Below are 72,089 nucleotides of genomic sequence, written 5' to 3'. Positions count from 1 at the left end.
GGGTCGACGTTTGAAGGCGGGACTCGACGAACTAGCATGACTTGCATTACCGTGGCCAGGCTGACATCTCTCTCTAAGAGATCTCGGATGCGACTCTGCAATATTGACACATCATTTACTGGCCCCCAGTCCAGCCCCTTGTTGATCCATGACGTCAGTTGTGGTGGGGGGCCCGAGCGAAAGGCAGGGGCGGCTACCCAGTTGGTACCCCGGGGATTTGTGATATAAAACCACTCTCGTTGCCATAAACTGGACACCTCTGGGAAGGAACCCTCTGGCCATGGAACATTAGCGCTTTTGCTTATTGCGGCACCTCCGCACTCTGTGTGTTGCCCCTCGATCATCTTTGGCTTCACATTGAAAGTCTTGAGCCACAGGCCAAAGTGCGGGGTAATGCGGAGGAAGGCCTCACACACGACGATGAACACCGAGACGTGAAGGAGGGAATCCGGGGCCAGGTCATGGAAATCCAACCCATAATAGAACATGAGCCCCCTAAAAAAGGGATCCAGAGCGAGGCCTAGCCCTCGGAGGAAGTGAGAGATGAATACAACGCTCTCGCCGGGTTCGGGAGTGGGAATGACCTGCCCTCGAGCAGGCAGCCTGTGCGAGATTTTGCCGGTCAAATACGTGGCCTCTCTTAGCTTCTTGATGTCTTCCTCTATGACAGAGGAAGGCATCCACCTATCTTGAAGGTTGGATCCGGACATGGTTGAAGGTCCGAAGCGCCTGACCTGAGCCTTGGGTGTTGGAACTCGAGGCGGGGGAAGGATTCGATTGAGTATGAGAGGGAAAAAGGATAGGCCTTGGCCTCTTTATAAAGAGGGTGAATATCAAGCGTCCTCCTCGTGGCCGTTTGGGACTTGCCTAAAATCGAGGAGTCATACCAACGGACACGATTGGGTTACCCACGTCCATATTGATGAGTATCCCGTAATAAGGGGGACACGATCTCTGCTTCGACAAGACGTGTCAAGAAAACCGCCTCGCGATATGTGCAGTGTTGGTTGAGAAAAATGGTTCGAATAATGACCGGGCCATGGCATGATGTCATGTTGCTAAACGTGTCAGCAGATTAGATTTGTGGAGATATTATTCTCTCTACGGTGGTATGTGGAACTTGTTTTGCAGAGCCGGACACTATCCTTGTGTTCAAAATCTTCTATGGAGTATTCGGAGGAAGAACCCGCCTTGCAATGCCGAAGACAAATCTGCGCGCCGGACTCATCGTCATTGAAGCCTGGTTCAGGGGCTACTGAGGGAGTCTTGGATTAGGGGGTCTCCGAATAGCCAGACTATATCCTTTGGCCATACTATTGGACTATGAAGATACAAGATTGAAGACTTCGTCCCGTGTCCGGATGGGACTCTCCTTGGCGTGGAAGGCAAGCTTGGCAATACGGATATGTAGATCTCCTTCCTTGTAACCGACTCTGTGTAACCCTAGCCCCCTCCGGTGTCTATATAAACCCGAGGGTTTAGTCCATAGGACAACAACAATCATACCATAGGCTAGCTTCTAGGGTTTAGCCTCTACGATCTCGTGGTAGATCAACTCTTGTAATACTCATATCATCAAGATCAATCAAGCAAGAAGTAGGATATTACCTCCATCGAGAGGGCCCGAACCTGGGTAAACATCGTGTCCCCCGCCTCCTCTTATCATCTTCCTTAGACGCACAGTTGGGGACCCCCTACCCGATATCCGCCGGTTTTGACACCGACAGCACCCCAAAAACACACAAGTTGACCATTGATCTCTCCCAGCCGTGTGCGGTGCCCCCCTCCACCATAATCCACCTCGGTCATACTGTAGCAGTGCTTAGGCAAAGCCCTACGACGGTAGCTTCATCAAAATCGTCACCACACCGTCGTGCTGACGAAACTCTCCTTCGAGCTCTACTGGATTGTGAGTTCGTGGGATGTCGCCAAGCTGAACGTGTGCTGAACGCGGAGGTGTCGTACGTTCGGTACCGAGGATCAGTCGATCGTGAAGATGTACAACTACCTCAATCGCGTTGTTGTAACGCTTCCGCTTAACGGTCTACGAGGGTACGTGGACGACACTCTCCCTCTCGTTGCTATGCATCACCATGATCTTGCGTGTGTGTAGGAATTTTTTTGAAATTACTACGTTCCCAACACCAAGGTCATTGCGGAAAACCAAGCAGAGCGTAATGTGGAAATTGCAAAGCTTAAGGAACAGTAGATGACCAAAGCCCAGGAGGATATCAACTCCGAAAGCGTCCGGGTGGCCACATTACAGGCTCAGGTTAGCGCAGAGGCATAATGATTGAAGAAGGAGGCCTAGCATTTAAATCTTGATCAAAACGCATCTAATGCAGTCTACCAGAGGAGATATCAAAGTCGTTTACCTCCGGGTTACGAGCCAACACACTTGTTTAACATGCCCTGGGCAGGCCCAAGTACTCTAGGAGCATCGGCTATACCCAAGTTAACCGTGGATGCACCTAGGAACAGAGAAGCAACCCAAAGTCACAAACCAGAGACGGTCGGAGGGACGAGCCAGGACCAACCCCCCCCCCCCCCCCCCCCCCCCCCCCCCCCCCCCCCCCCCCCCCCCCCCCCCCCCCCCCCCCCCCCGCGTTCGGATGCTGTCGCATTTTCCGACACCACTGGGTCACTTCCCCAACCCAGTGGATAACATGGTAGCAGCGGCGACCCGGCTTATTGCGATTCCTATCACCGGCGAGTCACCGATCGCGGTTGAAACCCGGAACGCCATTGAACTGTTACAAACAATGATTGCTCAACAGGTTAATTACTCATACAGTCGGCACCGTGTACACTCTACACCACTGCCGAGTCATAGGTGCAGTCGGCATGCTGAGTTGCCGGCGGTTTGAAGCAGTCTATGATGCCGTAACCCGCCCCTTAACCCGAGGAATGATGCTCAAGAAATAATGGATGGTGCAAGGGACCATCACGAGGCAAAGGCAACAAACCAGGGGGCTTACCAGCCGCCCTGGTAGTTCCTCTAGCTTTGGTGGGAGCCGGGTAGAGTACCAGAACAATTGGGGTGTCGTGCTTAGTGCTAGCTTTATGTAATGAGCACATGCCTAAAGATTTTAAAGGTCCTCACAAAGTGACCAACTACACGGTGGATCTCCCTCCGGAGACCTAGATCGAGAGCTACGAGCTGGCCATGGATATGTTGGATGTCAGTGACGCAGTATGTGCCAAATATTTTACTATGATGTTGGAGGGGCCGGCTCGGACATGGTTGAAGAACTTGCCCCCCAATTCTATCAACACATGGGTGGAGTGGAAGGAACGCTTCATTAAGAATTTTCAAGGAACTTGCAGGCAGCCTATGACAATTGTTGATTTGTAGCACTGTGTGCAGCGTGAGGATGATTCGGCCCATCATTGGGCTCACCGGGTTGCGAGTATTATCCACTCTTCAGACAGCATCCAGGCAGCTCAAGCTGTGTTGCTCTTAGAGAAGAACTGTCACTTTCAGCCTCTTCTGCAGAAGCTCAGACGACTTAAGCACAAGTGCACGGATATGCGCAATCTCATGGATGAACTTACTAGATATGCTGATTCTGACCTTATGAAGGATCCTAGCTTTGATTATGACAAATCTGGCAAGGGCAAGAAAAACATTAGTGGCAAGGGTCGGCAGCAGAATGCCCTAGCGCAGAATGATAATCATGATAACCATGGTAACAATGGAAAGCGCAAACACTCCGATGGCGGGTCAGATTTTGTAGCTAACACCAATGCAGGGTTCAAAAATCAGCATCGCAATGGCAAGCAGCCCTATAGTGGGGGAAGCCCAAGAATTATGAGGATGCTCTTAATGCTCCGTGTCATAAACACAGTTATCCTAACAAGCCGTCTAGTCATGCTTGGAAGGATTGTTATATCATGCAGGAGTGGAGGAACCAGTCGTTACAACAGCATCATGGTAATGGGCCACCCAGCGGGTCAGGCTCAGGAGGTTTCTAGGGAGCTGGCTTTGGTAGTGGCACCTCAAATTCTGGTTATCAGAACCAAGGGAACCATGGTGGTCATAATCAAGAGTCTGGTCAAGGTAATCAACAACAGAATAATCAGTCAGGATATCAAAGTAATCCTAAGCAGCTTAACAGTGGCTAGTACCATGTTTTCACTATGAGCACTTGCAAGCGTGACCAGAAGGTTCATAAACGGGCTGTCAATGCAGTTGAGCTGGCTGTACCACAATATTTATGGTGGTCTGAGCACACGATAACTTGGAGCCGGGCGAATCGCCCGCCCCAAGTTGACGATCCGGGTCATCTGGACCTGGTGGTGGCCCCTCAAGTGGGCGGTTATAAATTCACCATGGTACTTATGATGGTGGTAGTAGCATCAACATATCGTACTATGACACTTTTAGACAGATAAGTCTGATACCATTGATGGGCGTGTGCAAGAGGCTGGCGCTGTCAGGCATCATGGTGGCATCGACGACAGAAGGGTTTGGCAACTTTAGTGCATTGATTGCTCCTGAAATGGGATTGCAGAAGAAGGCGATGATGAATTCTGCATCATGCACATGCGGTGCACGCTAAGATATGCTAACAGGTTGGTGCTCCCGGACAGCCGGCGGGTAGCTTGATGAGGCCATCGGATTTTTTGGTGTGCCTGGTGCGAGGTCCAAGCACATCATCAACTTCATAGGTATGGCGAAAATTTTCACCAAGAAGGTGGCTTTAGGTTGATCTATGTATTTATTTTGTAAGGCTTTGTTCAATAATGCAATGAGGATGGTTGTGTGCATCACTCAATGTAGAGGCCGGGGGTAATCCTTCATTTCAAAAAAAGAAAGAAAAACAATTAGTCACTAGTAGTGTTTTTGCATGGAAAATCTTAATGAGAAAAACATGTAGCACAAGCCCCCTTCATTTTTTCTTTAGGACTAGTCTTGTTTTAGAAATATTAGTCTCACTTTCTTGTTTTTATAAAGTGATCCAGTGGCTCCCTTCTATGTAGAGATGGGTCCTTCATGATCTATCCGTATCTCTATTTGTAGTTAATGTTACATGCATGTGCGATACTGTTGTGTATGTTTCTTTGTTCGTTCATCTACTATGCTAGGTTGTTGCATGCTAATTACTATTTGAGTCATGAATTGCCTACTGGACTTAATTACGAATTTGCCAAATATTCCAACAATTGTACTTGCTAGTTTAATTGTTCTCAGCCTTTAGAGAAAAACCAATAAAGTTCAAAATATCTACAAGCCATGAAAACCAGTAGTAAATTTTCCTTGGTCAATATTCATGATTAATTCTGTTGCTTTATCGCTTAACCGAAGCATGCACTACAAAAAAAGACACATCCGTGACATTTTGGGCCGAACGAATTTTTTTGTGTCATACTTATGACACTTCTATGACGATAATTGTGACAAAACCCGGTATCATCATAGATGTGGTGGGCTCCTACTTCTATGACAAAAAATCATGACAGAAAATGGGCTTTTCGTCCTGGGCGGGCCGGAGACGCAGCTGCATGACATTATTTGGGCCGTCCATGACGGAAAAAACCGTGGTAGAAGCGAGGGCCAGGAAAATTTCGGGGAGTTCCCAGTTACGGTGGGTGGTCGGGGGCCGAGCGATGCACATTTCTCTCGTACACGTACGCGCATGTGTGCGAGGCGTTGGGCTCTAATTGAACCCGAGCGAGGCATTGGGCTCTGACTGAACCCGAGCGATTGCACTAGCTACATTACCGAACCCAAGTGATTCCTTCGCTACTGCTGCTAACTAAAGCCGATGGATGCTGCCTCTGGATGAACAGTGAGCGTTGCTGGGGGGTTGGATGAACAGTTCCGGTGGGGGTGCATGAACAGGACCCCTTGGTGTTGCCTCTAGATGAACAGGACCCCGATCGATCGAGCCGGTTGGGGCTGGATGAGCAGGACCCGTGGAGGGCTGGATGAATAGGACCACCCCGTGGAGGGCTGGATGAACAGTAGATGGTGGAGGGCTGGATGAACAGTAGCCCATGGAGGGGTAGTTGAACAGGAGCCCGTGGAGACGGCTGGTTGAACAGTAGCAGGTGGAGTAGCGCACGGTGGAGGCTGGATGAACAGGAGCCCGTGGATGAATAGTCGCAGGTGGAGGCTGGAGGAGGTCGAAGGTGGATGAACAGTAGCCCGTAGAGGCTGGAGGGAGTCGACGGTGGAGATGAACAGTATCCTGTGGAGTCCCGTTTTGCGGTACGCCACACCCCTCCCGATGAACAGGACCTCCGTTTCGACCGTAGCGCTCTAGCACAAGTCCGTTTCCTCCGTTTTGCGTAACGCCACACCCCTCCCGATGAATAGGACCCCCGTTTCGACCGTAGGAGGTCCGTTTCCTCCGTTTTGCAGTACGTCGGACCCCTCCCGATGAACAGGATCCCGTTTCGACCATGGTCGGTCGAACACAAGGCTGTTTCCTTCGTTCTGCGGTACGCCAGGCCTCATTTCCAGCGGCTGTTCCGTCCAAGCCCTCCCGATGAACACGATGACGCATTCCGTTCCGACCCAGCCGGTTGGCTCCCCATGAACACGACGACGATGCTATTTCTCCGTTTCGACCTAGCCATGTACACGAGCCCTGGCCGTACGTGTGCGTGAGTAGGCATTCGAGACCCTGCGCGTATGTACGTACAGGCCCATGTTTTCTTTCTTGCACAGTGGCCGCTGTACGTACGTGTACATGCTACGTGCACGACTCTACTACGACACGTGTGCGCCTCTACATGGACCAGTATGTACATACACGTTCGCCACCAGAATGACAATGCTACGTACGCTTCGACTAGGTGGGTCCCGACTGTCAGGCACTTCCTTGTGTGCGAAGATGTAGCTGGTGGGTCCCAGCAGTCAGGGGGGCGAATCATTGCCCGGACGCACTTCCTTGCGTGCGAAGATGTCGCTGGTAGGTCCCAGCAGTCAGGAGGAATATTTTTTTCGCGAAATATGGTTGCCCGTCCGGTGGGTCCCTGCTGTTAGGTGGAGGAATCATTATTTTTCGCGTAATAAGGAGGCACTTCCTTGCTGCGGCCGTGGACCCAGCTGTCAGCCTTTCCATGTACAGCCCATGTCTGATGGAATCCGTTCCTTGACCACGTTGACCATGCCGCGCCGAGAGCACCAGGGCGGTGGACGATGGCGGGGCCTAGGAAGGGGACGACGCGGAGCTGGGGAAGACGCGGCAGTGGATTCCCACGCGTAGAGGAGTATGAGGGTTCACTGGTTCGCTGGGTGTGAGGCTGCCATCACCGCAGAATAACAGGGGGTGTGGGTGAGTAGAGGGATGGCATGGCCAGTGGTGGGAATAGTAGGGGGCGATGAGGCCTCCGCGGCATCGCAGCCGGCCACGGGAGGCAGGAGCACGAGGCAGGACCGGCGCTGGTATGGGCGGCTGGAGCAAGAAGACCAGAGGTTTAAGAAGCACTACGGCCGTTGGATGGACATCGTACGGTCACTGGAGCTAGAATTGTTCATATTGACTAAGTTGACAAAGCCCTCCATCCCCGTCAACTTAGTTGGCCCACAAGTCAGCCTCCCACTATTGTGGGTCCCAGCTAGCAGGGGGTATTCATTTTTTTGTGCGTAATAAGGAGGCACTTCCTTGCGTGCGAAGATATAGCTGGTGGGTCCGACTTGTTAGCGGTGGGAACATTTTTTCGCAAAATACAGAGGCCCTTCCGGTGGGTCCCAACTGTCAGGTGGAGGAATCATTATTTTGCGCATAACAAGGAGGCATTTGCTTGCGTGTGGCCGTGGACCCAGCTGTCAGCCTCTCCACGCACAGTCTACTTCCGATGGTGTCGTTCGTTGACCACGTTGACCACTCCGCGTCGAGCGCATCCAAGGTGGTGGACGACGGTGAGGCCCCGGACAGCAACGAGCCGGAGATGGGAAGACGCGGGAGTAGAGTCGTGGACGGAGAGGTGTATGAGGGTTAACTGGTTCTGGTGCGGTGTGGTTCGGCAGTCGGTGGAGTAGAACAGGAGGTGTGGAGGGGTGGAGCGATGGCCTGGCCAACAGTGGAGTAGCGCTTCACAGCGAAGCGTGCTAAGCAGAGCTGCTAGCAGCAGGAGGTGGGAGCAGGTGGTCCCGGCGGCGCTGGAGGAAAAACACGAAAGATTGAAGAAGGATGCCGGTCGTTGGATGTAAATCCAATGGCTAACGGTGTCAGAATCATTTGTTGACTAAGTTGACAACGACTTGCATTGGCTTCGACCTATTGGCCCACATTTCAGCCTCCAAAAATGTGGCACGTATTCAACCCATTTTTTTCAGAATTTACAGTCTTTTTTTGTGGGGTAGAATTAATTTCAATTTGATCTTTTTTGAATTACAGTCCATTAGCTAGGCTGGGTGAACAAATAATATAGCGTCCATGCAGCTCATTTATGTTTCTCCTAAAAAATTACAGGCCATTTGCACTTTCTTGAAATACACGATTTTGCTGGGCTAATTCTAATTATAATGTTAGGGTGGGCGCAGCAATGTTATAAAAAATAAAGAGGGGCTGAGAATTTTGTTATATATATATTTAAATAATAAATATTTATTATTACATTGGTCCTTAAATCTTACCAAGCTTTTGTACACAATCACCAGGATTTTTGTTGCCAAAAAATTTCAGGATTTTATTGTTAAGAAATTATTTTTATAAGTTAATAAGATGTGGGATATTGTTTTCTTACATATCTAAGTATCTATTAAATATATGATGACAATAACGATAATATAAAATAACATATAAAATAATTTAAATATATACATAATATAGTTAGAAGCGAAACATAAGTTGGACCAGGCGTTCCTATTCTTATATAGAAAAATAGAATAGACCTCTGCGTTTTTTCAAAAAAATACATAAATTGGGCTGCCGATGTTTCAGGAAAAATAAAACCTCGGATGGGAGGTCCATATGCCGGTCGATACATGACGGCCCCCAAGAAAATACAAACATGCCTATGGACCTCTCATCCGAGGTCGCGGGCTGCGCATGTTAAAAAAGAAAGCCTAGACGGGGCAGCCCAAAACTCAGCTGATACTTGCTGCCCTAGTGATAATAAATGATACATGCCAGCTCCCGCCGCTTCGTTGTGAATTTATCTCCTACTAGCAAGATGACCATGCGTTGCACGCATCAAGATGCATTTGTATGAATAGTTTATCTTGTGGGAGAAAAGGATGAACGAGGGAAGGCCTTATTTGCAAATCTGGAGAGGGGTGTGGGTATCTTTTTGCAAAATTGCCATTGTTTCCTTCCTATCTGTTAGATATAAACCGAACAGCCTATATTGCAGGACGGTAGGCACACCATCATCACCAACTTCGTTTTTATAAGAGTAGAGATAGTAACTACGTTGAAGCACCTAAAGAAGATGTAACTATGTTGACAAACCCGTGGGCCCCAATGTCAGTATAGCATTAGGAGGAAGTATTTTTTTGATGAGGCACTTTCTTGCGTACGGCCATAGACTTGGTGGGTCCCGACTGTCTGCCTCTCCATGTACAGTCCTCTCAGATTCCTCTCGTTTGTTCAGCATGTTCACAACGGCAGACAACGGCGTCGCGGCGAGCGCACAAAGGCGCGGGAGGAGATCATCACCAGAGGAAGTGCCTTATTAGTAATGAAACAACTGAACTAGCCTAGTGGCCGAGTGACACTACCCGACAGCTGTTCCGCTCGGGTTCGATTCCACCTGTGCAGAGAAAATATCTCCAAATTTTTTGCCTCTGCCTTTATTGACATGTGGGTCCCAATTGTCATGTACGCATACCACGTCCAACACTTGCCAAAACTTCGTCCCTCGTTTTCTCTATTTTTCGCACACTCGACATTGTGTGGGCATTTTTGAAAATAGCATATCTTTTTGACTGTGCATCATATGAAGATGTGCTATGCATGAATGTTGATCAGCATGATGTTAACTGGCTAGTAGTTCTAGTTTCGACCATAAATAAAACTTCCAACATGATGTTAACATTGTTTGAAAAGGCCGTGCTAATATAAATGCTCTGCCTCTGAAAGTTGCAGTTTCTTATCTGAAACTGAACTTGGAGTTTCTTTGAGAATCACATTGTCTGCACTTTTATACTCTTATGAAACTACATTTTTAAGTGCCAAAAATAGATCTCTAGAATTCATAAAATACTTCATATGCTCAATACAACAAATCTGAAATTCAAAAGATATTCATATTTGAAAGTACTCTCAAAATACACAATGCAAAACGCAATTCACAACCTGCAAATACTAACAACCCTAAGCTCCTCCTGACAATTCACAACCTGCCCGACTATTGCGTTGGGGGGCAGTCCCTCCTATTCCTCGGTGGCAGACAGCCGCCCCGTAAGACAATGTGAATGGCGAGGGAGAGGATGGCGGGGAAGCGTCGTCGGGCCAACTGTTTTTCTCCTCTTGCAGTTGGGTTCGGTCGACGAAGACTCCACTGGCTCGCTCTGGCATGACACCCTCACAAATGGCACCCTGTAGATGCTCGATCCTTCAATCTCTGGTGGATGCTCCATCTGGGATCGATACTCCCACCACCGCTCCCTCACGATCGGATTCGGTGAATCTGTTTGCTCCATGGCCCAGAGGGGTAGCTCTATGTACTCCCGCGCGACTCCCTCTGGGAGTATCGCCGCCTTTTTGCTCTGTTGCAGATATTTGGCCATGGATGTCGCCGCCGCTGCTAGTTGGTCCTTGTTTTCAAACCAAGACTGTATCTCCAACATCCTAGCTAGCTTCACAGGGTCGCCGTCCGCGATCCTCATGTATCGGTTGTACTCCTCAATCGACCTACTTCTCCACAACACCTTCACTCGCCGACGGTGGTTTTTTAATGGAAGAGGAGAGGAGCAGCGCTGGTTTTGGATTAGAACGGGAGAGGAGCGACGCTGGTTTTGGATTGGAGCATGAGAGGAGGGGAGGTGGTTTTGAAATGGAAGAGGAGAGGAGCGGTACAGGATTTAGATTGGAATAGGAGAGGAGAGTCGCTGGTTTAAGAGGAGAAGAGCGGAAGAGCAGCGCTGGTCTTGGAAGTATTTTCTTGTTTTGCGTATTTTGGGTCAAAGTTTGACCATGTACTGTATTTGACAAGCAAAATGTGAATGCATGTCACCAAAAATTGCATCATTTGGTTCGTATCTGAATGCACTTTCAAATTATATTATTTTTGCAATGTATAACATATATTTTATTTGCGAAAATCATGGCCAATTATGACCTAGAATAAAAGGGAGACTAGTTAATGTGGGGTCACTTTGTTAATTGAAGGGTAAATTGATTTTGATTTTGATCCAGTCACAGCGCGCCGGCCCTCTCGTCCAGTCCTAAATCGCTGTTGCACGCTGCTCTGCCTCTTCTCCATTGCAAAACCACCTCCTCTCCTCTCCATCATCTCCATTCAAAAACCACAGTCTCGCCTCTCCCTCTTCTCCATTGCAAAACCACCTCCTCTCCTCTCCATCATCTCCATTCCAAAACCACCGTGTCACCTCTCCCTCTTCTGCATTGCAAAACCACCTCCTCTCCTCTTCATCATTTCCATTCCAAAACCACCATCTCGCCTCTCCCTCTTCTCTATTGCAAGACCACCGTCTCTCCTCCCATCTTCCAAAGCTAGCACCGGACCACTCAGAAGGACATTTATGGAGAGGATGCAGCAGCGAATCAGGCAGATCGCCAGTGGCGACCAGGCAAAGTTAGCCAGGTTGAAGGAGATCCTTATTTGGTTTGACAATGAGTGGGAGATTTCCAAGATGGTGAGGGCCATGTGGCAATGTATGCGAAAGAGCGAGACGGCGGCGATGAGGGCGATGATGTACATGTACTCCTCGGTAGCAGTCATGCCGCAGTCCTTCGAGTTCATCGAGTATCTCCTCTGGGTGATGGAGCAGACAGATTCGCCTGAGGCGAAAGTCAGGCGGAGGTGGTGGGCGTACAGGTCGAAGGTCGAGCACCTAGAGGATAACGAATCGATCGAGTACGGTGTGCCGTTCGTGAGGGTGCAAAGCTAGCCGGAGCCACAGGAGTATTTGTTCTCCCACCGCAAGAGGAGGCCGGATGGCACGACGTTGCTTCCCCACCATTCTCCATAGTTCCCTTGACGCTCACCTTGTTTCAACGGCGATGGTAGGGTTTAAGGTAAGCTTCGCACTAACCTACTCTTCCACCTGCTCATGCTTACAATCAGTGTGATAGCTAATGAAAATCATGCTTACAATTAGTCTGTGAGTACTACGCCAATCACCCTTAAATAGCTCTGGACCTTTGGGTCAAAGTTGTGACACTGTGTACAAATAAAGAAAAATAGATTGGTGCTTCTTTCAGAAAAGAGTACTACCTAGAAAACTGCCAAAATAAGCTACTACTATTTGGTTAGAGGATTTGCTGCCGAGAAAGATCCGTCCACAGAGAGCGCCACACATCCCACTGGTGGTGGTGGATGCCAATGCGTGCATTGAGCATGGTTGGTGTCGGTAATTTTTACTTGGCACACCTCGCACTCTGCATATATGCCGGTTCCATCTGTACATTTGTGCAGTTCCACCAAAATGCAGCTGAATAACCCTATTTGCACAGATAATGAAAAAGCATGATTACATTATAGTGGCAGTAGTTGACGAAACACACAAAAAAAATAGAAGAAAATATTGTGATAGTATCATAGTATGCCATGCTGCGAGGGCGAGATAGGCCCTACAATGCCTCATATGGTACGCCACGCCTCATATTGGAAGTCGACCCAAGTCTCCCCGATACACCTTCTGCCAGTGATGAACATCAGTGTACAGCGGTAGTACAAGGAGGGGCCTTGAGACATTCAAATATCTATTTTTGTGCAGATCAACTAAAATTAAGCACCCCAGTTTGCAGAAACGCTTAAACATTAACAGTGGGGCTAGTTGATGAAACATACATTAACAAAGAGAAGCACTTTCTTTATCTACACTGGAAATGAAATGATAGAGAGGAAACTCACTCTATTTTAACTGTGTTATTACTTCATTTTATCAGTGATACTAGGGTCAAGAAGGTGGGAAACGAGGTGTACTGTGCGTCGCAAGGATGAAGGCCGGGGGTGCTTAGACTGGGATGCTGAAGCTGGCTCTTTCAATCCCTATCTTCCCCCTGATGTTTCTGTGGTAGCATTTGGGTTGTAATCCAAACATGGTCGAGCTGGTGCTGCGTCCGCCTACCTTCCTAGCTTATGTGGTGAACTTGTCTCCTGCTAGTACTCAGTCCGTTCTATTAGTAGTTGCATAACTGCCCGTTTACACTGAGATGTTGTCGGATAATGGTTCTCTATGGTTGGGTTTCTTTAATGAAATCGGAGGGAGCCCCCTCTTTCGATATATAAAAGAAAACAGTGGCACTAGCGGTGCCAAAACATTGCCTCAAATTAATAGAGCCACTAGATTAAGGTGCAAAATAATAACATTACTGCTTTTTCATGGCAGTGCCAAAACAGTAGCACAAGAGCATGATCAACATGCAGGAGCTTTGGCAAACAGCCAGACCAAAAAGGAACATACCTCGTGATGGGAACCATATCTGCAGTCAACGCCATCATAGAAGGGATGACATCGGTCACCAACATGTATGATTCAATTCATGGGACCTTTTGGTGCAGTTCACCTAAAATGAAGCAATTTCCCATGAGCTAGCAGCTTCTTCTTTTTTTCAAGAAAAGGGCTCCAGCCCCGGTTCTGTTTCCATCAGAAAACGAAACCCACAGAGCTTCTTCTTCATTAGTTGCAATAAAATTGAGCAACATCAAGGTTGGTCGTGAAGCTCCTGGAATGTTCAACTATAATTTGGATATCATTTGTGCAGTTCAACTAAGATCAAGCGTGAAATGTATATCGCCGGATTTGGTGGTCCAACAGTCATCCGGTGACTGGGACACCAAAGACGCAAACATGGCGAGCTATCGTTTCCTCGTCCAGCAAATCAGTGGATATTTTGAAGGATGTGAGTTCCTTCATGTACCACGTGCCGACAATATGCAAGCGGATGCCCTGGCACGAGTAGGATCCACCCGGCAAGCCATACCAGCCGGCGTTTCTCTCCACCGACTCCTCAAGCCGTCTATCAAGCCGTCTCCAGAATCTGATTCCATCTTCGTGCCGCCTGAGCCCAACGCAGTCGGATCCGACTTGGGAAACCAAGAAGGCGGCGCGGGGACTCCAGCAGGCGGCGCGGGGACTCCAACAGGCGGCCCGGGGACTACCATAATCGCACCCGGCCCGGGGAATTCGGAACTCGGCCCGGGGACTACTGCAGCCGGCCCGGGGACTACATCAACACAACAGGCGATGGCCAACTCCGACCCCAACTCTTCTCTACCCAGCCCACCCGCCCCTATCATGGTGGCAGTCCTGACAATAGAAGAAGTCACAGCTCCATCTTGGGCACAACCCATCCTCAACTTCTTAGTAAATAGAGAGTTGCCAACCGACGAGATCTCGGCAAGACAAGTTCAACGCCGAGCCGGAGCCTACACAATCGTCAACAAAGATCTTGTTAGGCGCAGCGTCACTGGAGTCTTCCAGCACTGTGTCGAACCAGAGAAGGGCACAGCAATCCTCATGGAGATCCACCAAGGCGAATGCGGCCACCACGCAGCCTCAAGATCACTCGTCGCCAAGGCTTTTCGCCACGGATTTTTCTGGCCGACTGCCTTGGAAGACGCCAAGGAACTAGTCAAAAACTGCAAAGGGTGCCAAGTTTTCAGCTCCAAGCAACACCTGCCAACTTCTGCACTCAAGACTATCCCTCTCACCTGGCCCTTTGCCGTCTGGGGGCTGGACATGGTGGGCCCGTTCAAGACGGCACGCGGCGGCATGACACATCTGCTCGTCGCTGTGGACAAATTTACCAAGTGGATTGAGGCGAAGCCGATCAAAAAGCTGAATAGGCCAACTGCTGTCACATTCATCGCAGATATTATAACCCGGTATGGCCTACCGCATAACATCATCACCGAGAATAGCACAAATTTTGCAAAGGGAGCACTGGCACGTTTCTGCGCAACACGCAGCATCCGACTGGACCTAGCTCAGTTTCCCACCCGCAGTCAAACGGCCAGGTCGAGCGAGCAAATGGCCTCATCCTCTCCGGCATCAAGCCCCGACTGGTCGTGCCACTGGAGCGTTCGGACGGCTTCTGGCCCGACGAGCTGCCGGCCGTCCTCTGGAGTTTGCGCACTACCCCAAACAGATCGACCGGCTTCACCCCTTTTTTCCTTGTATATGGTGCCGAGGCCGTCATCCCAACTAACATCGAGTTCGACTCACCTCGGGTCACCATGTACACGGAGGCGGAAGCCAAGGAAGCACGAGAAGACGGCGTCGACCTGCTGGAAGAGGGCCGGCTGTTATCTCTCAGTGGTCCGCCATCTATCAGCAGGGTCTGCGCCGCTACCACAGCCGGAAGGTCAAGCCAAGATCTTTCCAAGAGGGCGACCTTGTGCTCCGGCTGATCCAGCGAACAGCCGGCTAGCACAAGCTCTCGGCCCCTTGGGAGGGCCCCTTCATCATCAGCAGAGCTTTAGGCAACGACTCCTACTACCTAATCGATGCGCAGAAGCCGAAGGCACGCAAGAGAGACGATTCTGGCAAGGAGTCAGACCGACCATGGAACGCCAATCTCCTCCGAAGATTTTACAGTTAAAAAGCAGTACGTAGCACGCTACCTTTTGTACTAAGTACGAGACAAGGGGTGCCCCGAGGAGTACTCGGGGACTACCCTCTTTTATCTATGAAAGATGAGTATCACGCATACGATTATGTTGCTACACTTGCTTTCTTCGTCCGGCACCGGGTTCGACTAGTCGGCCCGGGGACTCGCCGCCTCAAGTTATATCTGAAGTTCTACCTGCAGCCAGAAAAGTAGTGTGCCGGCACCCAAGCCCCCTCTTGCCAAAAGTCGCAGCTCGAAGAAACGACTGTCCGACTGGCAAGAGCCAAGGGCAAGAAAGGATGCCCACGCGAAAAAATGGCTAAGGACTAACGAAGTTATATAACACGAGCCGGCCTCCCACCCCGCCAGCCGACTACTAGAGCAGTCGGCTGGCCGGCTTCCTGCTCAACTTGCTGCAATCTAAGAAAGCTCAAGTACTTGCTTTCCCAAAAACGACCAAGTCCTTCTCCGGCCACAGACTGCAGAGCAGCTGTCCGGCTGGGAAGGCGGCGGCCAAGGGAAGGCGGCAAAGGAAAAAGCCAAAGGATAAAAAGCAAACATAAACGGAAGCCAAACACATGCATAATATTTACACAAAAGACCTTCGAAAGGCCAACATTCAACATAGTCTGAATACACCCCCAGTGGGTGGAACTGCGAAAATTTAAAGATTGTTCAAAGAAGTAACAAGCAGGAAAGCTAGGACGGCGGATCAAGCCAGGGGAGCAACAGGCGAGTGGGGCAGGTTGGTGGAGTCGGCGGTGCCGGCTGGAGGAGTGACCGGCTGGCGAGTCTCGGCATCGTTGCTAGAAGCACGATCGGGCTGAGGCGGGCTGGTCGCTTCACCATCCGGTGCAGCGTCTTCGTCATCCTCTCCCTCTTCCTCTTCGCCCTCATCACTGGAGGCAATCTCCTCCGCCGAGTCCTCACCTTCGGCCGGGTTCAGCCCGAACCACTCCTCCGGCTGAGCGACGCCGGCGTCATCCACCTCAGGAGCAAAGGCGCTGGTATCAGTATACTCGGCGATCACCGAGGCGCGCTGGATGATAGTCGGCCGCACCGCCTCTAGCTCCCCGTCAGCCTCCTGCCGCCAGGTGCTCAGTTGATCCAAGTTCAGCCCAGGATACCAAGCCCGGACGAACTCCAGAGCCCGCCCAGCGCCGGAGCGGGCCGCTGACGCCTTCCAAGCCTCGAAGCGGCCAACTGCGACCTCCAGCCAGTCGGTGATCCGACTTGGGGTGTGCGGAATCAGCTCGCCGGGCCAAAGGGCGGTCAGCACTTGCGCTCTGGTGCGCTGAAGATGGTGGAGCATGCGATGGGCCGGCTTCAGCCGGGCTTGAAGCCCCAGAAGCTGCTCCTCAAGTGACCGGCTGGCATTCGGCGCAATCTCGGCCCCCTCCTGCCGTCGCGTGTCGCTGTAGGCCTCGATGGCTTGGGTGGCGGCGGTTGAGTAGCCGGGGAAGTAATCTGCGCAAAGAGGGAAGCAGTGACACAAAATCAAAAAATGAATTAGATAGTAGAAGGCAGGCAAGGAAGCAAAGAAGAAGGCGGCCTACCGTCAATCAAGTCTTCCACCCGGCTGTAGTCTTGGCTCAGCGCCTGCCTCATCTCGGCCCAGTTTGCCGCCTCGGTCTCATACTCGGCTTTAAGGGCGGCCTCGCTGTCCTACGCCGCCTTCGGGGCTGCCCTGTGGCTCTCCTCCTGGTCGGCCAACCTCTTGGCCAGGCGGTCACGCTTTTCAGCCAGGGCGGTGCACTCGGCCTCCTTGGCACGAAGGGCGGTCTGGGCTCCGCTCAGCTGGTTCCTCAAGTCGGCATTGGCCCCTGCAATATAAAGAAAGAAGTCGTCAGGAAAAGATCCGACCCGACTACTCGGTAGTCGGCCCGAATCTGGGGGACTACACCCAGTGGGTGCGCTGACGCGCCCCCACTTAAAAGAAAAACGGAGTGCTTACTCCAGCTCTCGGTCAGATCAGTGGCTTTCTGATTCAACTCCTAGGCATGGGAGTTGAAGGCGGCCACGTGGAGGTTGTGGTACTCCTGCAGAGAAGACAAGGGACATGAGTAAGAACAAGATGGAAATCAAGCTTTCCAATAAGTTCCAAGCCGCCTGCTCAGCAGCCGGCTCAGAACTCAGGGACTACACCCAGTGGGTGCGCTGACGCGCCCCCACGGTGTTGGGTTTCGTAGTAATTTCAAAATTTTCCTACGCTCACGCAAGATCATGTGATGCATAGCAACGAGGGGGAGAGTGTTGTCTACGTACCCAATGCAGACCGACTGCGGAAGCAATGACATGACGTAGAGGAAGTAGTCGTACGTCTCCACGATCCAACCGATCAAGCACCGAAACTACGGCACCTCCGAGTTCGAGCACACGTTCAGCTTGATGACGATCCCCGGACTCCGATCCAGCAAAGTGTCGGGGAAGAGTTTCGTCAGCACGATGGCGTGGTGACGATCTTGATGAACTACAGCAGCAGGGCTTCGCCTAAACTCCGCTACAGTATTATCGAGGTATATGGTGGCAGGGGGCACCACACACGGCTAAGGAATAGATCACGTGGATCAACTTGTGTGTCTAGAGGTGGCCCCTGCCTCCGTATATAAAGGAGCCAAGGGGGAGGGCTGGCCGGCCAAGGAGGGGAGGCGCAGGAGAGTCCTACTCCCTCTGGGAGTAGGATTCCTCCCCCCAATCCTAGTCCAACTAGGATTCCTCGGAGGGGAAGGGAGAGAGGGGGGCCGGCCACCTTCTCCTAGTCCTAATAGGACTAGGGGAGGGGGAAGTGGCGCAGCCACCTTGGGCTGCCCCTTTCTCCTTTCCACTAAGGCCCATGAAGGCCCATATGGCTCCCGGGGGGTTCCGGTAACCCTCCCGGTACTCCGGTAAAATCCCGATTTCACCCGGAACACTTCCGATGTCCAAACATAGGCTTCCAATATATCAATCTTTACGTCTCGACCATTTCGAGACTCCTCGTCCATGTCCGTGATCACATCCGGGACTCCGAACAACCTTCGGTACATCAAAATGCATAAACTCATAATATAACTGTCATCGTAACCTTAAGCCGCGGACCCTACGGGTTCGAGAACAATGTAGACATGACCGAGACATGTCTCCGGTCAATAACCAATAGGGACCTGGATGCCCATATTGGCTCCCTACATATTCTACGAAGATCTTTATCGGTCAGACCGCATAACAACCATACTTTGTTCCCTTTGTCATCGGTATGTTACTTGCCCGAGATTCGATCGTCGGTATCCAATACCTAGTTCAATCTCGTTACCGGCAAGTCTCTTTACTCGTTCCGTAATACATCATCTCACAACTAACATCATTAGTTGCAATGCTTGCAAGGCTTATGTGATGTGCATTACCGAGAGGGCCCAGAGATACCTCTCCGACAATCGGAGTGACAAATCCTAATCTCGAAATACGCCAACCCAACATGTACCTTTGGAGACACTTGTAGAGCTCCTTTATAATCACCCAGTTGTTGTGACGGTGTAGCACCAAAGTGTTCCTCCGGTAAACGTGTTGCATAATCTTCATAGTCATAGAACATGTATAAGTCATGAAGAAAGCAATAGCAACATAACTAAACGATCGGGCTAAGCTAATGGAAATGGGTCATGTCAATCAGATCATTCAACTAATGATGTGATTCCGTTAATCAAATGACAACTCATTGTTCATGGTTAAACATAACCATCTTTGATTAACGAGCTAGTCAAAAGTAGTAGAGGCATACTAGTGACACTTGTTTGTCTATGTATTCACACATGTATTATGTTTCCGGTTATACAATTCTAGCATGAATAATAAAATTTTATCATGATATAAGGAAATAAATAATAACTTTATTATTGCCTCAAGGGCATATTTCCTTCAGTCTCCCACTTGCACTAGAGTCAATAATGTAGATTACATAGTAATGATTCTAACACCCATGGAGCTTTGGTGCTGATCATGTTTTGCTCGTGGAAGATGCTTAGTCAACGGGTCTGCTACATTCAGATCCGTACGTATCGTGCAAATCACTATGTCTCCCACCTGGACTAGATCCCGGATGGAATTGAAGCGTCTCTTGATGTGCTTGGTTCTCTTGTGAAATCTGGATTCCTTTGCGAAGGCAATTGCACCAGTATTGTCACAAAATATTTTCATTGGACCCGATGCACTAGGTATGACACCTAGATCGGATATGAACTCCTTCATCCAGACTCCTTCGTTTGCTGCTTCCGAAGCAGCTATGTACTCCGCTTCACATGTAGATCCCGCCACAACGCTTTGTTTAGAACTGCACCAACTGACAGCTCCACCGTTTAATGTAAACATGTATCCGGTTTGCGATTTAGAATCGTCCGGATCAGTGTCAAAGCTTGCATCAACGTAACCATTTACGATGAGCTCTTTGTCACCTCCATATATGAGAAACATATCCTTAGTCCTTTTCAGGTATTTCAGGATGTTCTTGACCGCTGTCCAGTGATCCACTCCTGGATTACTTTGGTACCTCCCTGCTAGACTTATAGCAAGACATACATCAGGTCTGGTACACAACATTGCATACATGATAGAGACTATGGCTGAAGCATAGGGAACATGTTTCATTTTCTCTCTATCTTCTGCAGTGGTTGGGCATTGAGTCTTACTCAATTTCACACCTTGTAACACAGGCAAGAATCCTTTCTTTGCTTGATCCATTTTGAACTTCTTCAAAACTTTGTCAAGGTATGTGCTTTGTGAAAGTCCAATTAAGCATCTTGATCTATCTCTATAGATCTTAATGCCTCAATATGTAAGCAGCTTCACCGAAGTCTTTCTTTGAAAAACTCCTTTCAAACACTCCTTTTATGCTTTACAGAATAATTCTACATTATTTCCGATCAACAATATGTCATTCACATATACTTATCAGAAATGCTGTAGTGCTCCCACTCACTTTCTTGTAAATACAGGCTTCACCGCAAGTCTGTATAAAACTATATGCTTTGATCAACTCATCAAAGCGTATATTCCAACTCCGAGATGCTTGCACCAGTCCACAGATGGATCGCTGGAGTTTGCACATTTTGTTAGCACCTTTCGGATTGACAAAACCTTCTGGTTGCATCGTATACAACTCTTCTTTAGTAAATCCATTAAGGAATGCAGTTTTGTTTATCCATTTGCCAGATTTCATAAAACGCGGCAATTGCTAACATGATTCGGACAGACTTAAGCATAGATACGGGTGAGAAACTCTCATCGTAGTCAACACCTTGAACTTGTCGAAAACCTTTTGCGACAATTCTAGCTTCGTAGATAGTAACACTACTATCAGCGTCCGTCTTCCTCTTGAAGATCCATTTATTCTCAATTGCTTGCCGATCATCGAGCAAGTCAACCAAAGTCCATACTTTGTTCTCATACATGGATCCCATCTCAGATTTCATGGCTTCAAGCCACTTTGCGGAATCTGGGCTCACCATCGCTTCTTCATAGTTCGTAGGTTCATCATGATCTAGTAGCATGACTTCCAGAACAGGATTACCGTACCACTCTGGTGCGGATCTTACTCTGGTTGATCTACGAGGTTCAGTAGTATCTTGATCTGAAGTTTCATGATCATTATCATTAGCTTCCTCACTAACTGGTGTAGGTGTCACTGAAACAGTTTTCTGTGATGTACTACTTTCCAGTAAGGGAGCAGGTACAGTTACCTCGTCAAGTTCTACTTTCCTCCCACTCACTTCTTTCAAGAGAAACTCCTTCTCTATAAAAACTCTGAATTTATCAACATAAGTCTTGCCTTCGGATTTGTGATAGAAGGTGTACCCAACAGTCTCCTTTGGGTATCCTATGAAGACATATTTCTCCGATTTGGGTTCGAGCTTATCATGTTGAAACTTTTTCACATAAGCATCGCAGTCCCAAACTTTAAGAAACGACAGCTTAGGTTTCTTGCCAAACCATAGTTCATATGGTGTCATCTCAACGGATTTAGATGGTGCCCTATTTAACGTGAATGCAGCTGTCTCTAATGCATAACTCCAAAACGATAGTGGTAGATCGGTAAGACACATCATAGATCGCACTATATCCAATAAAGTATGGTTATGACGTTCGGACACACCATTATGCTGTGGTGTTCCATGTGGCGTGAGTTTGTGAAACTATTCCACATTTTTTTAATTGAAGACCAAACTCGTAACTCAAATATTTTACCTCTGCGATCATATCGTAGAAACTTTTATTTTCTTGTCATGATGATTTTCCACTTCACTCTGAAATTCTTTGAACTGTTCAAATGTTTCAGACTTATGTTTCATCAAGTAGATATCCCCATATCTGCTCAAATCATCTGTGAAAGTCAGAAAATAATGATACCTGCTGCAAGCCTTAATATTCATCGGACCACATACATCAGTATGTATGATCTCCAACAAATCTGTTGCTTGCTTCATTGTTCCGGAGAACGGCGTTTTAGTCATCTTGCCCAAAAGGCATGGTTCGGAAGCATCAAGTGATTCATAATCAAGTGATTCCAAAATCCCATCAGCATGGAGTTTCTTCATGCGCTTTACACCAATATGACCTAAACAGCAGTGCTACAAATAAGTTGCACTATCATTATTAACTTTGCATCTTTTGGTTTCAATATTATGATTATGTGTATCACCACGATCGAGATCCAACAAACTATTTTCATTGGGTGTGTAACCATATAAGGTTTTATTCATGTAAACAGAACAACAATTTATTCTCTTACTTAAATGAATAACCGTATTACAATAAACATGATCAAATCATATACATGCTCAACGCAAACACCAAATAACACTTATTCAGGTTCAACACTAATCCCGAAAGTATAGGGAGTGTGCGATGATGATCATATCAATCTTGGAACCACTTCCAACACACATCGTCACTTCACCCTTAACTAGTCTCTGTTTATTCTGCAACTCCCGTTTCGAGTTACTAATCTTAGCAACTGAACTAGTATCAACTACTGAGGGGTTGCTATAAACACTAGTAAAGTACACATCAATAACATGTATATCAAATATACTTATGTTCACTTTGCCATCCTTCTTATCCGCCAAATACTTGGGGCATATCCGCTTCCAGTGACCAGTCCCTTTGCAGTAGAAGCACTTAGTCTCAGGCTTAGGACCAGACTTGGGCTTCTTCACTTGAGCAGCAACTTGCTTGCCGTTCTTCTTGAAGTTCCCCTTCTTCCCTTTGCCTTTTTCTTGAAACTAGTGGTCTTGTCAACCATCAACACTTGATGTTTTTTTCTTGATTTCTACCTTCGTTGATTTCAGCATCACGAAGAGCTTGGGAGTTGTTTCCGTTATCCCTTGCATATTATAGTTCATCATGAAGTTCTAATAACTTGGTGATGGTGACTAGAGAATTCTGTCAATCACTATCTTATCTAGAAGATTAACTCCCACTTGATTCAAGCGATTGTAGTACTCAGACAATCTGAGCACATGCTCACTAGTTGAGCGATTCTCCTCCATCTTTTAGCTATAGAACTTGTTGGAGATTTCATATCTCTCAACTCGGGTATTTGCTCGAAATATTAACTACAACTCCTGGAACATCTCATATGCTCCATGACGTTCAAAAAAACGTCTTTGAAGTCCCGATTCTAAGCCATTAAGCACGGTGCACTAAACTATCAAGTAGTCATCATATTGAGCTAGCCAAACGTTCATAACGTCTGCATCTGCTCCTGCAATAGGTCCGTCACCTAGCGGTGCATCAAGGACATAATTCTTCTGTGCAGCAATGAGGATAAACCTCAGATCACGGATCCAATCCGCATCATTGCTACTAACATCTTTCAACACAATTTTCTCTAGGAACATATCAAAATAAACATATGAAAGCAACAACGCAAGCTATTGATCTACAACATAATTTGCAAAATACTACCAGGACTAAGTTCATGATAAATTTAAGTTCAATTAATCATATTACTTAAGAACTCCCACTTAGATAGACATCCCTCTAATCTTCGAAGTGATTACGTGATCCATATCAACTAAACCATAACCGATCATCACGTGAGATGGAGTAGTTTTCAATGGTGAACATCACTATGTTGATCATATCTACTATATGATTCATGCTCGACCTTTCGGTCTCCGTGTTCCGAGGCCATATCTGCATATGCTAGGCTCGTCAAGTTTAACCTGAGTATTCTGCGTGTGCAAAACTGGCTTGCACCCGTTGTAGATGGACGTAGAGCTTATCACACCCGATCATCACGTGGTGTCTGGGCACGACGAACTTTGGCAACGGTGCATACTCAGGGAGAACACTTCTTGATAATTTAGTGAGAGATCATCTTATAATGCTACCGCCAATCAAAGCAAGATAAGATGCATAAAAAGATAAACATCACATGCAATCAATATAAGTGATATGATATGGCCATCATCATCTTGTGCTTGTGATCTCCATCTCCGAAGCACCGTCATGATCACCATCGTCACCGGCGCGACACCTTGATCTCCATCGTAGCATCGTTGTCGTCTCGCCAATCTTATGCTTCCACGACTATCACTACCGTTTAGTAATAAAGTAAAGCATTACATCGCGATTGCATTGCATACAATAAAGCGACAACCATATGGCTCCTGCCAGTTGCCGATAACTTGGTTACAAAACATGATCATCTCATATAATAAAGTTCAGCATCATGCCTTGACCATATCACATCACAACATGCCCTGCAAAATAAAGTTAGACGTCCCCTACTTTGTTGTTGCAAGTTTTACGTGGCTGCTACGGGCTTAAGTAAGAACCAATCTCACCTACGCATCAAAACCACAACGATAGTTTGTCAAATAGACTCCGTTTTAACCTTCGCAAGGACCGGGCGTAGCCACACTCGGTTCAACTAAAGTTGGAGAGACAGTTGCCCGCAAGCCATCTATGTGCAAAGCACGTCGAGGGAACCGGTCTCCCGTAAGCGTACGCGTAAGGTTGGTCTGGGTCGTCTCGTCCAACAATACCGCCGAACCAAAGTATGACATGCTGGTAGGCAGTATGACTTGTATCGTCCACAACTCACTTGTGTTCTACTCGTGCAAATAACATCAAACCATAAAACCTAGGCTCGGATGCCACTGTAGGGGAACGTAGTAATTTCAAAAAAATTCCTACGCACACGCAAGATCATGGTGATGCATAGCAACGAGGGGGAGAGTCTGATCTACATACCCTTGTAGATTGCAACGGAAGCGTTGACACAACGTAGAGGAAGTAGTCGTACGTCTTCTTCCCGATCTGACCGATCCAAGCACCGTTACTCCGGCACCTCCGAGTTCTTAGCACACGTACAGCTCGATGACGATCCCCGGGCTCCGATCCAGCAAAGCTTCGGGGAGGAGTTCCGTCAGCACGACGGCGTGGTGACGATCTTGATGTTCTACCGACGCGGGCTTCGCCTAAGCGACTATACAGGTGGAATATAGTGGCAGGGGGCACCGCACATCGAGACAGATCCAGCCCCCCCGACCGATGCCTATATCCACTGCGCACCTCCCGCCCCACACAGACAGCCGCCGCCCCCGGCACCGCACACGGCCTCGCGAAGAACACCGATCTCACTGCCCACTCCCAACCATCCCACGGCACCAGCTCTGTGCTGCGCCAGACCGTGATACCCACCCCCCTGCCCTCCCCCCGTCCCTACCTACAGCGGCGCCACACGCGCGCAGGGTGCCGCGCCCACGCCCCATAACTGCCTAAGGCCCAGGAGGCAACTCACCACCCCTACACCCGGATCCAGCACCTCCACACCCCCCCCAATCCCTCCAACCCCCCCATACGAGAAACTCCAAATGCGGGAAAGAGGGAGAGGGAGAGGTGCACGCCACATCCCCTCCTGGCAGTCCCACCACCTAGACCTCGCCAAAGAGCGACGGCACGCGCCTCGCACGCCCTTAGCGCCCAGCCCTTTCACCTTTCCACTAGAGGCCGCACCTCAACGAACCCCCCAAACACCACAAAAACGACAATACACACCCCCGACACTCATAAAGATTCACCGGGGAAATACCGCGCGGTGGTTATGACCCCTATGGCAACCCGGTACTGCCCACACCGACAAAAAACCCCCAACCCCACGAAAACCCCACAACCACCGACAAGACCCTACCACCACATGCTCACACCACCATCCAACAGAGATTTATACAATACACTCGGAAAACACCATCCTCCCACCCACCCACCCCCCCGATAAGTCACCAAAAACCACCCCTCATAAAAGGCCCCTCACAATCAACACAACACTAATAAACATCTCGAAACCAAATATAAAGTCGAAGATCATCCTACATCAGACTAACGAGTCGCAAAAGCAACAGATCCCACCAGAGACCTCCCAATCCCGAACCACCAAAATTCGCCCGTAAAACCCATCAAAAACCAACACAACTGAACATATACCACCCAATACCAACCACTATCGATAAACAACAAATACTCCAAAAGTAAAACCCAGCATTAAGCCATACGCATAACACCCTAAAACAAGCTTCTCACCAAGCCACAATCTAGACCAAACACCTCAAGAGAACACGGATCCCCGTCAATTCAGACAACACCGGGCCGTGAAACATCCTATCTGAGCCACCTCACATACCTCTCAGCGACCACCAACATAATTTACTCGTCAGACCCAAAAGCCCCAATCCACCAACAACACTATCACAGTTAGTTACCCCACACATACTAAATCGTCCCATATACGTACATGACTTACTCTGAGCTCCCAAGATCAATTGCAATGCTCGGACTCCACGAGTAAAACATAAAAAACCAATGATCCTATTCATTCAGTACCAGTTACCTGGCTACAGAGTACCCTACTTAAATGACACACCCTCGTTAACCGACTACCACACACACTAGCCTCAGCTCCAAAAAAAAAACCAATCACTTATGCAATAAAACGCATCGTAGTCAAGGCTTAAGATAATGATGCTACTACCTCAACGAGCACGGAGCCATCAGAAAGTATACCTCCAGCAGCAAAATCGGCAGCATGACAACATCCATCATCGCCACACATCAACACCCCCCAACAAACACGAACGACACATACTTCTTGAAAACACACAAACCATTAATGCTATCCATTTCATATACCTACACCTCAGGATAATCCACAACGTCCAATCTGTACGTTTCCCTTAGCAGCCCCACCAAGTTCGTTCTCCCTCCGGCACCATCCACGGGCATTTGCCATAAGCTTCATAAGCATAAAGGACACAACCAATCTTCCCATAACCTAGTCACTGAACAAACAGCAATCAGACCAAACATCACCAATCCACGTCCCCGTGCTAAGACCACTAAATGGATCAAACCGGCGCAAAATTGCAGCCAATTAGATCCACCGATTCAATCGCAATGAGAGACCACCATCGACTTAAATCCATACACACCCCTCATCTAGCGATACCCTCACCTCAGGTACAACGAAAAACATAACCAAACCATCTTGATACAAACGACGCTACACGTCCACAAGTAAAAGAAAGGACAGTAAAAACGAGTCAAAACACAAATTGATTGTATAACCTACGACCATAAAAAAACACACCCACCACACACTCTGTTTGTCTATGTATTCACACATGTATTATGTTTCCGGTTAATACAATTCTAGCATGAATAATAAACATTTATCATGATATAAGGAAAATAAATAATAACTTTATTATTGCCTCTGGGCATATTTCCTTCAGTCTCCCACTTGCACTAGAGTCAATAATCTAGATTACACTGTAATGATTCTAACACCCATGGAGCCTTGGTGCTGATCATGTTTTGCTCGTGGAAGAGGCTTAGTCAACGGGTCTGCAACATTCAGATCCGTATGTATCTTGCAAATCTCTATGTCTCCCACCTGGACTAGATCCCGGATGGAATTGAAGCGTCTCTTGATGTGTTTGGTCCTTTTGTGAAATCTGGATTCCTTTGCCAAGGCAATTGCACCAGTATTGTCACAAAAGATTTTCATTGGACCCGATGCACTAGGTATGACACCTAGATCGGATATGAACTCCTTCATCCAGACTCCTTCGTTCGCTGCTTCCGAAGCAGCTATGTACTCCGCTTCACATGTAGATCCCGCTACGACGCTTTGTTTAGAACTGCACCAACTGACAGCTCCACCGTTTAATGTAAACACGTATCCGGTTTGCGATTTAGAATCGTCCGGATCAGTGTCAAAGCTTGCATCAACGTAACCTTTTACGGTGAGCTCTTTGTCACCTCCATATACGAGAAACATATCCTTAGTCCCTTTTCAGGTATTTCAGGATGTTGACCGCTCCATGTGATCCACTACTTAGGATACTTTGGTACCACTGCTATGGCAAACCCTTTCATAGACACGCATCACCACCAAGTCTGTATCCAGCCAAGCATTCGCAACATACATGCATCAGCCATCCATGGACTAGAAAGCATATAGAATCACCATCCTTCTCAACTAATAAGCCTCCACAACCAGCTATCTGCAGACTGCTACGGCCACGCCCGCAAGCCAACTGAGCAAAATCCCAACGCAACCATCTTACTACAGCTTGCCCGAAACAACACCGAGTAAAACCACAACACCCACACTAACACACACTACCGAACCAAAAAACGGAACCACACACCAAACTTTATCTAAACCCTGCCAATCTGGAATACCAATCATTCCGAGCCAAACAGCATTCACAAACTGTCCGTCAAACGGTATGTGCCATACACAACTTAAGCGTACTCCTGTACCTAAGATCTCTACGACTCAAGATCAATACTACGCCTAATAACTTAAGTCAGCATCTCAACTTGATGGCTCTTCACTGTAACCACACTTTATAGCCGACCCTATATGCTGATCCCATACACATCTACATATCCACATACCCAACAGACCCTAATACCCCGTCATACCACAGACTCAACACTCAGAAATGCAAACATACGAGCTCCCAATCACCCTACATGAAAACCTACACAAGCTTCCTCCGAGAAAGTCATTATACAACAATCCCTCGCACTCTACGACTATCAAAACGTTTATTCCAACTCCGAGAGGCTTGCACCAGTCCATAAATGGATCGCTGGAGCTTGCACACTTGTTAGCTCCCTTTGGATCGACAAAACCTTCCGGTTGCATCATATACAACTCTTCTTCCAGAAATCCATTCAGGAATGCAGTTTTGACATCCATCTGCCAAATTTCATAATCATAAAATGCGGCAATCGCTAACATGATTCGGACGGACTTAAGCATCGCTACGGGTGAGAAGGTCTCATCGTAGTCAATCCCTTGAACTTGAAAACCTTTCGCGACAAGTCGAGCTTTGTAGACAGTAACATTACCATCAGCGTCAGTCTTCTTCTTGAAGATCCATTTATTCTCAATTGCTTGCCGATCATCGGGCAAGTCAACCAAAGTCCATACACTTTGTTCTCATACATGGATCCCATCTCAGATTTCATGGCTTCAAGCCATTTTGCGGAATCTGGGCTCACCATCGCTTCTTCATAGTTCGTAGGTTCATCATGATCTAGTAGCATGACTTCCAGAACAGGATTACCGTACCACTCTGGTGCGGATCTCACTCTGGTTGATCTACGAGGTTCAGTAGTATCTTGTTCTGAAGTTTCATGATCATTATCATTAGCTTCCTCACTAATTGGTGTAGGTGTCACAGAAACAGTTTTCTGTGATGTACTACTTTCCAATAAGGGAGCAGGTACAGTTACCTCGTCAAGTTCTATCACTACTTCGAGAGCTTCAGTTTCATCAATCTCACTTTCCTCCCACTCACTTCTTTCGAGAGAAACTCCTTCTCTAGAAAGGATCCATTCTTAGCAACGAATGTCTTGCCTTCGGATCTGTGATAGAAGGTGTACCCAACAGTCTCCTTTGGGTATCCTATGAAGACACATTCTCTCCGATTTGGGTTCGAGCTTATCAGGTTGAAGCTTTTTCACATAAGCATCGCAGCCCCAAACTTTCAGAAACGACAACTTTGGTTTCTTGCCAAACCACAGTTCATAAGGCATCGTCTCAACGGATTTTGATGGTGCCATTTAACGTGAATGCAAAATGCTTCCTGTGGAAGAAGATTGTATATGATGCAACCAGAAGGTTTTGTCGATCCAAAGGGAGTTAACAAAGTGTGCAAGCTCCAGCGATCCATTTATGGACTGGTGCAAGCCTCTCGGAGTTGGAATAAACGCTTTGATAGTGTGATCAAAGCATTTGGTTTTATACAGACTTTTGGAGAAGCCTGTATTTACAAGAAAGTGAGTGGGAGCTCTGTAGCATTTCTGATATTATATGTGGATGACATATTGCTGATGAAATGATATAGAATTTCTGATAGCATAAAGGGATACTTGAATAAAAGTGTAGTTTTTCAATGAAAGACCTCGGTGAAGCTGCTTACATATTGGCATTAAGATCTATAGAGATAGATCAAGACGCTTAATTGGACTTTCACAAAGCACATACCTTGACAAAGTTTTGAAGAAGTTCAAAATGGATCAGTCAAAGAAAGGGTTCTTGCCTGTGTTACAAGGTGTGAAGTTGAGTCAGACTCAATGCCCGACCACTGCAGAAGATAGAGAGAAAATGAAAGTCATTCCCTATGCTTCAGCCATAGGCTCTATCATGTATGCAATGCTGTGTACCAGACCTGATGTGTGCCTTGCTATAACTTTAGCAGGGAGGTACCAAAGTAATCCAGGAGTGGATCACCGGACAGCGGTCAAGAACATCCTGAAATACCTGAAAAGGACTAAGGATATGTTTCTCGTATATGGAGGTGACAAAGAGCTCATCGTAAAATGGTTACGTTGATGCAAGCTTTGACACTGATCCGGACGATTCTAAATCGCAAACCGGATACATGTTTACATTAAACGGTGGAGCTGTCAGTTGGTGCAGTTCTAAACAAAGCGTCGTGGCGGGATCTACATGTGAAGCGGAGTACATAGCTGCTTCGGAAGCAGCAAACGAAGGAGTCTGGATGAAGGAGTTCATATCCGATCTAGGTGTCATACCTAGTGCATCGGGTCCAATGAAAATCTTTTGTGACAATACTGGTGCAATTGCCTTGAAAGGAATCCAGATTTCACAAGAGAACCAAGCACATCAAGAGACGCTTCAATTCCATCCGATCTAGTCAAGGAGGGAGACATAGAGATTTTTGCAAGATACATACGGATCTAATGTTGCAGACCCGTTGACTAAGCCTCTTCCACGAGCAAAACATGATCAGCACCAAAGCTCCATGGGTGTTAGAATCATTACAGTGTAATCTAGATTATTGACTCTAGTGCAAGTGGGAGAGAAGGAAATATGCCCTAGAGGCAATAATAAAGTTATTATTTATTTCCTATATCATGATAAATGTTTATTATTCATGCTAGAATTGTATTAACCGGAAACATAATACATGTGTGAATACATAGACAAACAGAGTGTCACTAGTATGCCTCTACTTGACTAGCTCGTTAATCAAAGATGGTTATGTTTCCTAACCATGAAAAGAGTTGTTATTTGATTAACGGGATCACATCATTAGTGAATGATCTGATTGACATGACCCATTCCATTAGCTTAGCACCCGATCGTTTAGTATGTTGCTATTGCTTTCTTCATGACTTATACATGTTCCTATGACTATGAGATTATGCAACTCCCGTTTGCCGGAGGAACACTTTGGGTGCTACCAAACGTCACAACGTAACTGGGTGATTATAAAGGAGCATTACAGGTGTCTCCAAAGGTACATGTTGGGTTGGCGTATTTCGAGATTAGGATTTGTCACTCCGATTGTCGGAGAGGTATCTCTGGGCCCTCTCGGTAATGCACATCACTTAAGCCTTGCAAGCATTGCAACTAATGAGTTAGTTGCGGAGATGATGTATTACGGAACGAGTAAAGAGACTTGCCGGTAACGAGATTGAACTAGGTATTTGGATACCGACGATCGAATCTCGGGCAAGTAACATACCGATGACAAAGGGAACAACGTATGTTGTTATGCGGTCTGACCGATAAAGATCTTCGTAGAATATGTAGGAGCCAATATGGGCATCCAGGTCCCGCTATTGGTTATTGACCGGAGACGTGTCTCGGTCATGTCTACATTGTTCTCGAACCCGTAGGGTCCGCACGCTTAAGGTTACGATGACAGTTATATTATGAGTTTATGCATTTTGATGTACCGAAGGTTGTTCGGAGTCCCGGATGTGATCACGGACATGACGAGGAGTCTCGAAATGGTCGAGACGTAAAGATTGATATATTGGAAGCCTATGTTTGGACATCGGAAGTGTTCCGGGTGAAATCGGGATTTTACCAGGTGTTACCGAGAGTACGGGCAGGATACCCCCGGAACCCCCCCCCAAACGGCAATCCCGGGACCAACTATCATGGGGCCCTTAAGTCGAGGAGCCTTAACACTGGTGAAAGAAGAAAGGCTCGACCAAAGAGCTGCGCGCCACTCCCCCTGCTCCCACTAGGTACCATTAGACATGAAAAAGGTGGCCCACGAAAACCACCCACATCTCCCACTTTCCTCAAGGAGTCCTGATGAATAGGATGGGGGGGGGGGGAGTCCCTACTCCCGGTAGGAGTAGGACTCCTCCTGCGCCTCCATAGGGCTGGCCGCACCCCTCCCCTTGGCTCCTTTATATACGGAGGCAGGGGGCACCTCTAGACACACAAGTTGATCATTGAGATCGTTCCTTAGCCGTGTGCGGTGCCCCCTACCACCATATTCCACCTCGATCATATCGTTGTAGTGCTTAGGCGAAGCCCTGCGTCGGTAGAACATCAAGATCGTCACCACGCCGTCGTGCTGACAGAACTCCTCCCCGAAGCTTTGCTGGATCGGAGCCCGGGGATCGTCATCGAGCTGTACGTGTGCTAAGAACTCGGAGGTGCCGGAGTAACGGTGCTTGGATCGGTCGGATCGGGAAGAAGACGTACGACTACTTCCTCTACGTTTTGTCAACGCTTCCGTTGCAATCTAGAAGGGTATGTAGATCAGACTCTCCCCCTCGTTGCTATGCATCACCATGATCTTGCGTGTGCGTAGGAAATTTTTTGAAATTACTACGTTCCCCAACAGCCCCACACTCCCCTTGCTGCCCTCTATTTCCACTAAGGCCCATGTAGGCCCATTAAGCCCCCGGGGGGTTCCGGTAACCTCCCGGTACTCCGGTAAAATCCCGATTTCACCCGGAACACTTCCGACATCCAAACATAGGCTTCCAATATATCAATCTTTATGTCTCGACCATTTCGAGACTCCTCGTCATGTCCTTGATCACATCCGGGACTCCAAATAACCTTCGGTACATCAAAACATATAAACTCATAATATAACTATCATCGTAACGTTAAGCGTGCGGACCCTACGGGTTCGAGAACTATGTAGACATGACCGAGACACGTCTCTGGTCAATAAACAATAGCGGAACCTGGATGCTCATATTGGCTCCCACATATTCTACGAAGATCTTTATCGGTCAAACCGCATAACAACATACGTTGTTCCCTTTGTCATCGGTATGTTACTTGCCCGAGATTCGATCATCGGTATCTCAATACCTAGTTCAATCTTGTTACCGGCAAGTCTCTTTACTCGTTCCGTAATACATCATCCCGCAACTAACTCATTAGTTGCAATGCTTGCAAGGCTTAAGTGATGTGCATTACCGAGAGGGCCCAGAGATACCTCTCCCACAATCGGAGTGACAAATCCTAATCTCGAAATACGCCAACCCAACAATTACCTTTGGAGACACCTGTAGAGCACCTTTATAATCACCCAGTTACGTTGTGACGTTTGGTAGCACACAAAGTGTTCCTCCGGTAAACGGGAGTTGCATAATCTCATAGTCAAAGGAACATGTATAAGTCATGAAGAAAGCAATAGCAACAAACTAAACGATCAAGTGCTAAGCTAACGAAATGGGTCAAGTCAATCACATCATTCTTCTAATGATGTGATCCCGTTAATCAAATGACAACTCATGTCTATGGTTAGGAAACATAACCATCTTTGATCAACGAGCTAGTCAAGTAGAGGCATACTAATGACACTCTGTTTGTCTATGTATTCACACATGTATTATGTTTCCGATTAATACAATTCTAGCATGAATAATAAACATTTATCATGATATAAGGAAATAAATAATAAATTTTATTATTGCCTCTAGGGCATATTTCCTTCAGCAACCTCCTGGGTTTGAAAGTAAAAGCAACCCCTCTCATGTGTGCAAACTTGACAAGGCACTATATGGTCTAAAGCAAGCTCCATGGGCTTGGCATTCTCGCCTTTGTCACAAAATGCAAACTCTTGGCTTTATTCCTTCAAAGTCTGACACCTCATTGTTTATTTACAACAAGTCCAACACATGCATATTTGTCCTCATATATGTTGATGATATTATTGTGACAAATTCATTTGATGAAGCAATCACATGACTGTTGAAAGACTTGGGGCAAACTTTGCTCTAAAGGATCTTGGAGACTTGCATTATTTCCTTGGAATTGAGGTGAAGAAACACAAGGATGGAATTCATCTCTCTCAGGAAAAATATGCCACTGAGCTAGTAAAGAAGGCTGGTCTGCAAGGTTGTAAACCTACACCCACTCCATTATCCAGCTCAGAAAAATTATCACTTACAGAAGGTACACCTCTGAATCAAGAAGACAACACAAAATACAGAAGTTTGGTAGGAGCACTTCAATATCTCACTCTCACCAGACCTGATATTTCTTTTGCTGTCAATAAAGTTTGTCAGTTCCTTCATGCACCCACTACTATTCATTTGACTGCTGCAAAACGTATAGTAAGATATGTCAAGAATACTTTGAGTGTTGGTCTCAGTTTTAGAAGATCATCTTCTACCCTTGTCAGTGCCTTCTCTGACTCTGATTGGGCAGGATGCTTGGATGACAGGCGTTCAACTGGTGGCTTTGCAATATTTTTTGGGCCTAACTTGATCTCATGGTGTGCTAGAAAAGAAGCAACAGTTTCTAGGTCAAGTACAGAGGCAGAGTACAAGGCGCTAGCAAATGCCACAGCTGAAATTATTTGGGTGCAGTCCATGCTTAAGGAACTTGGTGTGAAAAGTAAGCAAGCTCCCTGTCTATGGTGTGACAATCTTGGTGCTACCTATCTATCTGCCAATCCTGTGTTTCATGCAAGAACAAAACATATTGAAATAGATTTTCATTTTGTCCGAGAAAGGGTTGCTCAAAAGCAGCTTGACATTCAGTTTGTACACTCCAGATATTAGATTGCAGATGGATTCACAAAGCCATTGCCAACAAGGAGCTTTGAAGCTTTCGAGTATAATCTCAACTTGATGAAGTTGTGATTAAGGAAGGGTGTTAAACATGTCATGTACATGTGCACCGTGCCAATATGCACCGCACCGCACCACCATATCATGTAGCGCATATCTTCTGTTGGAGTTGTTTTGATATAGATTAGATTGGTAGGTTGGTAGTAGCATTCTCTCTTATCTCTACCTTGTTGTAACCAACTCTATCTCTCTTTTTTTAGAAAAGGAGGATGACCCCCGGCCTCTGCATCTGGCGATGCATACGACCACTTTATTAATTATTCTCACAAGACCTTACAAAGTCATACAACAATAAGACTAAAGCCGCCGTCTAAGCAACAAAATATCGCTACACCTATCCAGTTGATGAAGGGGCGCAGATAGCCTGGGCCTAATACCAAACAGACATCGCAGCCAAGCCTAACATCTAAGACCTGAGACCCCAACCTAGCCACTTGCCGGGTCTGGGGCACACACTGGTCCGACGTGCTCTCAGAGGCCGCCGCCGCCAACTGCCACCGCTCCATCTTCAGAACTGTATTGATGCATCAACCTTGATCGGTCTAGCTATCGCCGACGCCACCACGGCGCCCAATGACACCTCCTCCCTGCGCGCAAACAGCTGAACACGTCGTGGTCGCCACTGATACACCTCAGCGCCATGCTACCAAGTACCACCAGCCGACACAGCTTGAAGCCCTGGAGGATCTGTCGTGCGTAGCACCTACCGACCAGGCATGACCAAGCGTAGCACCTGTCGGTCAGGCATGACTTGACATCTCCACCGAAGCTCCGTACAAGACGAAGCCGCTCCACCTCCTGTCTCTGACTTCCAGCGCTGCTCCACAAAACGATGCTCCCAAGAGAGAAACGGCACCGTAGTGCCGCCATCGTCCGGACTGGAACACCAGATCCTAGGGTTTTCCCTGGAGCAATACGAGTGGGTCGACGGTAGTCACATGACGATGCCTTCATCAAGGTAACGGCGTGGAATGCCGCCATCGCCCGCCGTTGGCTCGGTTTTCACCGGCAACTACGTCTCCCCGACTCGCCGCTGGTGCCAGATGACGGATCCCGAGATCCGAACACCCAGCCTTAGGCCGACCACCTCTGACAGAAGAGATGACCACCACCGCCGGCTGCACCGGTCAGAACAGATCTGATCGGAGGTGCCGCCGATGAGACCACCAGGCCCTCCACGCCGCCGTCGCCGATCTGAAGGCAGCATGCACGCCAGCCAAACCGGCCGCCGCCGCCGCCTGAAGGGCCATCCGCAGCGCCCGCAGCCCTGGCCTCCGCCGCGCCAAGCCGTCGCCGTCCGAGGACGGGCCGACCTCCCGCCGCCTACAGCCATCTGCCGCGCCGCAGATCCCAGATCGGTCGCGCCACCACACGCCTTGGGGTCCGCCCCACCCCAGAGACGCGCGAGAGAGGAGATCCCCCGCCACCGCCGTCGGCCCCCGGGCTTAGCCCGGCGGCGTCTTCCGGCGGCGGCGGAGGGAGAGGGAGAGGAGGAGGGAGTTTGCGGCGGCGGCGGCTAGGTTTCTGGCCGCCCGAGTCGCCCTAGGGGGAGGACGACGCGGGGGAGGTTCGTGAGGCCCTCGTGGCCCGGGTCTGATGCTTAAATAAGCAGGGGCGCACCTCCCTGATATGTTTTGACATTACTTCTGTTACACATGCATACTTTTTCATGAATAAATATTGTGTCACCACATAGAATTTAACTGTAGTAAAATAGAAGTTAATTAGCACGTCATGAAAGAGCACTTGCTACTGGAAGCAATCATACATGTATGAAACTACCTCCGTAAACAAATATAAGACCGAACATAGAGTTCTGTACTTGAGAAATTCCTTTAGCACATACTTACCCCATTAGTAACCACATGAAACAAAAAAAAAACTGGATCATTTTCTCAATATTTTTTATCTTTCAGTAGTGTCCACGTTTGTTAAATCTCCATTGGTGACAATTATAGATTATCTGTGAGTCAGGAAAAGTGGACCTGCGAGAACAGAATATCGTTGACATTGAAGAACTTGTGGAGCTTTGTACCCGTATGGAAGAGGCTTGCGCGGGATTCACAAGGTTTGATTTCTGTCAGATCTTGGATGCTACAGAGAATTTCTCAGAGAAGATGATAATTGGATGGGGAGGATTTGGGAGGGTGTACAAGGTAAGCCAACATAGAAACAAGTTAACAAAGTGAATGCATATCCCCCTTGTCTTCCTAATAAAGCGTGGATGTCCGCTTAAAGAAACTTAATTTTAACTCCCTTAGTAAAAATTGCAGGGCCAGTTGCCTGGTGGACTTAATGTTGCCATCAAAAGAGCCGATGAGCACGCAGCAATGGTTGAAGTCAACAGTGAATTGCAGCTTGCAAAGCTTCAGCATGCCAATGTGATTCGGTTATTGGGGTGGTGCATCCATGGGAAAGAAAGGATTCTAGTATATGAGTTCATGCAAAATGGTTCCTTAGATCGTTACCTATGCGGTAAGTTTTCCCTACTGTAAGTTATTTCCAAGCGCGCCTCATTTAATTCCAAGTATGTATGTGCATGAATGCAAACCGTCTACAATTAAATCAAGGCTACAACAACCCTAATTCCACACCATTCTTCGAACATTTTGCAGACAGAAGAAAAGGGCCGTTGCTACACTGGTCTAGGCGATTCAAGATAATTACAGGGTTAACAGAGGGAATTGTTTACCTGCATAAGCACTCCATGTTCTGGCTTGTCCACAGAGACTTGAAACCACATAATGTCCTCTTGGATTGTAACATGATCCCAAAGATTGCTGATTTTGGATCAGCTAGAGCACTGAGTTCAGATGTAGCAGAAGAGCGCACGAGTAGGGTCGTGGGAACCAGGTATCAGCTACCTAATATATCAATCATCATAGGTTCCCACCATTTTGCCTTCAGATGTTCTAATCTTACAGTTTTGATATCTTTTGTTTCGCTTTTCAGTGGTTACAAGGCTCCAGAGTATGCATCTCGAGGAGTTTACTCGCTGAAGACATATGTTTTCAGCTTTGGCGTTTTGGTTCTGGTGATTATTAGTGGCCGAAAGAATACCATACTTGACAAGCGAGGGGATACTGTTGGTGATCTTGTACGAGATGTGAGTGAAATGTACATCTATTTCAAGCAAGATTTCTTATAGTTCACGTTCACGAAATGTTTACTTTTGTTGCCAGATTATTTTCCTTCTTTTGCGCTGCAGTTTTCTCATGTCAATCCCTTTGAAAAACTGTTTCAGGCCTGGCGCACGTGGAAGGACCAAAGGTTGCATGAGCTTGTGGATCCGTTGTTAGGGGAAAGATATGAAGCCGCTGAGATAACGAGATGCGCTCAGGTGGCACTACTTTGCTCTCAGGAAGATCCAGCAGATCGGCCCACCATGACAGATGTTGCTGCAATGCTGAACTCTGAAAACATAAGCTCACCGATGGAGCCTAAGCAGCCCGCCGCGCTAATCCATGGGTGTGCCGACATAGACACGACATCGACATACGTGGGCCGATCAAGCAGGACAATAGACATAATGATAACGAGTTCAGCTCCAGTGTCGACCACGGTTCGAATCATTCTAGACCCGGAGGTTTGATATGATGGAGAACATTCAGTAGCATATATAATAAAAAATGTGAGCGAGGATTATGGGCTTTTTACGGCTCAGGTAGTGTACATATTCGAGATATCAAGACCAGTTTTGTATAGTGAAAATAAACATGTGTGTGTGGTACCAGCTACCGGACTGATTTTCCATCAGCTACATTGTGATTCAACGTGCGATGTTTCATGTTTTTTTTTTTGCGGGGATGTTTCATGTTTTGTTGTTCCTATTTTCTGCGGCATCCAGAGATAGGGATCTCGGAATCTTTGCAACCTGGATCATCAGGTTTCTGAGATCATACATGGCAAACCAAAACTGACACTTAGCCGGCAATCACAGAACTCCGAGTTACGACCTGCAGCTGGACACACATACAAACACATGCTGGTTAAGTGCTGCTCTGGATTGAAATAAGACCTTGATGCACCATGCTGGTTAAGATGTTTAACTCTGCAGTGGACAGGGTTTCAGTTAGAAACAGACGCAAGGGTGAGAGAAGTGGAAAGTTCTGCATTTTAGATTTCTGGCAGGAGAACTGATTTTAGATTTCTGAGGAATTAGTTATGCCTGGACTCGGATTCAGACATGCATGCCTGCGCTAGTTGGAAAGATAGAAAGCAATTTGAATCCGAGTCTCTTGCCGCCAGTTTTAGCTATGCATGCCTGGGCCGACTTCGACTCGGATTCAAAAACCAAAGTGCGCGTTTTAGCCATGCCTGGGCCGACTCGGATTCAAATTGCTTGCCGCTACTTCTCTGTCTCCCGCGTCCCTGTTTTCTTGCTCGCCGCGTTTCCCCAATCCCCGATCAGCCTCCCTCGATCCATCTTCCTCTCTCTCCCAGCGCCGGATCGTTGCTCTCGCGATTCCACGGCCGCGACCATGGGTGGCACCACGGTGCTCCCGCCGTCTCGGCTCCCGCGCCGGATCGCCGCCGACGACCTGCACTCCTGCTCCTCCCACGTGCGCGTAAACCCCGCCCTGATGGCGAACCCCGCGGCTGCCAAGAAGCCAAAGCGCACCGGATCCGTGCGCGACGTCCAACCGCCGCCGGCGAAGCGCGTGCGCGGTGCCTGCTCCGGGGGCGAGCTCCATGCCGCGGTCCCCGCCAACATCAAGGGTAGCAGCAAGCTTTCGTGTCCCAGCAGCGGCAAGGATCCCAAGAGTCCGACCTGCCTCCACTCCTCCGGGATCAAGAACCAGGTCGCCGAATCTCCGGCGAGCGCGACGCAATCGAAGCCGCAGATGAGCATGCGCGAACTGATCGAGAAAGCTCGCCTCACCATGGCTCGCCTCGACAAGGCTCGCTCTGCCTCCAAAGAAGAGGCTAACCGTCGGCAGGAGATCGAGCGCAGCAGAGCAGAGGCCCGGCGAAAGATGGAGCAGATGGCGGACACGGTGCAGTTCAACGACCCCCGGATCCATCACTCCGACGTGACCAAGTCCCCTGAGGAGCTGCTCAAAGCAAGACAGCACGCATGGCGTTATCAAGCTCACCTCCTCGAGATGGCTCGTCGACAGGACTTTGCTCAAGCGATGCAAATCCACGGATGAGCGCTCGGGTGATGGAAGCAGAGGACGAAATCATCAGCAGTGCAGGCTTGCTGGTGGTAGTCTTGCATCAGAGGAAGCAAAGCAGAGGAAGCAGAGGAACCAATTCCTTTCTTGAGTCCGTGTGGGTAAACCTTCGAGTTAAGCTAGTCCTTCCTAAAGCATTCACACATGAGTTTCATTTAATCTTTGCATCTCTGGGTTCTGCACTTAATCACCAAGATTTCTAGTGTTCCTTCAATCCCTTTCAGCCATTAGTAATTTTACAAGAGTGTCAGCAGAGTCTCAATCTAGCTAGGCAGCAAAAACCTTGTTAAGATGTGTACGGCATAGTTACACTACATCCACACCTGGTCCTAAGTAAGGGTTTAAGTAAATAAAGGGCATTTTCAATAAATCAAAGTAAAGCAGATGAGCCTAAAAAGGAAGCTCATGTACTGCAATTCCGGCACGAGACAGAGCGTAAAACGCACTCGCCGCAAAATCCAAAACGCCCGTTTGCTACCCGGCTTGTAGCAGGAAAAAAGGAGTAGAATTGAACTTGTCGATACACACAGTAATCATGTGAGCTGCCTAGCGTCTGGAGACTATGCTGACCCTCCTGTAAAATTAATCTTGGCTGACTTGGATTCTTAGGCATTGGCGTCGTGGTGAGTTAAAGTTGCAGTTTCTGACGAGTAGCATTGGTTGGTGAACTCTTGTGTGTATGTGTGAGTGAAGCTTTGAGCTAAGCAAGTCCTTGATGTACCGACTATCAAGTCATACTGTATTAATTTTGGATATGAATGAGAAAATTGTTGGTCTGAATTTTGCAGAGCATTTGAGTAATCTTTTCGTATCTATTTATTCTTGTATGCTTCTGTGGCTTCTTAAAGCATTCTGCTGCTCTAGTCGGAAAAGTGTGTACTGAGGCACAGATCCAATGGATTCATCTCTGATTTCACAATACTTCGTTTGAGTGGTGATGCACATAACCATGTTCGGAAAAGAATAACTAGTCAAGAATGTGAAAAAGAACCAGATCTCTTTCTATGTTTTCGGTCTGTGACTTGGATTGTTCTGATGTATGCAAGTAGCACCAGATCTCTTTCTATGTTTTCGGTCTGTTGTATTTTCCAGTCTGTTGTATGCAAGCATTGGATCTGATGGATGCAAGCACATCAGGAAGATCACTTCTGTGCTTAACTACTATTCCAGATGACTGCTATTTCCTGGAGAAGAACATATATGCTGTCTGAATTTTGCAACTGCTGCAATTCATTCAATACAATTGGTATATATGCCAGACTAGTTTCATGTCACACTGCAGAGAAAATCAATAGTACTTGACGGCAATGGTGTTTACTGCATTTAAACTACACAGCTTCATTGGAAATCAACTCAGCTACAATGAGAAACGTCGGCAACATCCACAGGTATTGCAGTTCTTCCTCCTCTGTACCTTCAGCGTCATCCGCAACTTCTCGGCTTTTTTTCCTGAAGAGAAATCACGAGGGCGCACTTTAACACGCTTGGAAATGGAAAGATTAGCTCTGCTCTGTACAAGTTTTGTAGCTCCTGGGGTGACAGATTCTTTTTCCTCTGTGAACGCCAGTAGTTTGTTTGTATCTTGTGTGCTAATAAAGGGGCTTATTTGTAAGAGCTAGACCTCCTCTTAGCATAGCTTGGTACATCAAGATGATGTAGGCACAAAACAGTCCTGAACTTGTAGCAGCTCTGAACTTCAGGGTTAATATTGATGTTTCCTTCCCTAAATAGCACTTGTCATCAGTAGTTAAATGAACTACTACTAGTTAAAAAGATAGTATGATCAATTTGAACGGTCAAAACTTGGCTAGCGACACCATATCTTTGGCCCCATTTGGCCATCACCAGTCATTTCTCTCCAACTCTCACGATCTCTTGTTCTCCAAGTCTAAATCTCTGTAACAACTCATGTATGTGCTATATCAGGGAGGTGCGCCCCTGCTTATTTAACATGAACCCGTCGCCTCTAACGAGGTAAGATGTTTCCACCATCGCACAGTTCCATGCTTGTGGGCTATACTGTTTATTCACTCATTGCGGACTTTTGGAGGTTTTCCAAGGCTCACCACATGACATTCTGCGGTATCTTATCATAGGTCTTCTTCAAGTCAATGAACACCATATCAAGGACCTTCTTTTACTCGTTGTATCTCTTCATAAGTTGTCGTATCAAGGAAATGGCTTCCATGGTCGACCCCTCAGTCATGATATCAAACTGATTTTTTGTCATGCTTGTCATTCTTCTTAAGCTGTGCTCAATGACTCTCTCTCATAACTTCATTGTATGGCTCATCAGCTTAATTCCATGGTAATTAGTATAACTTTGAACATCCCCTTGTTCTTGAAGATTGGTATTAATATACTCAGCCAGAAAGAAATGTGGTTGAAAAGTTTAGTAGCCATACTATCGCTATGTCTTTGAGGCCTCTTCATAACTTAATGGAGATACAATTATTTATTTATTTTTACGGGAAATGGGGATACAATTAGGGCCTCTCTTACCTCAGACTCCTAAATCCGTCACACAAAACGCATGCTAGTATCATCAAATGAATCGAGCCAATAGAATAAAAAAAGTGTGAAGGAAGCCGCATCTACTTGAGAAATTTGGATATTTGATAGGACGAAGGGGTGGGATCGAGACATATGTGGCGGTGGCTTCTCCCTCTCCCTTGGCTTAGCTTGCTCCTGTCCCTATTGCCCAGCCCGCAAGACGGCGATGATGATGAAGCGACGCTGGATGTCTTGGTCCCTTCCAAACTGGCGTATTGCCAAAGGCTCTTTACAAGGGTGCAAGGGTACATATACTACCACTGCTACTACTTGGTGATTTCTTTAAAACCAACACGAACACATACACATGTACGGAATCGGACATGGACACGCAAAGTCGTGTTTTACTGATTAACTCTAAAAGCCCAAAATCACCACTGACCTCTTGCGCCGGATTAAGGTTTCATATGCTGTTGAGTATTTTTTTTCTATCTGAAGTATTGAGCCGTGCAGGTTGTCGCAGTATATTTGTGTTGAAAGTTTATAATCTCAATTTACAAAGTTCAAAACATTCTGACTTTGAATTCGAATCCTATGAGCTGAAAGCTCTTTTTTTTTAATGAACAGAGCTCAAAATTCTGCATTTGGTGTTCAGTATTGCCCTATTTTAGTGTCAAGGTGAAAGCTGACATTTTCAGGTTGAAGATTTTTTCAGTGTCAGGTTCTTCTGAATTTTATTCATCAGCTGAAGGCCTCAATTTACAGTCTTATATTCTTTCAGATGGACTGATATCTGAAAAAGAGGCTCTTGTTATAGACATATGCAGAGTTCCTTCTCTGCCTCTGCTAGATCACTGAGTTTGATGCTGTTCGGCTATGGAGCCTAACCAGGTTTGTGGTTGTGCTTTGGAGCGTTGTTTTTCAGCAACACATGGTCGCTTGTTTTCCTTTGTTGCATCGTTGCCATGCAGCAGAATCTTATGCTGAAGATGGCGCGTACCTTGCAGTGTGGCACTCTGTTTCCCACATGGTAGTGTTCTGCAATGGATATAAATATGTAGTTCCTGAGCCTCCTCTTTGTTTTCTTTCATCAATAAGCTAGAATTATTTAGTTATCCAGTCCTGTCTAGGTTCTATAGAACTGGCTTATTATTGTTATGATCTGAGAGATCGATTTCCTACAGAGCTGAGTTCGGTTCCTGTTCTCTGAATTCTTAGCACAACATCATCACGAGTCCTCGCTTTTTATATATTTTTTCGATCTTTGCTCACCTTACGAACTCCTGGGCACTTGTGCCTAGTTACCTCCTCAGATTGCTTCATACATTTGTTGATTCAGCAGTTGATCATTCGGAATTTCTGCCTCTGTTTTCATCGCACCGTGGTACCTTCAAAAAAGTGTGATTTGGATTCAGTTTCTGGAGGTTCAATCCTAGAGAATGACTGGGTGATTTGACAGTTGGTTTGGCCCTGTGTTCACGGCAACCACAAGCGCATATATCTCCGGCCATGACCTTACCAGAGAATAGTAATCACTTCACTGTGAGTCTGGGGATTGGGATACCAAGGGTGTGGCCTCAAAGCACTGGTGGATTTGATATTTTTCTCACACGGTGACCCCGAGTTTGAAGTCTTTGTACGCATATTTTTCTCACACGGTGACCCCGAGTCTGAGGGCAATAAACGACATCAACCTGCAGCTTTTTGCCAGCACTCCAACTGTACGCAATGGTGCTGCAGAAACTCTTATGCGTCTTAGTTTTCCTGCTGATATGCACATCCAAGGCGATCAACCCGGAAGCAGAAGCCCTTCTCCGATGGAAATCCACTTTGATTGGCAGCACCAAGTCACTATCCTCATGGTCGATTGCAACATCTACCTGCTCTTGGTTCTGCGTCACTTGTGATGCTGCCGGACATGTTACCGAGCTCCATCTTCCCAACAAGGGGCTCCATGGTACGCTTCATGCCTTCTACTCTGCAGCGTTCCAAAACCTCACAGTGCTCAACCTCAACAGCAACAACCTTGTTGGTATGATTCCAGCAAACATCTCCCTGTTTCTCACACTTGCCGTTCTCGACTTGAGCTATAACAATCTTGTTGGTGCCATCCCCTACCAACTCAGTCACCTCCCAAAGATTGTTAAGTTAGATTTGGGAAATAACCACTTGAGCAACCCAGAATATGCCAACTTCTTACCTATGTCCAGTTTGAAGTTGTTATCTCTAGCTAATAATAATCTCAGTGGTGCCTTCCCACAATTCATTATCAACTCCACGAATGTGGGGATGAGATCCCTCGATTTATCTGGTAACACCTTCTCAGGGCCGTTACCAGATTCACTGCCAGAGATGGTCCCAAGGTTGAGGTGCCTGAATCTATCCGCTAATGGATTCTTTGGCTCGATACCTCGCTCATTCTCAAGTTTCCAAAAGCTAAAGTGGCTATATCTCAACTCAAATAATCTCACAGGAGGAATCCCTAAGGAGCTTGGGATGATAACAGGATTGAGAATACTTTCGCTGTACAACAACCCACTTGGTGGGTCAATCCCTGCCTCACTCGGGCAGCTGCATTCCCTCCAGTATCTCCACATAAATGATGCTGATTTGGTTTCTACTCTTCCACCTGAGCTGGGGAACCTTACTAGTCTCGAGTACATGTTACTGAAAGGGAATCATTTATTTGGAAGCTTGCCACCATCATTTGCACGGGTGCAAACTATGATCCATTTCAGTGTACGGGACAACAATATCAATGGTGCCATCCCCTCAGAGATGTTTACAAACTGGACAAACCTTCGGACATTCGATGTTGCAAACAACTTATTAGTTGGAAGCATCCCATCGCAGCTCAGGGTGCAAACAATGGTCTATTTCAGTGTAGGGGACAACAATATCAACGGTACCATCCCCTCAGAGATGTTTACGAACTTGACAAACCTTATGTACTTCAATGTTACAAACAACTTGTTAGCTGGAAGCATCCCATCGCAGGTCAGCAACTCCGAGGCGTTATTTCTTCTCAGCCTCTCTGGAAACAACTTTACTGGCTCGATCCCGGTGGAGATGGGAAACATGGTAAACTTGGAATCGCTGGATTTGGCCAAGAATCACCTTACTGGAACAATACCACCTACCATCGGCAATTTAACAAAGTTGCGCTTACTTGACATCAGTGACAACCGTCTCGAGGGTGAGCTTCCTGCGACCATCTCCTATCTGGTGAATCTTTTTGTTCTCTCCTTGTCTGGAAACAAGTTCACTGGTATCACTCCTAATGTCCACAGCAGGCAGTCGACGATTATTAATGTGTCCGACAACAACAACAGCGTCTTTGGAGAATCATTGTCTGCCTATTGTAACCTAATAATGCTGCAAGTCCTGGATCTATCAAAGAATCAAATATTTGGAGATCTCCCTGGTTGCTTGTGGAACTTGGTAGGACTGGAATCCTTGGATTTGTCGAGCAATGCTTTTGGTGGGGAAGTTCCAACCTTGGCTCACTGTAGTTCTTCGCTAAGGTCGCTGCACCTGTCGAACAACAACTTCACGGGTTGCTTTCCAGCAGTGTTGAAGAACTTCAAAAACCTTGTCATTTTGGATCTCGGGAATAATAAGATGTCTGGCGCAGTTCCTCCGTGGATAGGGGAAAGCAATCCTTTGTTGAGGATCCTTGGACTGCGATCAAACATGTTCCATGGAAGTATTCCCCGGCAGCTATCAGAACTGTCTAATCTCCAACTGCTTGATCTAGCTGGAAATAATTTCGTAGGTACCATACCAGAAAGCTTTGTCAACTTTTCCTTGATGAGACAGACATCCATAAAGCAGCCGGTTATAATAAGTAGCATATTATATACTACTACCAACCATGAAGATTTTGAAAATGGTCGCATGGACATAACTTGGAAGGGACGTGAGTACACCTTTCAGGGAAGAGATGCATTTGTGACTGGTATTGATCTCTCTGGCAATTCTCTCTCTGGTGAAATCCCTTCAGAGTTGACAAGTCTTAGAGGCATACAGTTACTAAATATGTCAAGAAACTATCTTTCTGGTGGTATCCCCAAAGACATTGGCAATCTGAAGTGGTTAGAATCCCTTGACCTCTCGTGGAACAAGCTATCCGGTCCTATTCCTCCTAGCATATCAAACCTGGTATTCCTCTGCTCTCTTAATCTCTCGAACAACCTTTTATCAGGAGAGATACCTACAGGCAATCAACTCCAAACATTGGACGACCCATCAATTTATAGCAATAACCTAGGACTTTGTGGCTCTCTGTTGAACATTTCGTGTATAAATAGTTCAAGTCTGACAATCACTTCACGTCAAGATCTTGAAGCCATTTGGATGTACTACTCAGTGATTGCTGGAACAGTTTTTGGTTTCTGGTTATGGTTTGCTACATTGTTTTTCTGCAAGGTCTGGAGATGTGCTTTCTTGAGTTGCATAGATGCCATGCAACAGAAGGTTATGAAGAAGATGACGCATATCTGGAGTACAGAAAGCTGCCCGAGTGTTGAATGATACCAAACTGAATGAATATGAAACAAGATGTAAGCGTCGTGATAGTTTTCTATGTTTGTATTGCTGGTACGCTCAAGAACTATGAATGTGTTTAGTGGACATATTTTGTTTGAAGGTTCTAGACAAGTGTTGTAATCGGCATGGGATTTCTGTTATGCCGATCTTTCTTTTCCTGAATAAGTTTGCAGTACAGCTTTGGTCAGTGGTAATGATGCATGTCTCACTCATGTTTTTAAGTGTCTGTTGTAAATCAAATAATATTTGTAAAGCCTCTTGTGCTAGAATTTCCCTGTTGATCAGATTTGAAGAGCAGTTTCAGTCGGTATATACTGGAACGGCCTTAGAGCCTGTCCCTTCAGATAGTGAACCTTCAGCAGGCACTGGAATTTCACTCCATGATCTTCAAGGGGAGGCACGAGCGAGATCTATTTCTTACTACCTCAACATGCCACCTTCCATATGTCTCAGTCGTCCACGAAACCTGACGACTTTATTTCGGTCTTCCGTTTGTCATACCTTAACATGCTACCTTCTTCCATCTGAATGCTACATTTTCCTACGGTGTGCATATAAAATCCAAAGCTTTAGTGGAAAATTGGTTTCCTCAAACTGAAAGATTCAGGGCTTAGAAAAACCACGTAAAAAATATGGGTGCACTTAAATCACATTGAAAGGACTTTTTTTTAAGATCCAGATTTATTATAAATAGAAAATAGAAATATGAAACACCACAAACATAGTAAAAATTACATGAGGTCTCTGAACCACCATCAACTTGAAACCCTGTGGGTGTATTACTCAGTGATTGCTGGAACTGTCTTTGGTTTCTGGATTGGTTTGGGACATTGTTTTTCTGGAACATATGGAGGTTTACATTCTTCACTTGCTTCGATGACATGCAACGGAATGTTATGCAGAAGACGAATCGTGCCTGACAGCAGAAAAAGGGAACATCTGGATACTGAACCACACCAAATGAATATTGAATAAGATGGTAAGCGCTGTCTGTTTCTGTTGCCTGTACGCTCAAGTATTATCAATGTCCCAGTTGATTTTTTTTCCAAGTTTCTAGACAAGTATGCCATGCAATCGGCACGGGACTTCTGTTATGCCTATCCTTTTTTTTCTCTAAATAAGTTTATAGTACAACTTTGGTCAGTGGTAATGGTGCATGTTTCACTCATGTTTTTGTATGCGTCTGTTGCAAATCAAAAATGCTACACTCACGAACTACTTTTACTTAATTAACGTACTTTCCTTCCCCCCCTCACTAATCTCACCCCCCTGATTTTCAGGGTGGGCCCGCGTCACCTAATGCCCAATTAGCGCAACCCACGTCAGCGTAGCCCCGTGAAACGCCCGTAAAGCCCCATGAATGTAGCATTGCTCGTTGCAAATCTCAGAACATTTGTAAAGCCTCTTGTGCTTGATCTTTCCTGTTGTTCAGAGTGTAAGAGCAGTTTTCCCTAAAAAAACAATGTAAGAGCAGTTTTCCCTACACGGACTAGTGCTCTGGAACCCGTGACTACAACTTGCACTACTAAGGCACCTAGAGTTGTACTGCTAATCAACCTAGCGTAATTAGCAGACTGAACCAGCCAAACTAACACACCACGGTTTCTAACGTACTTCCTCCGTAGTATTCTAAACGCTTTTATATTAGTTTACGGAGGAAGTACTACACAACTAGCACGGATTGCTTTCAAAGCTAGCTCGTGTAAGACTCTAACACTAATACATATCGGACACGGACAAGAGATTACTAACACACAGGCTACGTATTGTACTATATAGTCAAGAAGTGGTGTTTGTACGATCGAGAAGCTGGCTGCTCGCAGAGTTGAGGAGTTTTGAACATGGAGATTGGAGAATAAAAAGAGATATAGATAGAGAATTGGTTTAAGCCAACTCCAAGCATCTCTCCACGTTGTACTATATTCTATATAGCCCGTGGGGGTCTTTGCAATTGACACCCAAATATTCCGACGGGTTCGTCTTGTCCGTTTGGTTACGATTCGCAGTGAAGGTGACGGCGAACAACAAGAGGATGGCGACCGCCTGGGCGATGCTGCCGGAGGAGCTGATGACAGAGGTGCTCGTCCGTCTGCCCGTGAAAGTCATCCTCAGATTCCGCGCCGTCTGCCGCCGCTGGGCGGCGCTGGTATGCTCCGAGAAGTTCTGCGCGGCCAAGGAGGCCGCCGGGTCGGCACCCGAGACAGCTGAGCTGCTGTTCCTCTCACCGACTGCGAGATCCGACTCCACCGAGGTGCGCTCCAGCGACGGCGGCGGCGGCATGCCGCTGCTCACCTTCAACGGCATGCGCGGCGACGACGCGAGCATCACGTCCATGCCGTGCCGCGGCCTCACCCTCCTGCAGCACCCCCTGTCAAGAGGTTTCCACGTCCTCAACGCCGCCACGCGAGCAGTCACCAAGCTGCCGCCTTGCGAAGACATGCTCGTTAAGCCAACAACCGCCTGCCTAGGGTTCGACGCCAGGACCAAGGAGTGCAAGGTTGTGCGGCTGTTTCCCGGCGACCAGCCCGAGGAAAGATATACGAGGGTCAAGTGCGAGGTGTGCACCCTTGGGGGAGATTGCTGGAGGCCCATCTCTGTTGAAGGCGTGCCATGCAAGTTCACTGCCGCCGCGCTGTTCGGGGGCATATGGCACAAGCTGATGCCGGTGTTCGCGGACGGGTTTCTGCACTGGCTCATCCACCCAAAGTATGATTTGGCCACAAGGCCGGCAGCTGCGGTGCTGTCTTTCTCTGTCGCAGACGAGACGTTTAGCTGGGTCCGGTCACCACCACCCTTGGACTGGGAAGGAGCGCACTTGACGGAGCTTGATGGCAGGCTGTGTATGGTACGGGACCTTCGACGTGATTCTAGTTTGCTGGAGATCTGGAACGTCAGCGCAGACGGTGACTGGTTGCTGGAGCTTCGCATCGATTTGCTACAGCACGCTGCTGAAAGAAGAGATCTGCTGAAACAAGATTTGCTACAGCCACGCTATGTCAGAGTTGTTGGCAAACAAGGAAACAAGGTGATCTTTGCCACGTCCAAGGGCAAGGTTTTGGCCTTTGATCCCATGTCTCAAACTCTAGAAAATATCCTTCAACTCGGAGGAACTCAGAGTAATGAAACTATGCGATCTGTCACAAGAATCTCTTTGTTCAAAGAGAGCCTTACTCCAGTACGAGGGGCAGTATGAACACACCAAAGGAGGCGATAGCGATGAAGAGAATTTGTGGCCTGCAGGGGGCGAAGGTACGCAGATTGTCAACCACTGATCTGCGCCAAGATTTGGAAACTCGTTCGTGTATATCATCGATTTCCTCTCATATAGCCCTACGAGTATATCTAAAATCTGTTCGTAAATGGTAAGCAACATATACATGTTTCTGTTGGACCGGTTTTGAGGGTACAGATATTTCGATAAACAGTCCGCGCAACAAGTTTTGTACTGAAATGGAAGTGTCGTTGAAAAACCATTCACCCTGTTTTTCTTACGGTTTGCCTGTTCACTTCCCATGTTCCCATCCGTGCTCCCACTTTATCCTACGGCTATTTTTTTCCTTTTTTCTTCCTAATCTAATTATCTTCCCCCTAATTTTAACAGGGTGGACCCGAGCCTTATTTTGTTTCAATCAAATCAAGCCACGTACGCGGGAGCACGAATGGGAGCATAGAGAGAGAGCAGACAAGTCTCGTCGGTTCTTCATAGCTTCTTCTTTTCCAAGAATTTTTGTGTTGGAGCAGCAATATAATGCTATAGTGGAAAAGGGACCAAACTGATTCTTTTCTAAGTGACCGAGAGATAACGATGCTAACAATAGCATTAGAGGTATCCATACCATTTGCACAGCAGTTGTTCTTGTATGTTTGATCTGCATTGAAGATTTATATCGGTGCAACTGTTGCATATGCTTGGTTTGTGTTCAATCTTATTGTCCTTGTCTGTGCTTCTGCCGGCTTATTCTCTTCGAAGAGTTTGCATTTTAGACTTATTTAGTCTTCTTATTAGTAAGGAAATTTTGTATGTCTTGAATCTTATATACCAGATAATAATGGAAGTACTAAGTTTATGAATGTAAAATGTGTTTCTAATTTTTGGGGGGAACTCCGATCTATTTATCTTCAATTATGGTAGTAACGAACACTAGAAATAATAAAAATTACATCCAGATCCGTAAGCCACCTAGCGACAACTACAAGCACTGAAGCAAGCCGAAGGCGCGCCACTGCCATCGCCCCTCCCTCGCTGGAGCCGGACAAAACATGTTGTAGTAGACAGTTGGAAAGTCATCGTGCTAAGGTCCAATTGGACCAACGCACCAGAATAGCAACCGCCGCCGATGAAGAGTAGCGTATATCAGAAGGATCTAACCTCCACACGCCCAATAAATAGTTGCACATATAGAGCATCACATTGTGAATAACTGAAATAAACAAGGCATACTACAAACAACCAAATATAACAATTAAAACTGGATATATTCTCATTACAAAAGGGGCTCGACAAAACAAATCATGGGTTCCCCTTGTGAAGAGGCACGGCAAAACAAATCATGGGGTTTCTCACTTGTCACAGATGGGCTCGTTCCCATGGGAAGAACATGGACTCTGGGTGCGCTCCATGTTGTCGCAGATGGGTTCCTTTCCCTTGGAAGAGGACGGCTATAGGGTGCCCTCCCTGATGTCGCAGATGGACTCTTTCCCCTTGGAAGAGCCGAAGAGGGTGCCCTCCTCGTGGTCGCCGTCGATGAGGTCTGACTTGGCAGCTGAGGATCCCAAGCCAGCGTAGCCGAACGTCTCCTTCAGAAATGACAAAAGGGGCTCAATGGCGATGTACGATGGCAAATTCTTGACAACGAGCCAAAGGAGATCAGCGGTGGGGCCATCAATGAGATTGACGGCAGTTGTACCCAAGGGGTTGGGGTGGGCCACTTAAGCTATGACATAGCCCGCGTCAGGCCGTTACTGTCAACGACCTCAATGTTGTAGCCGGCGACCGCAACAATCCAGCATACTCTAGCCCGCTGATTGAGAGCCTGCGGCCAGTAATCATCGTCATCTTCCTCGGCAACCACCTCGCCGACGTCGGGTGAAGAGGCTGCGATAAACCTCTTTTGGGCCATTCGCTCCTCAAGCTCCACGGGAAACGTAGTCAGGCTTAGGTTGCGACGCTCTGGAGTGGGCGATGGGGATGGGGATGGGGATGGGGATCTGTGGGAAAGGAGGCGTTTGGTAGGGGTCATCTAAGAAACTCAGGGCGGCTAGGGTATGGAGATCGGTGGGTAACCTACACAGGCCAACCGGTAGATGTTGACGATGGAGGCAGGGTGGCAACGGTAACCTAACTAAGATTTCGAGTGAGGGAGGGGTGGTGTGTGTGTGTGTGTGTGTTTGCGAGCGGAGGTTTTGGGGTGTGTGTGTGTGGAGGGGGGCCAAGGTGGTGTTGGAAGAAATGTCGCGACTACTAGAAATTTTACTAGGTGGTAGTAAAATGCAGGGGCTACTGAAAATTTGGATCAAGGGATTGAAGCAGAGCAGTGAAGGAAATATGCCCTAGAGGCAATAATAAAGTTGCTATTTATATTTCCTTATATCATGATAAATGTTTATTATTCATGCTAGAATTGTATTAACTGCAGACTTAGTACATGTGTGAATACATAGACAAACAGAGTGTCCCTAGTATGCCTCTACTAGAGACTAGCTCGTTAATCAAAGATGGTTAAGTTTCCTAGCCATAGACATGTGTTGTCATTTGATGAACGGGATCACATCATTAGAGAATGATGTGATGGACAAGACCCATCCGTTAGCTTAGCATATTGATCGTTTAGTTTTATTGCTATTGCCTTCTTCATGACTTATACATGTTCCTTTGACTATGAGATTATGCAACTCCCGAATACCGGAGGAACACCTTGCATGCTATAAAACGTCACAACGTAACTGGGTGATTATGAAGATGCTCTACAGGTGTCTCCGATGGTGTTTGTTGAGTTGGCATAGATCGAGATTAGGATTTGTCACTCCGTGTATCGGAGAGGTATCTTTGGGCCCTCTTGGTAATGCACATCACTATGAGCCTTGCAAGCAATGTGACTAATGAATTAGTCACGGGATGATGCATTACGGAATGAGTAAAGAGATTTACCGGTGACGATATTGAACTAGGTATGATGATACCGACGACCGAATCTCGGGCAAGTAACATACCGATGACAAAGGGAACAACGTATGTTTTTATGCGGTTTGACCGATAAAGATCTTCGTAGAATATGTCGGAACCAATATGAGCATCTAGGTTCCACTATTGGTTATTGACCAGAGATGTGTCTCGGTCATGTCTACATAGTTCTCGAACCCGTAGGGTCTGCACGCTTAACATTCGATGACAATTTGTATTATGAGTTATGTGTTTTGATGACCGAAGATTGTTCGGAGTCCCGGATGAGATCACAGACTTGACGAGGAGTCTCGAAATGGTTGGGAGGCAAAGATTCATATATTGGAAGGTTGCATTCGGACACCGGAATGGTTCTGAGTGATTCGGGCATTTTTTGGAGTACCGGGAGGTTACCGGAACTCCTCGGGGGAAATCATGGGCCTTATGGGCCATGGGAGAGAAGGGGGTACAGCCCACAACGGGGAGGCGCGCGCCCCCAAGTGGAGTCCGAATAGGAAGGGGAGAGGGCGCGGCCCCCCTTTCCCTCTTCTCCTCCTCTCCTTCCCCCTTTCCCCCTCCGTAGAAAGGAAGGAGGGGGCGAATCCTACTTGGACTGGGAGTCCAAGTAGGACTCCCCTCCTTGGCGCGCCCCCTTGGGCTGACCTCCTCTCCTCCCCCTTTATATACGTAGGAGGGGAGCACCCCAAAGGTACACCAAGTCTTCTCTTAGCCGTGTGCGGTGCCCCCCTCCACGGTTACACACCTCCATCATACCGTTGTAATGCTTAGGCGAAGCCCTGCGCCGGTAACTTCATCATCACCGTCAACACACCGTCGTGCTGACGAAACTCTCCCTCGTCCTCAACTGGATCAAGAGCTCGAGGGACGTCATCGAGCTGAACGTGTGCTGAACACGGAGGTGCCGTACGTTTGGTACTTGGATCGGTTGAATCACGAAGACGTTCGACTACATCAACCGCGTTATTAAACACTTCCTCTTTCGGTCTATGAGGGTACGTGGACACACTCTCCCCTCTCATTGCTATGCATCACCTAGATATATCTTGCGTGATCGTAGGAATTTTTTTGAAATACTGCGTTCCCCAACAGTGGTATCCGAGCCAGGTCTATGCGTAGATGTTATATGCACGAGTAGAACACAAAGAGTTGTGGGCGACAATATTCATACTTCTTACCAACAACGTCTTACGTTGATTCGGCGGTATTGTTGGATGAAGCGGCCCGGACCGACATTATATGATCGCGTTCATGAGACTGGTTCTACAGACGTGCTTTGCACACAAGTGGCTGGAGGGTGTTTGTTTCTCCAACTTTGGTTGAATCGAGTTTGACTACGTCCGGTCCTTGTTGAAAGTTAAAACATCACACTTGACAAAAAATCGTTGTGGTTTTGATGCGTAGGTAAGAACGGTTCTTGCTAGAAGCCCGTAGCAGCCACATAAAACTTGCAACAACAAAGTAGAGGACGTCTAACTTGTTTTTACAGGGCATATTGTGATGTGATATGGTCAAGACGTGATGAGATATAAATTGTTGTATGAGATGATCATGTTTTGTAAAAGTTGTCGGCAACTGGCAGGAGCCTTATGGTTGTCGCTTTATTGTATAAAATGCAATCGCCATGTAATTGCTTTACTTTATCACTAAGCGGTAGCGATAGTCGTAGAAGCAATAGTTGGCGAGACGACGACGATGCTACGATGGAGATCAAGGTGTCAAGCCAGTGACGATGGTGATCATGACGTTGCTTTGGAGATGGAGATCAAAAGGCACAAGATGATGATGGCCATATCATATCTCTTATTTTGCTTGCATGTGATGTTTATCCTTTATGCTTAGTACGACGGTAGCATTATAAGATGATCCCTCACTAAATTTCAAGGTATAAGTGTTCCCCCTGAGTATGCACCGTCGCTACAGTTCGTCGTGCCGAGACACCACGTGATGATCGGGTGTGATAAGCTCTACGTTCACATACAACAGGTGCAAGCTAGTTTTGCACGTGCAGAATACTCGGTTTAAACTTGGCAAGCCTAGCATATGGAGATATGGCCTCGGAACACTGAGACGAAGGGTCAAACGTGAATCATATAGTAGATATGATCAACATAGTGATGTTCACCATTGAAAACTACTCCATCTCACATGATGATCGGACATGGTTTAGTTGATATGGATCATATGATCATTTAGATGACTAGAGGGATGTCTATCTAAGTGGGAGTTCTTAAGTAATATGATTAATTGAACTTTAATTTATCATGAACTTAGTACCTGATAGTATTTTCATGTCTATGTTGTTGTATATCAATGGCCCGTGCTACCGTTCCCTTGAATTTTAGTGCGTTCCTAGAGAAAGCTAAGTTGAAAGATGATGGTAGCAATTACACGGACTGGGTCCGTAACTTGAGGATTATCCTCATTGTTGCACAGAAGAATTACATCCCGGAAGCATCGCTAGGTGCAAAACCCGCTGCAGGAGCAACTCCAGATGTTATGAACGTCTGGCAGAGCAAAGCTGATGACTACTCGATAGTTCAGTGTGCCATGCTTTACGGCTTAGAATCGGGACTTCAAAGACGTTTTGAAACGTCATGGAGCATATGAGATGTTCCAAGAGTTGAAGTTAATATTTCAAGCAAATTCACGAATTGAGAGATATGAAGTCTCCAATAAGTTCTATAGCTACAAGATGGAGGAGAATAGTTCTGTCAGTGAACATATACTCAGAATGTCTGGATACCACAACCACTTGACTCAACTGGGAGTTAATCTTCCTGATGGTAGTGTCATTGACAGAGTTCTTCAATCATTGCCACCAAGATACAAAAGCTTCGTGATGAACTATAATATGCAAGGGATGGATAAGACAATTCCCGAGCTCTTCGCAATGCTAAAGGCTGTGGAGGTAGAAATCAAGAAGGAGCATCAAGTGTTGATGATTAACAAGACCACTAGTTTCAGGAAAAAGGGCAAAGGGAAGAAGGGGAACTTCAAGAAGAATGGCAAGCAAGTTGCTGCTCAAGTGAACAAACCCAAGTCTGGACCTAAGCCTGAGACTGAGTGCTTCTACTGCAAAGGGACTGGTCACTAGAAGCGGAACTACCCCAAGTATTTGGCGGATAAGAAGGATGGCAAAGTGAAAGGTATATTTGATATACATGTTATTGATGTGTACCTTACTAATGCTCGTAGTAGCGCCTGGGTATTTGATACTGGTTTTGTTGCTCATATTTGTAACTCGAAACAGGGGCTACAGATTAAGCGAAGATTGGCTAAGGACGAGGTGACGATGTGCGTGGGAAATGGTTCCAAAGTCGATGAGATCGTCGTCAGCACGCTACATCTACATCTACCGTCGGGATAGTTTTGGACCTAAATAATTGTTATTTGGTGCTAGCGTTAAGCATGAACATTATATCTGGATCTTGTTTGATGTGAGATGGTTATTCATTTAAATCAGAGAATAATGGTTGTTCTATTTATATGAGTAATATCTTTTATGGTCATGCACCCTTGATGAGTGGTCTATTTTTGTTGAATCTCGATAGTAGTGATAAACATATTCATAATATTGAAGCCAAAAGATATAAGTTTAATAATGATAGTGCAACTTATTTGTGGCACTGCCGTTTAGGTCATATTGGTGTAAAGTGCATGAAGAAACTCCATGCTGATGGGATTTTAGAATCACTTGATGCTTGCGACCCATGCCTCATGGGCAAGATGACTAAGACTCCGTTCTCCGGAACAATGGAGCGAGCAACTGACTTATTGGAAATAATGCATACTGATGTATGCGGTCCAATGAGTGTTGAGGCTCGCGATGGGTAGCATTATTTTTTGACCTTCACAGATGATTTGAGCAGATATGGGTATATCTACTTGATGAAACATAAGTTTGAAACATTTGAAAAGTTCAAAGAATTTCAGAGTGAAGTGGTAAATCATCGTAACAAGAAAATAAAGTTTCTACGATCTGATCGTGGAGGTGAATATTTGAGTTACGAGTTTGGTCTTCATTTGAAACAATGTGGAATAGTTTTGCAACTCACACCACCTGGAACACCACAGCGTAATGGTGTGTCCGAATGTCGTAACCGCACTTTATTAGATATGGTGCGATCTATGATGTCTCTTACTGATTTACCGCTATCGTTTTGGGGTTATGCTTTAGAGACGGCTGCATTCACGTTAAATAGGGCACCATATAAATCCGTTGAGATGACACCATATGAACTGTGGTTTGGCAAGAACCCAAGTTGTCGTTTCTTAAAGTTTGGGACTGCGATGCTTATGTGAAAAAAGAGTCAACCTGATAAGCTCGAACCCAAATCGGAGAAATGTGTCTTCATAGGATACCCAAAGGAGACAGTTGGGTACACCTTCTATCACAGATCCGAAGGGAAGATATTCGTTGCTAAAAATGGATCCTTTCTAGAGAAGGAGTTTCTCTCGAAATAAGTGAGTGGGAGGAAAGTAGAACTTGATGAGGTAACTGTACCTGCTCCCTTATTGGAAAGTAGTTCATCACAGAAATCAGTTCCAGTGATTCCTACACCAATCAGTGAGGAAGCTAATGATAATGATCATGAAACTTCTGATCAAGTTACTACCGAACCTCGTAGGTCAATCAGAGTAAGGTCCGCACCAGAGTGGTATGGTAATCCTATTCTAGAGGTCATGTTACTTGACCATGACGAACCTACGAACTATGAGGAAGCGATGATGGGCCCAGATTCCGCGGAATGGCTTGAGGCCATGAAATCTGAGATGGAATCCATGTATGAGAACAAAGTGTGGACTTTGGTTGACTTGCCCGATGATCGGCAAACCATACAGAATAAATGGATCTTCAAGAAGAAGACTGATGCTGATGGTAATGTTACTGTCTACAAAGCTCGACTTGTTGTGGAAGGTTTTCGACAAGTTCAAGGAGTTGACTACGATGAGACCTTCTCTCCCATAGTGATGCTTAAGTCTGTTCGAATCATGTTAGCAATTGCCACAATTTATGATTATGAAATTTGGCAAATGGATGTCAAAACTGCATTCCTTAATGGATATCTTAAAGAAGAGTTGTATATGATGCAACCAGAAGGTTTTGTCGATCCAAAAGGTGCTAACAAAGTGTGCAAGCTCCAGCGATCCATTTATGGACTAGTGCAAGCCTCTCGGAGTTGGAATATACGCTTTGATAGTGTGATCAAAGCATATGGTTTTATACAAACTTTTAGAGAAGCCTGTATTTACAAGAAAGTGAGTGGGAGCTCTGTAGCATTCCTGATATTATATGTGGATGACATATTGTTGATTGGAAATAATACAGAATTTCTGGATAGCATAAAAGGATACTTGAATAAGAATTTTTTGAATGAAAGACCACGGTGAAGCCGCTTACATATTGGGCATCAAGATCTATAGAGATAGATCAAGATGCTTAATTGGACTTTCACAAAGCACATACCTTGATAAAGTTTTGAAGAAGTTCAAAATGGATCAGTCAAAGAAAGGGTTCTTACCTGTGTTACAAGGTGTGAAGTTGAGTCAAACTCAATTCCCGACCACTGCAGAAGATAGAGAGAAAATGAAAGTCATTCCCTATGCCTCAGCCATAGGTTCTATCATGTATGCAATGTTGTGTGCCAGACCTGTTGTGTGCCTTGCAATCAGTTTAGTAGGGAGGTACCAAAGTAATCCAGGAGTGGATCACTGAACAACAGTCAAGAACATCCTGAAATACCTGAAAAGGACTAAGGATATGTTTCTCATTTATGGAGGTGAAAAAGATCTCGTCGTAAATGGTTACGTCAATGCAAGCTTTGACACTGACCCGGATGACTCTAAGTCACAAACCAGATACATATTTATATTGAATGGTGGAGCTGTAAGTTGGTGCAGTTCTAAGTAGAGCGTCGTGGCGGGATCTACGTGTGAAGCGGAGTACATAGCTACTTCGGAAGCAACAAATGAAGAAGTATGGATGAAGGAGTTCATATCCGATCTAGGTGTAATACCTAGTGCATCAGGTCCAATGAAAATCTTTTGTGACAATACTGTTGCAATTGCCTTGGCAAAGGAATCCAGATTTCACAAGAGAACCAAGCACATCAAGAGATGCTTCAATTCCATCTGCGATCAAGTCAAGGAGGGAGACATAGAGATTTGCAACATACATATGGATCTGAATGTTGCAGACCCGTTGACTAAGCCTCTCTCACGAGCAAAACATGATCAGCACCAAGGCTCCATGGGTGTTAGAATCATTACAGTGTAATCTAGATTATTGACTCTAGTGCAAGTGGGAGACTGAAGGAAATATGCCCTAGAGGCAATAATAAAGTTGTTATTTATATTTCCTTATATCATGATAAATGTTTATTATTTATGCTAGAATTGTATTAACCTCAAACTTAGTACATGTGTGAATACATAGACAAACAGAGTGTCCCTAGTATGCCTCTACTAGACTAGCTCGTTAATCAAATATGGTTAAGTTTCCTAGCCATAGACATGTGTTGTCATTTGATAAACATGATACAAGACCCATCCGTTAGCTTAGCATATTGATCATTTAGTTTTTTTGCTATTGCTTTCTTCATGACTTACACATGTTCCTCTAACTATGAGATTATACAACTCCTGAATACCGGAAGAACACCATGTGTGCTATCAAACATCACAACGTAACTGGGTGATTATAAAGATGCTCTACATGTGTCTCTGATGGTGTTTGTTGAGTTGGCATAGATCGAGATTAGGATTTGTCACTCTGTGTATCGGAGAGGTATCTCTGGGTCCTCTCGGTAATGCACATCACTATGAGCCTTGCAAGCAATTTGACTAATGAGTTAGTCACGAGATGATGCATTACAGAATGGGTAAAGAGATTTGCTGGTGACGAGATTGAACTAGGTATGATGATACCGACGATCGAATCTCGGGCAAGTAACATACCGATGACAAAGGGAACAACGTATGTTGTTATGCGGTTTGACTGATTAAGATCTTCGTAGAATATGTAGGAACTAATATGAACATCTAGGTTCCGCTATTGGTTATTGACCGGAGATGTGTCTTGGTCATGTCTACATAGTTCTCGAACCCGTAGGGTCCGCACGCTTAACGTTCGACGATGATTTGTATTATGAGTTATGTGTTTTGATGACCGAAGATTTTTCGGAGTCCCGGATGAGATCACGGACATGAAGAGGAGTCTTGAAATGGTAGAGAGGTAAAGATTCATATATCGGAAGGTTGCATTCGGACAATGGAATGGTTCCGAGTGATTCGGGCATTTTTCCGGAGTACCGGGAGGTTACGGGAACCCCCCGGGGGAAATCATGGGCCTTATGGGCCATGGGAGAGAAGAGGGGACAACCCACAAGGGGGAGCCCCCCCCCCCAAGTGGAGTCCGGATAGGAAGGGGAGGGGGCGCGGCCCCCCTTTCCCTCTTCCCCTCCTCTCCTTCCCCCCTTTTCCCCCTCCGTTGAAAGGAAGGAGAGGGGGCGAATCCTACTTGGACCGGGAGTCCAAGTAGGACTCCCCCCTTGGCGCCCCCCCTAGGCCAGCCTCCTCTCCTCCCCCCTTTATATACGTGGGAGGGGAGCACTCCAAAAGGTACACCAAGTCTTCTCTTATCCGTGTGCGGTGCCCGCTTCCACGGTTACACACCCTCGGTCATATCGTTGTAGTGCTTAGGCGAAGCCCTGCGCCGGTAACTTCATCATCACCGTCAACACACCGTCGTGCTGACGAAACTCTCCCTCATCCTCAACTGGATCAAGAGCTCGAGGGACATCATCGAGCTGAACGTGTGCTGAACACGGAGGTGCCGTACATTCGGTACTTGGATCGGTTGAATCGCGAAGACGTTCGACTACATCAATCGCGTTTCTAAACGCTTCTGCTTTCGGTCTACGAGGGTACATGGAAACACTCTCCCCTCTCGTTGCTATGCATCACCTAGATAGATCTTGCGTGATCGTAGGAACTTTTTTGAAATACTTCGTTCCCCAACAAGCAGGAGTAACAAACATCACACACGGTCCACAAATAATAGTCGTGTGCTATCAAACAAAAAAGAACACTAGGAGAGTAGATATTTTCGAGATTGCGAGTGAAGCATGCATGTGCGGGAGCGGGAGAAACAGACATCCCACACGATCGAAACATAATAATCTTGTGCTATCAAACAGAAAAATTCTCCAGACGGGTAGATATTTTTTAGAGCGGGAGCAACGAACATCGCACACGGTCGAAACATAGTAATCTTGTGTTATCAAATAGAAAAACCTTCCAGGCGGGTAGATATTTTTGAGATTGAGAGGGAAGCCTCGTGGAGCCCAATCTACTATGCTGATGTGAGTGACAGGGGCACTGGCGTGGCACATTGGTAGTCTGAGAGAATCGTGTTTGTTACGCCCCCAATCGCAGACGATTGTTGCATCTAACTCGTGTGTTGTTTATAAATTTGGCAAAAAAATGCGATAACGGGTCAGAACACGAAAACACTTGCATGTGGACCAAATATATGTATGAAAAGGGTGGTTTGATGTTCAAATACCCTATGCACAACTTTGGTGTGGCACCTGTCGCACAAAGCACACATTATTGCTAGTCCGCCACCCCCACCACTGGTACAACGACGTCCTAAACAAACGGCTTAAAACCCCTTTCCGCGACGACATTTGGAACCCTCACCAAGTGAGTGTGTGCGATAGGGTGTCCTTCCCACACGACCCAGAAATCATCGGGGATAGGCCCTCCTGGGACCCAGGCTGGGGCCGTGTGCGATCGGGCGAGGCATCAAAACCCAATCATTTCCGTAGGTATGTACATCCCACACGGTGAATCCCAGAAATCATTTCCGTAGGTATGTACATCCCACATGGTGAATCCCAGAAATCATTTCCGTAGGTATGTACATCCCACATGGTGAATCCCAGAAATCATTTCCGTAGGTATGTACATCCCACACGGTGAATCCCAGAAATCATTTCCGTAGGTATGTACATCCCACATGGTGAATCCCAGAAATCATTTCCGTAGGTATGTACATCCCACATGGTGAATCCCAGAAATCATTTCCGTAGGTATGTACATCCCACACGGTGAATCCTAGAAATCATTTCCGTAGGTATGTACATCCCACAGGTGAATCCCAGAAATCATTTCTGTAGGTATGTACATCCCACACGGTGAATCCCAGAAAATCGTTTCTGTAGGTATGTACATCCCACACGGTTCTTTGTGTGGAAACGTTTGTGCAAGGTGGCCTAACTGCTACCTCTTGAGCACTGCGTTGGTTTTCCCTTGAAGAGGAAAGGGTGATGCAGTAAAGTAGCGTAAGTATTTCCCTCAGTTTTTTAGAACCAAGGTATCAATCCAGTAGGAGACTACATGCAAGTCGCCTCGCACTTACACAAACAAATTAGAACTTTGCAACCAATGCGATAAAAGGGGTTGTCAATCCCTTCACGATCACTTGCAAAAGTGAGATCTGATAGAGATAATAAGATAAATATTTTTGGTATTTTTATGATATAGATTGAAAGTAAATATTGCAAAGTAAAGTAAATTGGAAACTTATATGATGGAAAATAGACCCGGGGGCCATAGGTTTCACTAGTGGCTTCTCTCAAGATAGCATAAGTATTACGGTGGGTAACAAATTACCGTCGAGCAATTGATAGAAAAGTGTATAATTATGAAAATATCTAGGCATGATCATGTATATAGGCATCACGTCCGCGAGAAGTATACCGAAACGATTCTGCATCTACTACTATTACTCCACACATCGACCGCTATCCAACATGCATCTAGAGTATTAAGTTCATAAGAATAGAGTAACACATTAGGCAAGATGACATGTGATACGTCCATTTTGCATCATGCTTTTATATCAATATTTATTGCATTATGGGATGTTATTACACATTATGTCACAATACTTATGCCTATTCTCTCTTATTTTACAAGGTTTACATACAGAGGGAGAATGCCGGCAGCTGGGATTTTGGCTGGAAAAGGAGCAAATATGAGAGACCTATTCTGCACAGCTCCAAAAGTCCTGAAACTTCACGGATGATGTTTTCCAAATATATAAAAAACATTGAGCGCAAGAACTTCACCAGGGGGGCCACACCCTGCCCACGAGGGTGGGGGGCGCGCCCCCTACCTCGTGGGCCCCCTGGTGGCCCTCCGGTGACCATCTTCTGCTATATGGACTCTTTTGATGGAAAAATAATCATAAGCCATCTTCTCGGACAAAACTCTGCCGCCACGAGGCGGAACCTTGGCGGAACCAATCTAGGGTTCTGGCGGGGCTGTTCTGCCAGGGAAACTTTCCTCCCGGAGGGGGAAATCATCGCCATCGTCATCACTAACGCTCCTCTCATCGGGAGAGGGCAATCTCCATCAACATCTTCATCAGCACCATCTCATCTCAAAACCCTAGTTTATCTCTTGTATCCAATTCTTGTCTCCAAGTCCGGGATTGGTGCTAGTAGGTTGCTAGTAGTGTTAATTACTCCTTGTAGTTGATGCTAGTTGGTTTAATTGGTGGAAGATCATATGTTCAGATCCTATATGCACATTAATACCCCTCTGATTATGAACATGTCTATGCTTTGTGAGTAGTTACTTTTATTCCTGAGGACATGGGAGAAGTCTTGCTATTAGTAGTCATGTGAATTTGGTATTCGTTCGATATTTTGATGAGATGTATGTTGTCCCTCCTCTAGTGATGTTATGTGAACGTCGACTACATGACACTTCACCATTATTTTGGCCTAGAGTAAGGCATTGCAAAGTAATAAGTAGATGATGGGTTGCTAGAGTGACAGAAGCTTAAACCCTAGTTTATGCGTTTCTTCGTAAGGGGCTGATTTGGATCCATATGTTTCATGCTATGGTTAGGTTTACCTTAATACTTTTGTTGTATTTGCAGATGCTTGCAATAGAGGTTAATCATAAGTGGGATGCTTTTCCAAGTAAGGGCAGCACCCAAGCACCGGTCCACCCACATACCAAATTATCAAAGTACCGAACGCGAATCATATGAACGTGATGAAAACTAGCTTGACGATATTCCCATGTGTCCTCGGGAGCGCTTTACATCATATAAGAGTTTGTCCAGGCTTGTCCTTTGCTACAAAAGGATTGGGACACTTTGCTGCACTTTATTTACTTTTGTTACTTGTTGCTTGTTACAAATTATCTTATCACAAAACTATCTGTTACCACTTATTTCAGTACTTGCAGAGAATACCTTGCTGGAAACCGCTTATCATTTCCTTCTGCTCCTCGTTGGGTTCGACACTCTTACTTATCGAAAGGACTACGATAGATCCCCTATACTTGTGGGTCATCAAGACTCTTTTCTGGCGCTGTTGCCGGGGAGTGAAGCGCCTTTGGTAGGTGGAATTTGGTAAGGAAAAATTTATATAGTGTGCTAAAATTTACTGTCACTTGTTACTATGGAAAGTAATCCTCTGAGGGACTTGTTCGGGGTATCTTCACCCCGACCAGTAGAGCAAAGAGTTGCTCCTCAACCTACTGAACCTACTAAAAATGAAAATGCTTGCTTTGAAATTCCTTTGGGTATGGTAGAAAAACTGCTAGCTAATCCTTTTTTAGGAGATGGAACAAAACATCCTGATGAGCATCTAATATATGTGGATGAAGTTTGTGGATTATTTAAGCTTGCAGGTGTACCTGGAGATGTTGTTAAGAAGAAGGTCTTCCCTTTATCTTTGAGGGGAGATGCATCGACATGGTATAGGCTATGTGATGATATGGAGTCTTGGAACTACAAACGATTGAAATTGGAATTTGATCAAAAAATTTATCCTATGCATCTTGTTCATCGTGATCGCAATTATATATATAATTATTGGCCTCGCGAAGGAGAAAGCATCGCTCAAGCTTGGGGGAGGCTTAAATCAATGTTATATTCATGCCCCAATCATGAGCTCTCAAGAGAAATGATTATTCAATTTTTTTTATGCTCGGCTTTCTGGTAACAATCGCACCATGCTCGATACTTCTTGTGCTGGCTCTTTTATGATGAAGACTATTGAATTCAAATGGGATTTATTGGAAAGAATTAAACGCATCTCCGAAGATTGGGACCTCGACAATGGTAAGGAGTCAGGTATGACACCTAGTTTTGATTGTGTTAAATCTTTTATGGATACTGATATTTTTCGTAAATTTAGCACTAAATATGGACTTGACTCTGAGATAGTAGCTTCTTTCTGTGAATCTTTTGCTGCTTATGTTGATCTCCCCAAGGAGAAGTGGTTTAAATATCATCATCCCATAGAAGTAAAAGTAGCTGCACCTATTAAAGTTGAAGAAAAGACCATTACTTATAATGATCCTATTGTTCCTACTTCTTATGTTGAGAAACCACCTTTCCCTGTTAGGATAAAGGATCATGCTAAAGCTTTAACTGTGGTTCGTAAAAGCAATATTAAAACGTATACACCTCCTGAGCAAGTTAAAGTTGAACCTAATATTGCTATTGTTAAAGATCTCTTGTCTGATAATATAGATGGGCATGTTATTTATTTCTGTAATGAAACTGCTAGAATTGCTAAACCACGTGATACAGATAAACCTACACATGCATGTTATTTCTGTTAAAATAGGAGATCATTGTTATCATGGCTTATGTGATATGGGTGCTAGTGCTAGTGCAATACCTTATTCTTTATACCAAGAAGTTATGCATGATATTGCACCTGCTGAGATGGAAGATATTGATGTTACAATTAAACTTGCTAATAGAGATACTATTTCACCAATGGGAATTGTTAGAGATGTTGAAGTCTTGTGTGGGAAAACTAAACATCCTACTGATTTTCTTGTTCTTGGTTCCCCACAAGATAGTTTTTGTCCCATTATATTTGGTAGACCCTTCTTAAATACTAGTAATGCTACCGTAGATTGCAAAAGGGATGTTGTTACTGTCGTTTTAGATGATATGACTCATGAATTTAATTTTTATAAATTTAGTAGACAACACCGTGAAGAAGAATTACCTAGTAAGGATGAAATTATTGGTCTTGCTTCTATTGCCGTACCTCCTAGTGATCCTTTAGAACAATATTTGTTAGACCATGAAAATGATATGTTTATGAATGAAAGAAGGGAATTAGATGAAGTATTCTTTAAACGGGAACCTATTCTGAAAAACAATTTACCTGTTGAAATCCTAGGAGATCCTCCTCCACCCAAGGGTGATCCCGTGTTTGAGCTTAAACCGTTACCTGATACTCTTAAATATGCTTATCTTGATGAGAAAAAGATATATCCTGTGATTATTAGTGCTAACCTTTCAGAGCATGAGGAAGAGAGATTATTGAAAACTCTGAAGAAGCACCGTGCTGCTATTGGGTATACTCTTGATGATCTTAAGGGCATTAGTCCCACTCTATGTCAACATAAAATTAATTTGGAAGAAGATGCTAAACCAGTTCGTGATCATCAATGCCGACTGAATCCTAAAATGAAAGAGGTGGTAAGAAAGGAGATACTAAAGCTCCTTGAGGCAGGTATAATTTATCCCGTTGCTGATAGTAAGTGGAGATGTGAAGAAACTAGTCTTGTCTTAAATTGGGAAAAGTGACACTTTATGGTTAATGAAGGTATTGTCTTGGGGCCTAAAGTTTCTAAAAGAGGTATCGAAGTTGATAAAGCCAAGGTTGATGCTATTGAAAAGATGCCATGTCCCAAGGACATCAAAGGTATAATAAGTTTCCTTGGTCATGCCGGTTTTTATAGGAGGTTCATTAAGGACTTCTCAAAAATCTCTCGGCCTCTGACTAATTTATTACAAAAATATACCATTTGTTTTTAATGATGATTGTGTAGAAGCATTTCAAATACTTAAGAAAGCATTGATCTCTGCACCTATTGTTCAGCCACCTGATTGGAATTTACCCTTTGAAATTATGTGCGATGCTAGTGATTATGCTGTAGGTGCTGTTCTAGGACAAAGAGTTGATAAGAAACTAAATGTTATTCAATATGCTAGTAAAACTCTAAACAATGCTCAAAGAAATTATGCTACTACTGAAAAAGAATTCTTAGCAGTTGTATTTGCTTGTGATAAGTTTAGACCTCATATTGTTGATTCTAAAGTAACTATTCACACCGATCATGCTGCTATTAAATATCTTATGGAAAAGAAAGATGCTAAACCTAGACTTATTAGATGGGTTCTCTTGCTACAAGAATTTGATTTACATATTGTTGATAGAAAAGGAGCTGAGAACCCCATTGCAGACAACTTGTCTAGGTTAAAAAATGTGCTTGATGACCCATGACCTATTGATGATAGCTTTCCTGATGAGCAATTAAATGTCATAAATACTTCTCATACTGCTCCATGGTATGCTGACTATGCTAATTATATTGTTGCTAAGTTTATACCACCTATTTTCACATACCAGCAAAAGAAAAAGGGGCTGATTTGGATCCATATGTTTCATGCTATGGTTAGGTTTACCTTAATACTTTTAGTGTATTTGCGGATGCTTGCAATAGGGGTTAATCATAAGTGGGATGCTTGTCCAAGTAAGGGCAGCACCCAAGAACCGGTCCACCCACATACCAAATTATCAAAGTACCGAACGCGAATCATATGAACATGATGAAAACTAGCTTGACGATATTCCCATGTGTCCTCGGGAGTGCTTTACATCATATATGAGTTTGTCCAGGCTTGTCCTTTGCTACAAAAGGATTGGGCCACTTTGCTGCACTTTATATACTTTTGTTACTTGTTGCTCGTTACAAATTATCTTATCACAAAACTATCTATTACCACTTATTTCAGTACTTGCAGAGAATACCTTGCTGGAAACCGCTTATCATTTCCTTCTGCTCCTTGTTGGGTTCGACACTCTTACTTATCGAGAGGACTATGATAGATACCCTATACTTGTGGGTCATCAACATGATGTACAGGGTAAACTCAAGCAATATGATATAAGCCCCATCTTTTTATCCTCGATGGCAATAATACAATACGTGCCTTGCTGCCCCTATTGTCACTGGGAAAGGACACCGCTAGATTGAACCCAAAGCTAAGCACTTCTCCCATTGCAAGAAAGATCAATCTAGTAGGCCAAACCAAACTGATAATTCGAAGAGACTTGCAAAGATAACAAATCACACATACAAGAATTCAGAGAAGAATCAAATATTGTTCATAGATAATCTTGATCATAAACCCACAATTCATCGGATCTTGACAAACACACCGCAAAAAGAATTACATCGAATAGATCTCCAAGAAGATCGAGGAGAACTTTTTATTGAGATCCAAAGAGAGAGAAGAAGCCATCTAGCTAATAATTATGGACCCGAAGGTTTGTGGTAAACTACTCACAAATCATCAGAGATGCCATGGTGTTGATGTAGAAGCCCTCCGTGATCGATTCCCCCTCCGACGGAGCTCCGGAAAAGGCCCCAAGATGGGATCTCTTGGGTACAGAAGGTTGTGGCGGTGGAAATAGGGTTTCGTGGTGCTCTCGGATGTTTTCGGGGTATATGAGAATATATAGGTGAAAGAAGTCGGTCAGGAGAACCATGAGGGGCCCATGAGGGTGGGGGCGCGCCTGCCCCCCTAGGCACGCCTTCCTGCCTCGTGGCATCCTCGATGCTTCCTTGACATCCACTCCAAGTCTCCTGGATTGTGTTTGTTCCAAAAATCACTCTCCCGAAGGTTTCATTCCGTTTGGATTCCGTTTGATATTCCTTTTCTCCGAAACACTAAAATAGGCAAAAAACAGCAATTTGCACTAGGCCTTTGGTTAGTAGGTTAGTCCCAAAAATAATATAAAAGTGTATAATAAAGCCCATTAAACATCCAAAACATATAATATAATATCATGGAACAATCAAAAATTATAGATACATTGGAGACGTATCACTAACACAAACAGTTCGCTGCCGGAAGCCGTGTGTGATTGTTAGTTGATCGAACATGCCTACTTTCTAGAAACCGTGCGGGTTGTTTGAGTTCATCGCCCACGGTATTGTCTGAGTAACCGTTTGCAATAGAAAACCCCAATAAGCAGGGTAATTAGTCTGTTATTGATAATCCATGTACTAATCAAACTGATATTTCTTATAAAACACGCTAGATATTTCATATCCGTATAAAAGCAACCAGGATTTCATAATGGAATTACATCAGATAGCTTCGGCACTCAGTTACGCCATTACACAACATCACCAAGTGTCACATGCAACATCAAAAACCTTTGGAAATTAGCATCATACACGGTAAATAGACAGATGAATCTCATCTGGGAAACTGCAGAAGCGGAAGGCAATTATTGAGCCTTTAGTGATGTTGAATGTCCTTGCAACTTTAGGCCAGTGGCTATGGATAATTGCCCGCCCAACCTTCATCCTCTTCAACAAGACTTCAATATTGTACCGTGGGTGTTGAATGAATACCTTACTCACCTCTTGACCATGCAGGTGGTTTGAGAGGTAATCATCGGTGAACTGCTTTGAAAAGTACTGAAAACAAAGCTATGCATAAATCACTGTTGTAAATTTTGAAATGGCGCAAGGGGTAAAAACAAGGTAAAAGAGTTGGTACCATCCTATAGTTGACTGATGTCTTCTTCATTGTGCAAACAAAGATCTTGCTGTTATTCGTCGCTAGTTTCTTCATCCTAACAATCTTTCTGAGTTTCTTGACTTGACTGATATTCATGGACATCTCGTTTCCCCATATGCAAAATGGGTCGAACAGTGGGTCTAAGCCTCTGACAGCATGACCTACATGTGCAAGACCAAATTGTAAGAAACCTAAATATTAGAATGATTCCTGCAACTGCACAATAATGTGCTATTAGCCAAAGGACCCTGCTTGAACAAACCTTGATGGTAAACCATAGTGTCTCCCATTGTTCCCCTGCAACACACATAAGGAAGATCTTGATCAGGTTAACTGAGAGTTGGCATACTATCAGTAGAATATGTATTGAGTACCGCCAAATTCGATTGGTGTCACATGCATAACAATACAAAATTGTACCCACAACAAATGAAAATCAAATTGCAGAACTGAACCAAACAGTTAAATGGACAGCAGACCAAATGAACCAAAATAGTTAACTGAGCACGACATTGCAGAATAGAAACATGTACTAGAAGATAAGACAATTAACAAAACAAAGAATGCTTGAGAACAGTACTATGAAATGTAGCAATTGTTGGACCAAAGTGTTAACTGAACATTGCATTTCAGAGAACCAAACTATTAACTGAACATCAGATTGCATATTAACAATACAGAGGACAAATCACTAGAAGGCACTGGCGGTGGCCTCGAGAAAACATCATGAACTGTATTTTAAAGTAGAGAACCGCACAGCAATGTCGACGGTGACCTCGAAGACGAGGTGCTCCTCCAAGATCTGGCGGTTGACACGCATGTTAGCCATAGCGACCTCGTCGCGCATGCGGCCGCATGCAGCTCCACGCTATACTGCATGTAAAATGGCTGTGGGCGGTGCTTAATTGGAGGAGGGGGGCAGTGATTTCGGTGGAAGGTGTCGCTCCGTCAGTCGGGGCATGTGGGACGGGAAATGAGGAGGATGGTGTGGGTGGGGTGTGGATTACCTGACCATATCGACGAGGTCACGCAGCAAGAAAAAGGGTCGGCGACAAGGAGGCCACGCAGCAAGAAGAAGGGTTGCCATCGAGGAGGCGGTGCTGCAATAAGAAGGGTCACCAGCGAGGAGGCGGCGCTGCAAGAAGAAGGGTAGCCGGCAAGGAGGCGGCGCTGCAAGAAGAAGGGTCGCCGGCGAGGAGGCTGAGCTGCCAGTAAGCAGCAGTGAATGTTTGAACTTGGAAAGCAAGGAGGAACAATGGAAATGTGGCTTTTGGTAGGAGGGAGGGGGCGGGGAGATAGATATTTTTGCGGTGGAAAAAAAGTTTCCCTCGGTCCCGTGAGAAACTGGCGCGCAAGTGTGGTTCAAGCGAGGGCAGTGGACTGTAGACGACGAAGCTTCCTGCGTAAGCCAGACAAGACGGTGCGCCAAGATATTTTATATCGCATCCCACACGATTATTTCTAGTAAACTATTTGTGGTATACCTGATTTTCTCATTATGTTTTGAAAGACAAAATGGTGTTACGGAGGGAAAGGATGGTGTTTGAATTGCTAGAATATTTACGTACAGTGAACATGCAACTAGTACATGAGTGTTGTGTTTAAGTTTGGAATTATTCCGGGTTCGTTTGACATTTTTATGCATTAATTGAGTTTTTGGGCATTTAATGTGCATAATTCAAATTTGAAGTACAAGCACATGCTCCAATGCACCAAAGTTTGCTAAAAAATCACATGTGTGTCTTTGGGTGAATTTATAGGTCCCATACAAGAAATGGTAATAAAATTCAAACAACTGGGTGTCGTGGCTCAACCGAAATGATTGAGAAACTTGGTTTTTTAATTCCTGTAAATCCAAAACACGACTGAAAATCATGAAACTTGGCATGGTGTCATGACATGGCACCAACATGCTGTAG

The 72,089-nt window shown here is 45.8% G+C and overlaps 2 protein-coding genes across 2 annotated transcripts; both read left to right on the top strand.

The window, feature by feature from the left end:
• Positions 1-35,693: 35,693 nt before the first annotated feature.
• Positions 35,694-38,712, top strand: LOC125516633 (putative cysteine-rich receptor-like protein kinase 20). Its single transcript, XM_048682003.1, has 6 exons — positions 35,694-35,834; positions 37,079-37,276; positions 37,394-37,595; positions 37,916-37,973; positions 38,073-38,226; positions 38,365-38,712. The coding sequence occupies exons 1-6, from the start codon at positions 35,694-35,696 to the stop codon at positions 38,710-38,712; spliced, it is 1,101 nt and encodes a 366-aa protein (XP_048537960.1).
• Positions 38,713-43,548: 4,836 nt separating this feature from the next.
• Positions 43,549-47,522, top strand: LOC125516000 (LRR receptor-like serine/threonine-protein kinase FLS2). The gene has a single exon (XM_048681482.1). It carries the CDS (start codon positions 44,519-44,521, stop codon positions 47,321-47,323), a length of 2,805 nt encoding a protein of 934 aa, XP_048537439.1. The 5' UTR covers positions 43,549-44,518; the 3' UTR covers positions 47,324-47,522.
• Positions 47,523-72,089: the final 24,567 nt, after the last annotated feature.

This window comes from Triticum urartu, chromosome 6 (assembly GCF_003073215.2).
Source record: "Triticum urartu cultivar G1812 chromosome 6, Tu2.1, whole genome shotgun sequence".
Classification (NCBI taxonomy): Eukaryota; Viridiplantae; Streptophyta; class Magnoliopsida; order Poales; family Poaceae; genus Triticum; species Triticum urartu.
This window is presented reverse-complemented; position numbering and strand designations above follow the sequence as displayed.

Excerpts from the sequence above, each read along its gene's own strand:
- LOC125516633 (XM_048682003.1), top strand. The coding sequence starts at position 35,694 with ATGACACCTCCTCCCTGCGCGCAAACAGCTGAACACGTCGTGGTCGCC. Across the intron at positions 37,596-37,915 it reads CTTAGATCGTTACCTATGCG|CTAGAGCACTGAGTTCAGAT; the intron begins GTAAGTTTTCCC and ends ATTTTGGATCAG. Across the intron at positions 38,227-38,364 it reads TTGGTGATCTTGTACGAGAT|GCCTGGCGCACGTGGAAGGA; the intron begins GTGAGTGAAATG and ends AAACTGTTTCAG.
- LOC125516000 (XM_048681482.1), top strand. The coding sequence starts at position 44,519 with ATGGTGCTGCAGAAACTCTTATGCGTCTTAGTTTTCCTGCTGATATGC.